Raw genomic sequence first — 69910 nt, forward strand, 5'->3', positions numbered from 1 at the left:
CCAGTTCAAGACGTCCAGCTCTTACACGGCCGGCGGACTGTATAAAGAGGCCTGGGGCGTGGGGGAGGAGGGGGTAGAGGGGGGTCGGCTCACACCCTCCCGCTCACAGATCGTACGGACTCCATCGTTAGGGAGGGAGGGGGGCGGAGGGGGCAGCAGAGCGGCCGTGTCGGAGGAGCTGAGGTGCTGGTACCAGCGCTCCTCAGGCAGCCTGAAGGAGAGGAGCCACTCACACTCAGGCTCCACCTGCTCCGAGCAGAGCACCCCGGGGGGCCACGGCCGAGGCAGCAGGGTGGGCTCGCTCGCCAAGGGCTCGCCAGGTCAGTCACAGCAACACATGCGGCGTGCTCTGTCACTGCGGTAAAGGGGACATATACTTAATGAGCTTTAGCCTTGTTACAACAGTGTTTCACTGTTTTCATCAAGGTTGTATTTTGAGTGAGTCCTGCATGAGAAACCCTGTATTATCCTGCAACTGAGGCTTGAGTGCGCAGAAAATTCCTGTTTTCACTTACCCGCTATCCCCGCCCACATCCCTGTACTTAAAAAATGTCACATAGCAACTTTTCAAAAAGGGTTAGGGTAGCATGTAAATGACAATCTGCTGCTTGAAGAATGATCTATTTAGAATGAACAAAAAGTAAAATGACGAATGACTTATGTTCAGTTCAATACTAAACACCTGAAAAAGAAAAAAAATCACCCGATTCTGATTTTGATACCACTGTGATAACAAACATTATAGTGTTTTCAATTTTCAACACAAAATAATAGTACTTTTTTATAGTCCTTGCTCTGATAAAGCTCAATAGCATTCTAAAACTGTTCAGGAAAGGTCAAATTTAGTTCTGTTGTGTTTTTATAAGAAACGATACTTTCTCAAATGAGTATCTTGTTTCGATACTAGTATCAGTGTCAACAAGACTGGATAAACGAACTGAAGACTGGTCCGTTACACACGGAGGTCTACACTAGTGCATATCACGGGCCGCAGGCACTCGTCTATGTGTGTGTGTGTGTATCGGATGGAGCCCAGCACGTCAACAAGCCTGATCTGGCCGTACACGTGACTGTGGCGCTGAACTATCGGTCTGTTACACACGGAAGTCCGTGCAAATGAACCGCTGACGGCGCTGGAGCGCAGAGCGGCCGCTCAGCACGAGCTGAACGTGAAGCCACGGAACACTCAAAGGAGGAGAGAGAGAGAGGAGGAGGAGAAGAGGAGAAAGAGAGGAGGAAGAGAGGAGGAAGAGAGGAGGAAGAGAGGAGGAAGAGAGGAGGAAGAGAGGAGGAAGAGAGGAGGAGACAGGTAGTGCCAGAACGTAACCTTACCTGTAAACGCTGTTTTATTCTTCACAAATCTGTTTGTTGTTGTGAGCCAAAGGAAAGTGACTTTCTCAAAGTCTCAAGCGTTACCATGGAGCTCATCTCACTAATAACTGATTTAATACTTGAAAGAGCTGCAATGAGGATTACAAGGATACATTGATATTATTTAATCTATTTGTGGCCATTTTATTTTACTTTTAAAATGATCTGCTGTATTAAATGATAGGCAAGTTAGTTGTTATAAAGACAATTTTTAAACATTAAAAAAAATACAAAAGTTTCCTTTTGTTTGGCTGATAACAGCGATTAACCGTAAAATTGTGATATTTCTCCTAATCGTGATAATCTTGACTCTAAAATCTGATATCGTGGCGTCCCTAATCACATCTCAGCCGATCGTCCCACATCACATGTTCCACAGTTTGTCCTGGTGTGTTTGGCCTTGTCCCTCTCATACCGTGTGCTCTCCTCGTAGTGGCGTCCCCTCACAGCCAGCGGAGTCTGACCCCGTCCAGTGAGCATGCAGCGACCCCCACACCCCCCTGTAGCCCCCAGCACATCCTCAACTGGCAGAGCGGGTAAGAGCTCACTGTGGAAGCCCCTGGACCTGCTGTCACCACAAACTCTTCTGTCACATCTTCACTAACCCCACTGTCCCGAGGACTTTGGTGCATTTCTGGTTTGAATCTTCTTCAATCACTTTTAATTCACTACTCACTTGACTTTTCTTCCAAAACACTTAAAGATGCAGTGTGTGTAGTTTAACTGTGCAGATTCAGCACTTGATACTTGTAATCAGCTGAGGTAGTTTCAAACTTGCTACATGCTTAGTGGGCGGAAGATCCACTAAATAAATAAGTCAATCCCTGCTAGAAGACAGTTGTGTTCATGGGCAAGACACATCCATCTCGTCTTAGTGAATCGGCTGTTCGATTTATACACACATTTATTTTTATTTCTATTTTTCTAAGACTCAATCGCTTGGCCGATGATCTACGTCTAGAGTATAAAGTATAAACATTTATTTAATGCACATCATCAGAAAGCTCAACTGAAATAAAATGGCCCAAGGTTTACACCAACAGACATTTTTTGGAAGCTCATGAATAAAAATGTATTGCCGAGTTATGCTCATTAAATAAAACATATCTGACAGGTTTTAATACATGCAATCAGTAAATTAGCACTTAGTCCTTTAGCAAACAATGTCAAAAAGGTGTGCCACTGCCCTTTAAGTCTTGTTGTGTGTGTGTGTGTGTGTGTGTGTGTGTGTTTGTTTGTTTGTGTGTGTGAGTGTTTGTGTGTGTGTGTGTGTGTTTGTGTGTGTGTGTGTGTGTGTGTGTATGTAGGTGTGTGTTTGTGTGTTTGTGTGTGTGAGTGTTTGTGTGAGTGTTTGTGTGTGTGTGTGTGTGTGTGTATGTAGGTGTGTGTTTGTGTGTGTGTGTGTGTGTTTGTGTGTGTGAGTGTTTGTGTGTGTATGTAGGTGTGTGTTTGTGTGTTTGTGTGTGTGTGTGTGTGTGTGTGTGTGTGTGTGTGTTTGTGTGTGTTTGTGTGTTTGTGTGTGTGAGTGTTTGTGTGTGTGTTTGTGTTTGTGTGTGTGTGTGTGTTTGTGTGTTTGTGTGTGTGAGTGTGTGTGTTTGTGTGTGTGTGTGTGTGTGTGTGTATGTAGGTGTGTGTTTGTGTGTGTGTGTGTGTGTGTGTGTTTGTGTGTGTTTGTGTGTTTGTGTGTGTGAGTGTTTGTGTGTGTGTTTGTGTGTGTATGTGTGTGTGTGTGTGTGTATGTAGGTGTGTGTTTGTGTGTGTGTGTGTGTGTGTTTGTGTGTTTGTGTGTGTGAGTGTTTGTGTGTGTGTTTGTGTGTGTGTGTGTGTGTGTGTGTGTGTGTATGTAGGTGTGTGTTTGTGTGTGTGTGTGTGTGTGTGTTTGTGTGTTTGTGTGTGTGAGTGTTTGTGTGTGTGTTTGTGTGTGTGTGTGTGTGTGTGTGTGTGTATGTAGGTGTGTGTGTGTGTGTGTGTGTGTGTGTATGTAGGTGTGTGTTTGTGTGTGTGTGTGTTTGTGTGTGTGAGTGTTTGTGTGTGCGCACTAACTCCTCCTGTGTGTCCTGTCCTCTCTCTGCTTCAGAGGAACAGCAGACTGCTCTTCTGACGCTCCACACCCCGGCTCTGACGCATAGAGGTACTGTCACCTGCCTCCGCTAGTGCTAGTATAGTGCTAGTGCTAGTATAGTGCTAGTGCTAGCATAGTGCTAGTGCCTCCGCTAGTGCTCGTGCTAGTGCTAGTATAGTGCTAGTGCTAGTATAGTGCTAGTGCTAGTGCTAGTATAGTGCTAGTGCCTCCGCTAGTGCTCGTGCTAGTGCTAGTATAGTGCTAGTGCTAGTATAGTGCTAGTGCCTCCGCTAGTGCTAGTGCTAGTATAGTGCTAGTGCTTGCTAGTGCCTCCGCTAGTGCTAGTGCTTGCTACTGCCTCCGCTAGTGCTAGCATAGTGCTTGCTAGTGCCTTCGCTAATGCTAGTGCTAGTGCTAATTTCTCGGCTAGTGCTAGTATAGTAATAGTGCTAGTGCTAGTGTTAGTGCTAGTGCCAGTATAGTGCTAGTGTAGTGCTAGTGCTAGTATAGTGATTGTGCGAGTATAGTGATAGTGCTAGAGCTAGTGCAGATGGTAGTATAGTGCTAGTATAGTGCTAATGCTAGTTTTAGTATAGCGCTAGTGTTACGAGTTAGTGCTAGAATACTACAATCAGCTCATCTACAATCACCAAAAAGATCTAGAGTCAAATTACCTCCAGAGTGATGATTTGAGTTGTTCTAGTCTTACATAATATTAGAGCTACTTCATTAGTTCTAAAGAATCTCCACCGCAAAGTATTAAAAAGTAATGTTAATTTTAGGGCTGCAACTATTGACTATTGTATTCGAATTTAACGCCAGTGTTAATTTCTACATCCCGAATGTATTTTATATACTTTATTTTAGATACAATTTTAACCAAAAACGGTTGAAATATGGTGACTTCTTCTAAACAGAGAATATGTATGAATAACATTTATTGAAGAAAATCAGAAATAGTGGCAATATTAAGAAAAATGTCAAAAAAGAAACTCAAATCATTTCAGCCCTTTTCATTTCAACTACCGACCTATCAGTGAATAAATTATGAAACAATATATTTTCTTTGTAATGGAGCTTTTTGTCATTTGTAAGGCAATAAGATTTGAGCTTTAGGGGATTAAATAAGTTAATTTACAATATTGTACATTTCAAAACAAGTAGTTTCAAGATATTTAATGTTGCAATATAATGTGCTACAAAATGTGTTACCGTGACAGGCCGAGGTGTGCATTCAAGTACTTTTAACCCATTTTAGACAGTCATTTTTTCCTTCCGTGTACAAATGTTGACAAAAACAACATGAGAAATGGGTTTAGTTGCCACACATGAAAGCCTCGCTCCCACTGTGCAGACGACACGGCGCAGGCAGATACAGGAGACGCTCTAAATCTTGCTGTACATTTTTATGGCCCTGTCTGTGTCGTCCAGCGGGGGGCAGCAGTGATGGAGGGGCACTTTCTTCTTCTTTGGGGCTGCTCTGTGCTCTTTGCATGTGCTCTGCTGTGTTCTGTTTCACTAGGCCTGCATTCATTTTACTAAAGAAGCACCCACGTGTCATTAAGCCTGTGTTTACACTCACATTTACAGGGAAATCTAAAGGTGTCACTTTAGTTTGAAACACTGCTGCAGGAGGTCAGGAATGAATAACTTCAACGCAAAAACAATACAGCCCTATATATGAAAAACATACACCATCTCTATTCAAATAAGGCCAAATCTACCATCAGTTAACAACGGTATCCTCAAGCCTTAGTCGTGTGAAGTCAAGCCAGTCTAATGCTAATGCTTAGTTTTGTTTGCTATTTGTAGCTTGGAAACCACCTTTGGAAGACACGTGCACAGTAAAACATGGACAAGAAAACCAATGGACATAAATTACAGACCTCAAAAGTAGCAAGAAACGTTTCGGTAACCAGGTCCTTAACTATCCAATACTAGGTTAGATATGAAACAAAGGCAGGGTTGTAACTCCTCCCTTAGGGCAGGACTAGTCGAGCTCAGGGCTTCTCAGTCCAGTACCATCAGATTGAAAATGACTTCCGATCGCAGTCAAAACGTTTCGATTTCTAAAACAGTTTCCAGACGACGGACTTTAAAACCCTTTCTACCGTTGACCACTTCTAGACAAATGAGAGATTACACCAACACTTGAGGATAAACTGTAGATTTAGTCACAGCCTCAGTCACGAGATGATTGGACGAGCGAGAACGCAGACAACAAAGACAAAAAAAGCAGCTCATTCTCACCAAACACTGACTTGTTATCAGCTGTTTCCTCTTTCTCATGCACAACACTCGTTTCAAGATCAAAATGATGATATTTTCAGAGCAGAATGCATCCAACATCGTCCAAACCCAATGCATTTCATATAGAGGTTAAAATGCGGTGTAGAGGCTTTGTTTACTCGAGCTTTAGCCTCATCTCACTGCGCCACAAACTTGGACCGACTAAAGGTCTTTGTGAATCGCTGAGCTTGTAATTCAGGTATAATTTAGATTGTAGTTATTGAGAAAACATTTGTTATGTTTGCTTGACCAGGCCCTGAGCCAGTCCAAATCACTCTAGAGGACCAGTGCCAGTCGAAACGTGGCTATAGTCGTAATATATAAAAATAAGACTGTTCACCTTCAGACCAGAGGAGAATGTAAAGTGTTTGAACAGTTGATCATGTGTGTGTTCTCCCGCAGGTCGTTTGGTGACTGCTGTTTCCTCGGCAGCCCCTTGTGCTCCGAGCTGGCAGACGTGCAGTGGTACGGACGTGACAAGGCCAAGCCCGGAACCCTGGTCTGAGTCCACCTTCTAAAGGCCCAACGCCGGCCCAACGCCGGCCCGACGCCGGCCCAACGCCGGCCCGACGCCGGCCCAACGCCGGCCTGTCCCACACAGCCATTCCTCCAACTGTCCCCTTATGTCCTCACAACCCCCACAACCAAGAACCTCACCCACAATCCTCTGGGAAGTGGACTGGGACTTAGCCAGCAGAGCTCCAGAGGCACAGCACACATGCGACTGGGCAAAACAAACAAACAAACAAACAAACAAACATGGGGAGGTTTCAGATGGAGAGCACAGAATATGTTGAGCAAAAGCAGCAAAAACTGTTTCAGGATCACACTGCAAAAACAAGAAGGAAAACGAGTTCACACAAACACACCTAGATTTGAGTAGTTTGGACTGTTTTCCGGTTTGTGCGACTTTCATTTTTGACTGGTTTTAAAGGTGCACTCTGTCACTTCACTTCACCCGCTCGTCTCCATGGAGATGTAGAAGCATAAAACGTGTCTCGCATTTGTGTTTTTATCGCTTTGAAATACATGCATTCTTACTGTGACGGTGATATGAAGGTTTAATGCCATACTGTGGAACATTCAAGCCAGAAAAATGACAGTGCACCTTTAAGACATTTCTAAATTAAAAAAGGGATAAAGGAATCTTTTATTTTTGTCCAATATATTTCATCCTCAATTTCTTTTTTTCTTTTTTAATAAATCTTTTATTTTTGTCCAATATATTTCATCCTTAATTTTCTTTTTTTTTTAATAATTTTTTTTTTTCAATACAGTTCATCCTTAATTTCTTTTTTAATAAATCTTTTCTTTTTTTCCAATATATTTCATCCTTAATTTTTTTTTTTAATAAATCTTTTTTTTTTCAATACAGTTCATCCTTAATTTCTTTTTTAATAAATCTTTTCTTTTTTTCCAATATATTTCATCCTTAATTTTTTTTTTAATAAATATTTTTTTTTTCAATACAGTTCATCCTTAATTTTTTTTAATATTTTTTTTCTTTTTTTCCAATATATTTCATCCTTATTTTTTTTTTTTTTATAAATCTTTTTTTTTTTTTTCAATACAGTTCATCCTTAATTTCTTTTTTAATAATTTTTTTTTTTTTCAATATATATCATCCTTGATTTCTTTTTTAATACATCTTTTTTCTTTTTTAGTTTTTTACAATTAAAATAAACACCTTTTTTATTGCATTGGAGTAAGACCTATTTATTGTCCCTTTTTTCAATTATAATTTTTTCTTTCAAAATAATGCTTTTTTTTTTGCTTTCAATTTTCAAAAGTCAGTCAAGTTAAACGAAATAAAAGTGTCTGAACTACTCAAATTGGTAGTTTGAAGTGGATGTCCCGCTCCGGCCCCGCTCCGGCCCCCGCTCCGGCCCCCGCTCCGGCCCCCGCTCCGGCCCCGCTCCGGCCCCCGCTCCGGCCCCCGCTCCGGCCCCCGCTCCGGCCCCTGCACTGCCCCGTCAGACTTTACATTACCTGCTGGATTTGAGCCGCCACAATCCTGTGTCCGTCCCGTATCTTTCCACGCACCCATTTTATATTTATGAAAAAAACAGAAACGGATATGAATTATGGATACGACGCCACAACCAAAGACAACTGGGGAAAGTGACACGATTCGGGGGACATTTCCAGACGAGGACTAAAGCAATAACAAGCGTACGGACTGGGACGTTTCAGGCCCTCATGTCACACACTAATTCAAGTATCAAAAAGTGTTCAAAAGTTGGGATTTATGTCAAGATATTGTGGCACGTGTGTCGCGCAAAGACTGTACAATAAGGAACTATAAATACTGTTGAAAACCTTTTATTTTCATCCCCAAAATTTAAGAAAATCTATTGACTTCATATGTTAAAATATTAATTTATCATCTTACTCATATGTGCTATTTATCGTCCCATCATTTGTATGTGTTCTGTTTTTTAAACATAGATATTCTTTATGGTTTAATTATCAGTGCCAAACTCGCTGGTGCTTGAAATGAAATGCAAATCTTTTCCCTGAAATTTAAAGTTCTAATCGCGATCTTGCATTTTATGTGGCAATTAATTTATTTACTTTATTAACCTAAAGCACAACAAAGACACAGACAACAAGGGCCAAAACGCCAAAACGGACTATATTTAGTAGCCTGGCCAGTCACATTTTTGTTCTAATATTTCTGTTTGATTTCGAAAGCAGGATAAGTATTATATTCAACAAAAAACATTTGCAAAAGAACAAAAACAGTGCAAAATATTATGGCCAAAGATTGTAGGTTTCAGTAGGTTTTCCAGCGTCGTAAAACTGCATTAAATGTACAGCTATTGTCCAATTCTTGCTGGATTTTATTTAATTTTTTGCCATTTTCTGCTCAAAGATCTCCCCAATCGTTATGAATGACCAAAATCTAAACGGCTGGCCAGGCTAAACACGCAACATCTGCAAAACCAACAAAGCCATATGAAAAACGAAACCTTCAAATCACGCCACTAACAATCAGAAATCACAACAAAAGGTTAGAAAAGCACATTTTATTTTGGAAGTTGCATGATTCTACAGACACTTCCCCCCAGACAGACACAAACGCAGCACTACGAGTTCAAAACTGTGTTGTACAATTAACTGTCTTATTGTATTTCCCATTTTGACTGTAAAGCGATCGAACATTTGAAATCTTGGTCCAACTTTTTGTCCCTTCTGTGCAATTAAGAAGACTCCCAAACGCATGTCAGACCTCCATCTCCAGTGTGCAGACGTTTCAACCCAGTTTTTTGACCCGTTCTTTGAGCTCCGAGCCCGACGTGATGAAGTGCCACGCCCTGTCGCCTGGTTCCACACTTACCGCTGTTTCCTGTGCGCTTTTGTATCCGAGTATGTTTAAAGGACTGTGAGGTGTAGGTGGCGTTTAACATCCACTGCACCCACGGTTTTAACAACGTTTTATCTACGAGCGACTTCTGTTTCCATTCGAGTTGTTTGTGCTACGACACGTTCAGGTGCTACCATAGTTACGGCTTCTTAGACTTCATACTTACAATAGATTCAACACCAGTTCAAACCTCCCACTTAGAGCATGGAACTTCATTTCATCACTTCTGTTCAACCGTAACCACACATTTTAAAATGTTGTAGAAAAATGTGGAATTGTGGGGGAAATAACAGTTCCACAGTTAATTTATTATTTTTTCTATTAAAAAAATTGTAAAGTAACTTTACATTTTTCAAAACTGTGTTGTTGGAAATTGATGAATTTTCAAGCGGAGAAGCCGTGGATCTTGAGATTATGGAAAATAAATTATTGATGAATGTTCTCAGATATGGACTGTGTCTTTTCATTTGTGCTGGCGAGACAAGGAAGTAGAAAATGTACTGCAAAGTTGTATTACTTCAAACTCAAGTGGAGGTTAAAAGTAACATGCATATATTTAGTAAAGTATTCACAGAAAAGGTTTCAGTCATGGGCCGCAATTGTACTGTAGCTAGTTTCTGGTACTACTTGTACTACTGCAGCAGCTATCACTACTGCTACTAAAGTAAATGTTACTTAACTATTACTGCTACTACTAAAGTACTTCACTTACTACTACTACTACTCTAAAGTTTTTGGTTATTTTTTAATGGGCAGCAAACTGTAGTAGTGTAATTAGTACAACTACTATTACTGCAGCCGATATTGTTCTTACTATAAACAATGTACTAGCTGTCACCACGTGACCACTGGTGCTTTCAGTGGTTCCTAAAGTGGGGTCTGGGGCCCCCTGTGGGCCTTCAGAGGCTCTGCAGGGGCCCCCAAAGGTTTCCACGTAAGCATAACATGAAATTGTGTTTCAATCATTTTTACATAATGTATTAGTTTTAAATGTCAATGTTTGATGTGTATTAGCCCTACAAGCTGCATTATTGTTTATAAATCTAAAAGGGAAAACCGTGTGTTTTCTGATGGCCACATTAGGCCACTTTTAATATTCAACCCTCAAAAACTCTCAGATGTTTTCCTCTGGTGGAGGAAGTGTCAATAAAATGTCTTCTTGGCCCATGTGGGTGTTCCAGGTGGTCTAGTGTGTGATCTTATCAGGCGTCCGGACCCTCGCTCATGTCCCGCCCGTGTCGTCACCTCCTCCTCTCACGTGTGCTTCAGACAAGAATGTCCAAACTGCAGACACATAAGTCACTGCAGCAAAGAGGAGCCGACAGGACGTGTGCTCGGCCCCGGGGCCACAGGTTCTTCATCAAGTCATTTGATATTGTAGCTTGTTTTTTTTAAAGAAAGTAAGTTAATAATATAATGATTCCTGGAGTTATAAATGCAAACAGTTACATCTGATGTGACCAGATTTATTTGTTATGGCCTTGTAAAATGAAGATTACAGAAGGGACAATGTTAACAAATACCTCTGTGTCTACTACTACTACTACTACTACTACTACTACTACTGCTACTGCTACTGCTACTGCTACTGCTACTGCTACTGCTACTGCTACTACTACTACTACTACTGCTACTGCTACTGCTACTGCTACTGCTACTGCTACTGCTACTGCTACTACTACTACTACTACTACTACTACTACTACTACTACTACCACTCCTTCTAAAAGCTCAGGTCCTTCAGAATGTTTGCAGCTCGGCCCTCGTCAGTTTGGGTGAGGAGCTTTTCTCTTCTGTCAGTTCAAACTCACTAATGAAGTCCACATTTGTCTTTGTTCCTCCGCAGCAGCTGGAAGTGCTTAGGGCCACATGGCGTGAGAACTGCACTCAAACGCCTGGCTTTCTTCACTCCTGCAAACATCTGTACATGAGAGCAAGTAGAAATGTGTGTCGTGAACCAGGGCTGGGTCCCATGTTTGCATGATCACGTTTAATGACTGTCCAAATAGTGTTTTTCAAATTCAACTAAACAGGGTTCGAAAATGTATTGGTAAAGTACACTTAGTATTAGGATAACGTTTGGTTTCTTTTTGTTTCTTTAAATCATAAAAAACAAAGTAACACTTTTCTTCAAATTTCCATTTTTGTGAAATGTGTAAAGTGTAAAGCTGTGTAAAGGGTATTCCTGATGGCACATGCAGACTTTAAAGACAGTTACACAAAAACCAGGAGCTCGTCTGTCACTCCAGGACAAGTTCATATTGTTTTTGTAAAATCCTTTTCTGAATAACTTTAAACACGCCTTAGTTTGATGTCCTGCAGTGTGAGTAAAGTACAGCTCTAATTGGTAAAACACAACAAACTTTAGGATGGGACGGTAAATAACACTATAGACATATTTTTAAAGTCACTCAAAGATAGTAGAAGATGGATGAATGTATAAAACCTGCTGTACAGTCTGATCAAGTCCTGCTCCAAACTAGGATTAAGACAAGACTAAAGATCTAAACTAGGTCTGCAACTGGATTTTATCTGGTTTTATGCAGGACTGAACCTGGACTACACTAGATCCAAAAATATTTAAACCAAGACAAACTAGGATTATACCAGGTCTAAACCAGAAGTGAAACAGAATTAGTTCTATTACCGGTTTGACTGAACCTGGATTACATCCAAGTCTAATGCAGGACTACATTAGGTCTGAACCAGGACAGACACATAATGCTGCTCACACTTGTCCTTGTTTGATCCTGGTTTGAGCTCAGTTTAGTCCAGAGCATGGTTTGGTCCGGTCTTGGTCCTGGTTTGAATCCTGGTTTAGTCCTAGTTTAGTCTAGTTTGTGTTTTTATAACGGATAATAGATAGAAACGGCTCAATGTTTCTTGTTGGTTGAATCAGTTCTTGCAGTGAAAGTGCTGAACACAGTGACATTTGCAGGAGGAACACGTGACATTTACCAGACGTTCAGAACAGATTGAACAAAAGATGATTGATGGGACTTGATATTTAAAAGGACATTTCTGGGCAAAGCTTTTCAAAGTCCAAACACTGAAGCACACGACAATGGCGCCCTCTAGTGTTTAAATGTTGCAAACCTACGGCTGAATGTGGGAATAAAGGCAAGCAAGAGGCTTTTCTGAACAATTTAGCTAATAAAATGTAAGGAAAAAACCACAACAACCATAGCATAATATAAAATAATAATTTATATTAGAAATACTGGAAAGTATTCATACTTCAAATGTTGTGTTCCATATTTTCAAGAAGCGGCCCGTTTGTGTCTTCTGCCTCCTGGAAACAAATAGACAAAGTGTCATAGTTACATGGGGGAAATTACATAATTGTTTGACAGATTAAGAGAATAGTACATTGATTACAGTATTTTAATATATTCTTGATACATATTTTGATACAATAAATAGCAGTGCATGTGAGACTAAACGGCCTCTGCACAAAAGACACAGAAGGCACTCAAATTGTGGACCACAGTCGGCCGTGCACCTTCACTTTAAAGCCACTGACACTGGTTTGAAGACAGTGAGGTGAAGATTCTAAGCAGATGGTTTGAAAGAGGAATGTAGGAGCCAAATTTGTGAAAAAAAGAACTTTTTGAACAGAAATGGTGGTTTAAGGCATAATCAGCCTTCTGTTTACAGCAGCGTCCTCATCCAATCAAGTGAGAAAACAAACCAATCAAATGCCAATTAGGAACTTTACAATTTTGAGTATCAGTTGTACAAGTATCAGTCAGATTATAATAGGACTGTACAACAGGTTTAACGGGTAAATAAAGGGAGTTTTTACTCAGATCAGCTCCTCAGATTGAAAATTACTTATAGCAACTTTGGGCTTTTATTTTTGGAAAGTCACTTGGAAATGTTGTGGGTTCTGCTTTTGGGGCTTGTTCCTGAGAGACAAGTTCATGCCATAAATTAAGACATTTTAAGCCTTTTTACTGTTCTCTTTCACCATAATAGACCCAGTGATGAGTGAAATACCTCTCCCCCTCTCCCCCTCTCCCCCTCTCACCCTCTCACCCTGTCACCCTGTCACCCTGTCACCCTGTCACCCTCTCCCCCGTACCACTCTGCTGTAGGGACTCTGTGCTCTGGACTCGGTGCAGGAGGTGGGGGACAGGAGGGTCCTGGCTAAACTCACATCTATGCTGGACCATGAGTGTCGCCCCCTGCAGGACACTCTGTCCGCTCTGGAGAGCAGCTTCAGTGAGAGACTGAGCCACCCTCGCTGTATGAAGGAAAGGTTTCACAGGTCTTTCCTTCCTGCTTCTGTCAGACTTTATAACAAACACTGCCAGCCCTGAACATGTGCAATACTGACTTAATCATGTGCAATTACTGTCATATTCATGTGCAATTAATGTCATTCATGTGCATATAACTGATGTAAATAAGAATGTTTACTTTACCATTATTATTATTATTAGCATTATTTGTCTTATGCCAGCTATTTTTATTATTATTAATTTATTTTATCTCTATTTTCATTTTCTTCCCTCCAATCCCTATTAAGATATGAGAGGTCCTGTTTACAGGAGTTTTTTTTAATAAGAGTTTTTGTTTATAAGAGTTCTTCTATTAAGAGTGTTTTTAAACTTCCTATAAGTTATCGGTCCTTTCCTTCTGTATCTACTGCGTTGTAACACAAACATTTCCCCATGTGTGGACAATAAAGGCATATCTTATCTTATCTATCTTATCTTAGGTCAGTGTGGCTGTAGGCTTCTCCCCTCTCACCTGTTCCACTCTGCTGTAGGCCAGTGTGGCTGTAGGCCTCTCCCCTCTCACCTGTTCCACTCTGCTGTAGGCCAGTGTGGCTGTAGGCTTCTCCCCTCTCACCTGTTCCACTCTGCTGTAGGCCAGTGTGGCTGTAGGCTTCTCCCCTCTCACCTGTTCCACTCTGCTGTAGGCCAGTGTGGCTGTAGGCTTCTCCCCTCTCACCTGTTCCACTCTGCTGTAGGCCAGTGTGGCTGTAGGCTTCTCCCCTCTCACCTGTTCCACTCTGCTGTAGGCCAGTGTGGCTGTAGGCATCTCCCCTCTCACCTGTTCCACTCTGCTGTAGGCCAGTGTGGCTGTAGGCTTCTCCCCTCTCACCTGTTCCACTCTGCTGTAGGCCAGTGTGGCTGTAGGCTTCTCCCCTCTCACCTGTTCCACTCTGCTGTAGGCCAGTGTGGCTGTAGGCCTCTCCCCTCTCACCTGTTCCACTCTGCTGTAGGCCAGTGTGGCTGTAGGCTTCTCCCCTCTCACCTGTTCCACTCTGCTGTAGGCCAGTGTGGCTGTAGGCCTCTCCCCTCTCACCTGTTCCACTCTGCTGTAGGCCAGTGTGGCTGTAGGCTTCTCCCCTCTCACCTGTTCCACTCTGCTGTAGGCCAGTGTGGCTGTAGGCCTCTCCCCTCTCACCTGTTCCACTCTGCTGTAGGCCAGTGTGGCTGTAGGCTTCTCCCCTCTCACCTGTTCCACTCTGCTGTAGGCCAGTGTGGCTGTAGGCCTCTCCCCTCTCACCTGTTCCACTCTGCTGTAGGCCAGTGTGGCTGTAGGCCTCTCCCCTCTCACCTGTTCCACTCTGCTGTAGGCCAGTGTGGCTGTGTGGCTGTAGGCCTCTCCCCTCTCACCTGTTCCACTCTGCTGTAGGCCAGTGTGGCTGTGTGGCTGTAGCGCTGTAGGCCTCTCCAGCACAGGAACAGGATGTAGAGCGTGGCCAGCAGGCACAGCACTGTAAAGGTGATGGAGCTGCCCTGGGCCACATATGAAGCCACGCGCTGGAACAAACAGGTGCAGTTCAAGGTGTTGCCTGTAGTTACACTGTAGTACAGACAATGACTCTTGGATGAGAGTCGAAACGTCTATTTTTTCAAACTGAGTCCAGATGACTACAACTGAAGCTTTTTCTACTATGGAACACGCCTGGACGAATGAGGGATTACACCGACACTGTAGTACAGTGTGTGAGGGTTTACCTGCTTTACACTGAGAGCACTGGCATCTGCAGACCTGAGGCTGGTGCTTATCATGGCAGAGAATCCAAACACAAAGCTGAAGATGTTAACGCCAACCAGAGCAATAACCTACACGAGAGTGGAGTTATTACAGACAAGTAGAGTCAATGGAAGATGAGCAAACCTGAACTATAGTTATTAACATGAGGCCCGAGCACCACAAGCTGGTGAGAGGCCTATTAGCTTTGCACAGCTGCTAAAGTGCACATGCAATCCAGACTCCACAACTCCTGCACGTCCCGTGCATACTAATGAGAGGGAAACTCAAACATTAAACAAGCGCTTTACACGGGGGTGACGACTGCTCTGCACGTTGTCGCTCACTAAGTTCCCCGACTCATGAGCGGTCCGTGTCATGGTTATAATAATAATGTTAGATTTATGTTATTAGATACAACATTATTATTGTATAGAGGGCCAATAACACAGTGTGGCACGTGACTTGCCACACTGTGAGCCCAAGACACATTTTCTTTCAGGGACAATAAAGTCGTCACCAAACCTAAAAGGAGGAAGATTGGGGCACAGCATTATTGAATTAAAAAGTCCAAAATAAAAAAACACTACCGGATTTTCTTCAATAATACAATTATTTTAATTAAAGTGCGCGACAACGTAGACTACATGTTTCACATTAGCAAACAAGATTATATTTTAGATTTTACTCAACATTTTGCCTATTTCCCCCTGTTTGATCACGTTGGTGAAGTTTATATATGTGACATAGGTAGAGCTAATATACTACTGTTACCCGGACACCATACTGTAAACAAGGGCCAAAATCCATATAAATTATTATTTTAGTTTAGTTATGATTTGACAAATACACAATAACACATTTAACACATACTTAATTAAATTAATGCTTAAACTGTCATAAAAATTGTCTGACTGTTTAAATTGTCACTATTACTCAGTATTTCTTCCTGTTACTTTTATTTTTCTATTTTTATTCACAAACTGCCTCTTGACTGAGTACAGGTTATATCTTACCAAACTAAATGTTTAGAAAAAGAAAATCTGTCATATCTTTTTTACAGTAGAACTTTAATTTGACTTTGCCCTTAGGAGCCCTGAGCACATTTGTAAACGGCTCATGCTTCATATACTCATATATCATATACTGTAGCATCACGCTGAACGTGGATCATACCTTGACTTTGTTGGCCTTCCTCTGAACCTCCACTGCATAAACGCCAGAGGCCAGGTACTGCAGGAGGGACAGGAGTAAACATCAAGTGCCCACACAATATGCAAACAAAGCCTCACCATTAGACTGGACCAGACGGGCGTCGCCATAGAAACGGCACATCTGAAGCTCACACAGGTGTAGATGACAGTGGTGAGAATGCAGGCGAGCGCGCTGAGAGCCTGCACCACCTGAAGAGACACAGAGCAAGCTACAGAAGACATGTGATGATGGAGTGTGCAAAGGCTCATGGTGCTGCAGCCCATGAGCAACACACTTTACTCAGCTCCAATCCAGGGTTAAACCTCTGAGGCATAATTGTATGGTAAATATAGAAATATATTAGATACAGTTGTGGTCAAAAGTTGACATACACTTGTAAAGAACATAATGTCATGGCTCTCTTGAGTTTCCACTTATTTCTAAAACTCAAATTTTTCTCTGATAGACTGATTGGAACATGTACTTCTTTGTCACAAAAAACATTCATGAAGTTTAGTTCTTTTATGACTTTATTCTGGGTTAACAGAAAAAGTGACCAAATCTGCTGGGTCAAAACTATACATACAGCAACATGAATGAGTCATTTTGGTGACTTAGAAAGTTTTGTCAATGAAATGAGCTTCATACACGGCCTCTTGACTTCTTGTGAGTGATTATGAGTGACTATAGATGGTGACTTCTCTGAGCTCATTTAAATAGGGCTCATTGGATACAAACGCCCACAAATGCTACAATGGGAAAGTCAAAGGAGTTCAGCAAGCCAATCATTGACTTGAACAAGTCAGGAAAGTCACTTGGAGCCACTTCAAAGCAGCTGCAGGTCCCAAGAGCAACAGTGCAAACAACTGCCTGTAGGTATAAAGTCACTGCCACGATCAGGAAGAAAATGCAAGCGATCACCTGCTGCTGAGAGAACATTGGTCAGGAGGGTGAAGCGAGAACCACCAATAAGTAGATCTTCCAAGAATTAGAAGCTGTTGGAACACAAGTGTCAGTGTCCAGTCAAGCGTGTTGTGCATCACCATGGACTGAGAGGCTGCCGTGCAAGAAGGAAGCCCTTGCTCCAAAAGCAGCACGACTAAAGTTTGCTACTGATCACATGGACAAAGATAAGACCTTCTGGAGGAAAGTTCTGTGGTCAGACAAAACTAAAATTGAGCTGTTTGGCCACAATGCCCAGCAATATGTTTGGAGGAGAAAAGGTGAGGCCTTTAACCCCAAGAACAGAATGCCGACCGTCAAACACTGAGGTGGTGGTAGTATTATGCTGTGGGGCTGTTTAGCTGGCAATGGAACTGGTGCTTTACAGAGAGTAAATGGGATCATGAAGAAGGAGGATTGCCTTCAAATTCTTCAAAAAACCCTCAAATCAACAGCCCGAAGGTTGGGTCTTGGGCTCAGTTGGGTGTTCCAACAGGACAATGACCCCAAACACACATCAAAAGTGGTAATGAAATGGCTAAATTAGGTTAGAATTAAGAGTTTAGAATGGCCTTCCCAAAGTCCTGACATTGAGAACATGTGGACAATGCTGAACAAACAAGTCCATGTCAGAAAGCCAACAAATGTAACTGAACTGCACCAATTCTGTCAAGAGAAGTGGTCAAAGATTCAACCAGAAGCTTGTGGATGGATACCAAAAGTGCCTAATTGAAGTGAATATTCAATAATAAATATTAGCATTGCTGTATGTATATTTTTGACCCAGGAGATTTGGTCACTTTTTCTGTTAACCCACAAAAAAGTCATAAAAGAACCAAACTTCATGAATGTTTCTGTGACAAAGAAGTATATGTTCCAATTAGTCTATCAGAGAAAAACCAGAGTTTAAGAAATAAGTGGAAACTCAAGAGAGCCATGACATTATGTTCTTTACAAGTGTTGTCAACTTTTGACCACAACTGTATATTAGGAAACTAGGAAACGGATGAATAAATGTTTTAAAACTAAATTCTAGAAGCACCGTTTTGTTACTTGCACAAATCAACATTTTAGTTAAATATAATTTCATATTTTGGGCTCAATGGTCAAAATCCATATAAATGACACAGTGGTTTTCAGATTCTAGAATGTGATGTCATGACCACAGATGGGGCAAGAGCCAGATTTCCCTATTGATAAGATATTCCTTTATTGTCCACACATGGGGAAATTTCATGACACTGTATTTTGCCGTAAAATATTGAAAAGTTAAATTCACAAATGTTTAATCTTTAATCCAAATTTATTTGAGTGACTAGAGTCACAAACTTAAACTTAAAATACAGATTTGAGTAGTAATACAATATTAATTTTAGCTGCCCCAATCTGCATTATAGATTATTGGACTATAGAATGTTGTGATGTCATCTGAAAACCAGCAATAGTTCTGAATTGATCAATAATTATACCTGATAATGAATGATAAAACTATGACAAATATTTACCACAGGTTCTGTCCCACCAAACAAACATGAGAACATAATAACATATGCACTTTTAGGATGTTGAGAAGGAGAACTCACCCCTGAAACCAGGAGCCTTGTGTTGACCACTGCTCCAAACCAGCGGTGGATCCTGGCGTTTTCCAGATCTCCATGTGTGCCTTGTGAGCCCTGTGTGAGAGGAGCGGGCGCTGGAGGGGGCGTCTGCATGTAGACCTGGTGCAGCCCCTCCTGGAACATGTTCTGGGACATCTGTCAGATACACACAAATAAACCCAGAACGGGCCCAAACAGCACAAGGAGGAACAGCGCCTCCAACAAAGAAACACAATCTTAGATGGTCTGACTTACCTTTACACACAAGTATCCACAGACTAGGACATCACAGGTGGAAACATGTCAGCTTACAAAACCATTCAGACCATTAGAGCCCCTTTCTGCTCTTCCTGGAGTGACTTGTCCGGGCAGTTCAGTCAGGGGCCAAAGTTTAGCTCAGGTGGATCATGGGAGCTGCCGGCTCAAAGTGCAAGACTGAGGAAGTAAACAGAGAAGACTGGCTCCAGGTTTAATCAACTTAAGGGCTTATTCACGCACATTATCATCATTATCATCATTATCACTATATTATTATTAGGGCCAGAGCAAGAGTGCGAGAGCCCTATTGTAACTGTAAACCTTTGAGGGAAATTGCAAAAAGCAAGTAAAAATGATAACAAATAAGTAACTGGAATCAAAAATGAGAATTTTGTGGGCTCTAATTTTGACAACTCAGAAGCGTCACCTCAAAAATAGGAAGCTCTGGACCAGACAATTTTCAATTTAATGTACCGTAACCAGAAACATAAAGTTATGTCATATTGTGGCCCCGCCCTTAACCCTACAGGAAGTCGGCCATATTGGAACATTTACGCCACAAGAACCTGTGGAAGGTTTAGATTAGCAAAGTCAAGTATTCATCATTTTACATTGTAGAATAAAAAACTGTTGTAGTCATGTTTTTTCTTTTCTTTCTCTCTTCACTGTCTTCAAAAGAGTGTTTTGTATCTTTAAGATGAAGACGCACAGCGCTCTGTAATCCTGAATTAGCATGCCTTCTGTGCTGATAAAGCCTCATGTGCAGTGGCTGTTTAGTCTCACCTAACGCTCTTTACAACTTTCCTCACTGCATTGGGTAGAATACACTACATTGCTCTGTATTTGAGAAGGCATCTTGTCCTTAGTGTGAAGCAGTTTTATTCTTAAACTGTTGCCTGGTTTAAAATAAACAGAATTCTGTGCCATCTAAAAACCCTTTGTAGTTTTTCAGACAGTCCAGACACATAAGGGACAAAGACTCATTTTTTTCTTGGGTCCACCACATTGATATGCTCTGAGAATGCTTCCAGCTCTTGCTTCTTGATTGTCACAAATGTGCCGTCCATGTAGCAGTACCAAAGGAAGGTCAGTGTCTTCTTCTCAAACTGCTCCATGTACAAGTTGACCATGTTGGGGGACACGGGAGAGCCCATGGCACAGTACAGTATGTGGTGTTCAGACAGATGTCTAGTAGTTTGCAGATGTGTTCAGGGGTCAGCTTAGTCCTGTCCTGTTGGGTGGTGTCATCGTGCAATCTCGTCCTCACCGCTACCACTGCCTCAGAGGTCAGGACACAGGTGAACAGGGACACCACATCGTACGTTTCATATCTGGGTCCATTTGGAGATGTATTACTTTGACTACAACATTCTGTGTTTTCCACATTGTGTCCTGAGTTCCCCACCAGTGATGACAAGATTGTTGTTAAATGCTTAAAGTAATTTGTCCTTTTTCTTGTATAAATATATTCATTGTAGGAATTTAATGGTCAATAAACATGAAAGCAGATTTTTCTGACTTGGCCATTGTATTCAGGAAATGATCCCACGACACCCAGTTCTCCTCCACACTCCTTTTCCTCTGCTCCCTCCAGACATTTCACTGTAACAAGCAGCAGATTGTTATTTGTCATCTTTTTATTTGGGAAAAGTGGCAACGTGAAATTTTAGAATCCTACATGTGTCACTCTGAGTCTGAATTTCCAAATCATTCTAAATAAATAAAAGTACAGGGATGTGGGCGGGGATAGAGGGTAGGGTAAAACAGGAATTCTCTGAGCACTTGAGCCTCAGTTGCAGGACAGGATCAAGCATGCAGAAATCAAAATATAACTGATTAAAATAATTATGTAATAATAATTATCATAATATGTCCCCTTTAAAATAATATAATATATTACAAACATCTGAAAAATGCATATAAATACAATAAGTATATATATATATATATATATATATATATATATATATATATATATATACTCAAAATACAGTGCACAGAATAGTCATTCAACACTTGGATGCAATAAAAAAATCAAATAAACTTCCTTGGATACCAAAAACATCCTTTAATGAGCGAGTGATGAAAAAGAAGCTCAAACCCATTCGGTTTTCCCTGGCAGAATATCAGCGTCATCCTCGACTCCTGTTGTGTACATGTCAGCCAGCCTGCTAAAGCGCGGCCCCCAGTCCTGCAGACCCCCAAAGTCCTGGTCCAGTTCTGAGTCCGAGGAGTCCAGAGAGCTGAGAGAGTAGGCCTCTGAGCCGGCGCCCTCGAAGTCAAACACCAGCAGAGAGTCGTACAGAGGAGCGCTGGAGTCAGCGTCTGCAGCCAGCAAGTTCTACAACACATGACCACAACTGAGCCAAGAACATGCAACGTGGAAAACATGTCATTTATAGCAAAAGAAAATGTCATTCTTTCAGCCAGACAAACGTTTGAAGACTGAAGACATTTGGACACAGTAGTTTCTGAGTTTTGGATGTACTGGGATGTCACGAGCTTTATTACTCCAATTCTGTACTGCTCGTTTTATTGGCCTTCTCATACCTACTGAAGGCACATTTCACACAGCCACATGCTTTGGTCCTCACTCGGGGGTTGTACTGCAGAAGATGGATTCAATCAGAGAGCAAAGGAACTGAAGACGCTTCTTGGACGAGCGACGAAACATCTTTGTGCTTAAAACGTTTGTCCAGCTGAATTACACTACAGGGCCTACACAGCTGTGTAAATATGATAAAAAACGATGCAAATTGAGCATTTATCCAAACTTGTAAAATGTTAATTGTTAAATCAGACAAATTTGAATTTGGGTGAATTTTGTCTCGATATCATGCTATTTCTGTCTGACTGGTTATAAAACAATTTAACAAAGACAATTGACGATGATGAATCTAGATTTCTGATCATTTCATTGCTTGAATTACCCTAAAACTTAAAAAAATATTAATATTTGTATATTTTCAAGCCCACTGTCCCACTTATAGGTAAATATGTCCATTTCCAAATGAACTGAATTGCCTACTGTTTCAAAGCTGTTTACACATTATCCATGTTTTCTCTGTCAAAGCTTTGTGCTGAAACTGAAGATTTGGAAACACGCTTTTGGAAAAGGTGAAATATCAGTGCTCTCGTTAGTATTTAGAAATACCAGGATAAAACACATGACATCTTTACCTCTGAGATAAATTGCCCTATGTCTTCATTGGGCTGAGGCTGGTCGTTTGGGCGAGCGTGATCAGCAGAGACCACCTCAGTGAAGACCACCTCCTGCTGCTCATTCAGCCCCCGCTGCAGCAGACTCCGATCAAAGTCCTATGAAAGGAAATTAAGGGGGGACACATCAAACAGAAAGTGCACATAAATGCCCATGTGTGGATGCAAAGTATAATTGGCTTTTTTGTAATATATATATTATGAATTGAAAGAAAAGTGATGGCAATATTAGAACTAGCACACAAAAGGATTGTATTGTTATTCGCCTATAGCCTTTAGCCTTCAGCCTTGTACAGTCCTGTGATGATTTCTGGACTCAAAAATAGCAAAAACCTCTCAGAACTCTACCTATGACATCATATAACTGGAATAAAATGGAATAAAGTGTTTTCTGTAGCTCGGAGGGAGAGGGTTTCCAAACACGATTCATAAAGCGAGCGTGAATGAAGATAAATACAACTTCCAAAAAGTCCAATTTGAATCAAGTGTCCTTAATGCACTTACCCGGTCTTCCTCTCCACCGCCCTCCTCGTCGTAGCAGAAAATGTTGTCTCTCGATTCATCTTTAAGAAGCGCAACATTGTCTATGTGTTTTCTCCTCCTTATCAGGATCACCAGCAACAGCAGCACTGTGTGAATTGCGATGTAGAAACCTCAGAATATTACAAACAAATCAAGGTGGTTCTGGCAGAAGAAAACCATTCAGATACAAACTGTATTTTGGGAAGGAAAAATCCACATATTTAGGCATTACTGGACGAATACAGACAGAAATTAATAGAATTTTGAGGCTCGAAACTAGTATTTTTGTCGATCATTTGCAATAGAAGAGTAAACTAAGATTTCAACCATGGAAATTCAAACACGTTGCTTATTTTTGTTTTGTTTTAAAGACTTAAAAAACACCTGTTGTCAGTTCATTTTTAAAAATACATTATGGTTTATGCCAATTTGTTCTCCAGTCACCTTCATCCCGGACGTTTGTACATTCTGACCTCAGAGCATTCTAAAGGGTCACATGACTTACAAAGGAGTGTGAAAATGGCTCCCAGGACTAAGGAGACGTAGGAGAGGCGGCGGTGCAGAGGCTCAGAGCGAGGCAGGCTGCAGGTTGTCATGGCTCCCTCGCACTCACACACCTCCACCTGCAGGGAGCTGTCCTGAAAGACCGAGCCTGTGTCGTAGACCCGCAGCAGGACCGAGGACCGGCCCGGGAGCATCCGGCGCGTGGGGCTCAGAAATACTGCGTGGCCTGGAACTGAATTCATTTCTTCAGTTCAGACACATTTTACAAAACGGTTTATTTTACAATGATATGAATGATGCGGTTTTAACCTCTGCAAACTTAAGTTCTTTTTAAAGACAATATTAAAACTAGGGATGTATCAAATTTTAGTGTTGCGATTATTTTTTGTGAGAAAAACCATCACGATTGAACAATTATTGAAGATTATCGAGACTGTGACCAAACAAAAGTGAAATCTTTCATTTTCTTTCATTCCTGTGTCTGACATGTTTAAGTTAGTGACCAAATTAAACTCCCTGAGAGACAAAATAAGTTTAAATGTGACAAAAACACCCAGATAAAACAGTTCTTTACATTGAGGTCTATTTCCTGGACGATACATTGAACAAAAAATACTTAATTTTGCTTATTAAATTGTCAGGATTATTATTTTTTGGTTCTTACGATTATAATGTGACCTGAATACTCATTATTATAGCTTAATAATAACCTTGACATCCCTGGTTATGAGATCATGATGAGCTCGTGTGGTCTGTCGCCTGGTGGTCTCTGGAGCAGTGTGAGAGGAGAAAGGCTCAGTCGTCATGGTTTTAAGAACACATGGTTGACTTTAGACTCATAATCAGCTCGTTCTCTTTTGTCTTGGTGAGTCTCCTCCTCACGTTCTTTTCTTTTTCACATGTACTGACAGTTGGCTTTACGGTTTTGGCATGATTTGACTACTGCACTGATGTTATATTTGTTCAAAGCCCGCTGAATGGGCCCTTATATAATGTACTAGGTTTTTGGGGTCATTCTGCCTTCTGTTGGGTTCTTGAGTTTATTTCTTTTTCGAGTTAAGAGGTTTGCTTACATCTTCTAAATGATAGTCTTTAAAATAAACTTAACTTTACGGATGTATAAAATTGAGACAAAATTAACATTGTTTAATTGTCATTGAGTTTTGGCACTGATTCTAGGATAATCACCAAATATTGATATTTTAGTCCGGTCGCCATTAGGCAATTATAATTAATAATCTTCTTAGTCTTATTGTTTGAAACGACAAAATAATGATTACGCTTAAGATTTATCGTGGAAAATAAGTAGCATTTCCATTTGGCTATAGTTCCAAAAGCTCATTCAAATTGTAGTCTTTTACTTGACGAGTTGGTCTTGATGTTCCAGCTCTTGAAGTGCTCTCTTTGTAGTTCCACAGTAAAAGGTCCAGCGTTGCCAGGGCTGTCCGGGTCCACGATGTCCAGCTGAACAGGGTCAGGATCCACGCTGCACACACTGACTTTCCTCTGCTGGATCACCGGAGCGTTGTCGTTTACATCCAGCAGAGTCACCAGAAGAGTGCCTGTTCCTGTGGCTGGGACTGTATCTGAAACAGGACATTTATCAGGTTACACTGCACACAAACAAAAGAGTGAAACTAACAAATACACAATATTCCATAATACATATACATCTATTCAGTTTTTGTATGGCAAGGAAAGGCATGTACATGATTCTTTAAAATGTGCAGATTCTTTAAAGGGACATATCAACTTCACTTTACTAATTGAACCATGTTATAAGAGCAGTTTACTCAGTTTACTGTGTTTTGATTGAATGATTGATTGATTGATTGATTGATTGATTGATTGATTCATGCATGCATGTTTCAGTCATTTTGTATTTGTGGCTTTATTGCTCTGACATATGCCATTTTCACTTAACCCCTATCTCCGCCCACAGCTCTGTGTTTACTTGTGATTATTAAAATAAAATAATAATACCTTGGGTCATACATTTAAGGTTCAGGGAACAGGAAGTCATTATCAAGTGGTTTTAGAGCCGTATTATGGTTTTCAATGTACAAAATGTAAACTAATGATCTAGAAATGATAATGCCTTGCTTAAAGCCACAGGATGTAACTTTCAAGAGTAGGCACATCGCAGAGATTTCGTGGATTTTTAATCATAATTCTGAGCATGCATGTAGAGAGATGCTTTTTATGCCATATTGTGGAATATTACAGCCAAAGGAACAACATTTCCATGGAAACCAGCAGGTGAAGCCTCCTCCAGGTCAAGTACAAGTCAGGTTTGTGGAAATGCAAGCCCACTCACAGACAAAGGTCTCAATACATTCAGCCATTCAAAATGACAAAAAACATGGTACAGTTTTAGACAAATGTTTTGGCTAAAAGTAATGCATTGTGCCTTTAATTCGAGCGTTTAACTTCAATTAAACATTAGTAACACTAAAACAGCCATTGAATGCACTATATTGTTAGCTTTCCGTAGATCTCGTAGATTTAGTGTGAGATGATGTCATACTCTCATTTGAGAGTATGACATCATCTCACACTAAATAATAATAATATACTGAAGAGATTGTGCAGAGCAGTTACCTCACACCACATACCGTTGTCATAGGCCAAAACAAGGACAGAGTATTTGTTGTCTCGAACAAAATGTGATTCTCTGTCCATGTCACTTCGAACACTCACTCTCCCTGTGTCTGGGTCAAGGTGGAACCACCCAGCAGCATCTGTGTTCAACTTAAATCTAACACAACAAACAACAAACACGTCACTAAACTCTGTCTCTTTTGCGCAATGGAAAAGTAAAAAACCTACCGTATTTTGGTTCTTCGCGCCGTGTCGGGATCTACGGCTCTGAGGTAAGTCACAGAACTGCCAACCTGCGCATCTTCAGAGAGGGACACTTGTATTTTGGACGGAGCGAACATGGGCGGCTCGTTCTTGTCTTCCACTTTCACAGCGATCGTTGCAGTGGAGGTAGAAACCGGTCGAGTGAAGGCGGCTTCATTGGTGACCGCGACCAGCAGGGTGAAGGTGGAAGTGCTCTCGAAATCCAACTTCTGTCAACAAGAGCAGCGATTTAAGCTAAGAAAAAAGGGAATCGAAAGCTCAGATGTGTGACAAGAGTTGATCAAACCTTGAGTGTAGAAAGGATCCCCTGCATTCTGTCCGGGCCTGTGCTGATTTTGAAGTGCACTCCCTCGTTTCCTTTGACTATAGCGTATTTTGTATTGGCGTTGGCGGATCCCAGCTCATCTTCATCAGTGACTTGAAACCTGAAAACTTCAACTCCAGCCTCGTTCTCAGGGATGGTTGCAAAGGCCTGGAAAAATTCACAAATGACTTTGAATAATAGACTCTTTACAAAATTGAAGGTTCTGGAATGGAGGGAACTGAGACAAAAGTGAAGTGGAAAATAGTGGGATTTGAATGGAGGAACTTGCATTAAAATCAGAATATGACAAAATATGACAAATCAAGCTGGTTTTGTCAAATGAAAACCACTCAGAAGCATGTGAGTGACATCAGAGCCTAGTTTTAAGACATTTACTGTTGTATTTGACATTTTCTGTTTATTTAAAAGGATTTTTTTTTTTTTTTTATGAAGGCAAAATTCAGATGTTTTTGTTTTTTCTGGATAAATACTCACAGCCCACAATAGATTTTCATTTTATCAACAGATATATTAGACACTTTACCACAAATTATACTTTTTGTGAAGCTTTTATCTTCCTCCTTTGTCATAAAGAAGCAAACAAACTGACATTTCTACCCTGGGAATTCCAAATTGTTGCTTATTTTTGCATTATTAAAAGCATCTGATGTCATTTCATCATCATGTAATCATTCATTCTTCATTTTACCTCCAGTCGCCTCCACTCTGGAGTATTTTAATGGATTTACAGGGCTGAGCAATTTCTGAAAATATGTTTAAAATACATTACGTAAAATAATAATCAAACTACATTTCATGACCAATATTGTAATTGGTTGATATGAGTTAAGTTCCATTTTCATACAAATAACAATTTGTAGCAGTAAAATCTACGTGGAGACAAGAATGTATCAGATCCCCCACCCCACCCACCAGAAAAGTTACATAGTAGCTCTTTAAAAACATAGAGGAGCACTGCTGTTGTGTTGATACATAATAAGACCTAAATGGAGATACGCTCAAATAAAATAATAATAAACCAATAACTGTGGCTTTTTAACCGTTGCAATCACTGAAATTGTGATTTCTCTTCAGTTTGTATCCATCCACCACCATTCAGTCACTTCTACTGGTCTGAGATCAGTTTGGCTCTTTGTTTATAAACTTTATAAACTTTATTGGGTCTATAGGAAAGTAATATTGATAACCATTTTGATTTTAGTTTTTTTTAACAAGACAAACAATCAATCTGAAATTAAAAAAAATGTTTAAAATATTTGTATCTATACAATTTGTACTGCATTTTAACAAACAAAACGTACCGATTTGATGGTGAACTGTGGGGCGTTATCGTTGCTGTCGGTGATGGTGACAGTTGCTGTGCATGTAGTGGAAAGGCCCGCGCCGTTCATGTCGGCAGCTTGAATGATCAGCTTGTACTCTGAATGGGTCTGATGAAGAGAAGCACGGTTAAAAGGACATTTACAAGAAGAATAAAACAAACAAGACTATATATTGTGGTCAAGTAAAGCCACAACTGACAGTTTATCACTAAAATGTAGGTGTATGACTGACACAGCTGCAAATATTACGATGCAGTTGACTGATTCAACATGCAGATGGCTTGGTTTATGGTTTATATCAAATGCTCAATGTTTTATGAATAACAAATTGTGGAATACAGTATATTTCACTACAGCCTTATTTTCTTTAGCTCAAATAATGAACCCTCGCTATAACGCGGTTCACTTTTCGCGGTCTCGCTGCTTCGTGCATGCATTGTGTTCTGCATTCTGATTGGCTAAACAGTCTCTCCGCGTCTTCTCTACCTGTGTGTCAATAACGTTATGGATTAATATGTACACGTACGTAAAACCGCTTGCCAAATTGAAGTTTGCGAGGCCGGTGAGAGCGCGCGTGTGAGCTGCGGGACACGCCGGTGAGAGCGGCGCCGCGCGTGAGCTTCAATGTTTTATGGAGTATTTCATTGTATAATAACTGTAAAAAAATAAAGGTTTCTACTTTGCGGATTTCGCCTATTGCAGGTTCGTTTTGGAACGTAACCCCCGTGATAAACGAGGGTTCACTGTATAATAAAAATACCAGATTAACTCAAACATGTAGGAATCAATGAAAATACAACTTTGGGGAAAATAATGATGAGGAAACACTGTTGTAACAAGGCTAAACGTTCATTAAATTTGACTTTACATAACATTTCCCCTTTAATAATCCTGAAACTCTGGAACGTGCTTTTCCAGACACATGTACCTCTCTGTCCAGTCCTCCTCCGGTCAGACTGACCACTCCACTCAATGGGTTTATGGCAAAGGTGTAGTCGGATGGTACTTCTGGAGTTTGGGACAATATTCGATACTTGATCATGGCATGGTCCGTCTGGGGGTCATCTCTGTCTGTGGCCGTCACCCGCATGACAAAGTCCCCTGTAGAGAACAGGAAGTCCAGGTTATGTGCACTTCAAACACATCAACTCTGCTCAGGACTTCGCTCACCAGTCTTGGCACTTTCGCTGACGTTGCCGTAGGAGGAGCTCAGAGTGAATTCTGGGTGGTTGTCGTTCAGGTCGATAACGTGGATGATCAGCTCCATGGGCTCCTCAGCTTTGCTGCCGTCATGTGCATGGACGGCATGGACCCAGAGCTGCAGTACATGGACAAGACACATCCAGAGACAAAATATTACAGCTGATAACAGGTAATCAATAACAATTAAGTAACAATCTTTTTTTTCTTTCAGTCGACTAGTCCGATGATTATTTTTATTTCAATTGATATTTTTTTAAATACATTATCCATCATATAAAGGTTGAAATATGGTGAGGCTTCTAGACAGAACATATTAACAAATACAGGGTTTTATTGATGAAATATTATGTAATAAATATTTTGATTAGATTATTTTTTTATTTATTTAATAACGGCAATGTCTTTCGTATGAAACATTTTTGTAAGTACTTTAGAGTCTGTATAGTCCAGATCACAATTATGATTTTCAATTTCAAGTTTACAATTTTCATGTGAGCGCCATGTGAGCACCATGTGAGCGCCATGTGATCCATGTGAGCGCCATGTGATCCATGTGAGCGCCATGTGAGCGTCATGTGAGCGCCATGTGAGCGCCATGTGAGCGCCATGTGATCCATGTGAGCGCCATGTGAGCGTCATGTGAGCGCCATGTGAGCGCCATGTGAGCGCCATGTGAGCACCATGTGAGCACCATGTGAGCGTCATGTGAGCGCCATGTGAGCGCCATGTGAGCGCCATGTGAGCACCATGTGAGCACCATGTGAGCGTCATGTGAGCGCCATGTGAGCGCCATGTGATCCATGTGAGCGCCATGTGAGCGTCATGTGAGCGCCATGTGAGCGCCATGTGAGCACCATGTGAGCACCATGTGAGCGTCATGTGAGCGCCATGTGAGCGCCATGTGATCCATGTGAGCGCCATGTGAGCACCATGTGAGCGTCATGTGAGCGCCATGTGAGCGCCATGTGATCCATGTGAGCGTCATGTGAGCACCATGTGAGCGCCATGTGATCCATGTGAGCGCCATGTGATCCATGTGAGCGCCATGTGAGCGTCATGTGAGCGCCATGTGAGCGCCATGTGAGCGCCATGTGATCCATGTGAGCGCCATGTGAGCGTCATGTGAGCGCCATGTGAGCGCCATGTGAGCGCCATGTGAGCACCATGTGAGCACCATGTGAGCGTCATGTGAGCGCCATGTGAGCGCCATGTGATCCATGTGAGCGCCATGTGAGCGTCATGTGAGCGCCATGTGAGCACCATGTGAGCACCATGTGAGCGTCATGTGAGCGCCATGTGAGCGCCATGTGAGCGCCATGTGAGCGCCATGTGATCCATGTGAGCGCCATGTGAGCGTCATGTGAGCGCCATGTGAGCGCCATGTGAGCGCCATGTGAGCACCATGTGAGCGCCATGTGAGCACCATGTGAGCACCATGTGAGCGTCATGTGAGCGCCATGTGAGCGCCATGTGAGCGCCATGTGAGCGCCATGTGAGCACCATGTGAGCACCATGTGAGCGTCATGTGAGCGCCATGTGAGCGCCATGTGAGCGCCATGTGAGCACCATGTGAGCACCATGTGAGCGTCATGTGAGCAACCTGCAGCGTTTGAATCAGGCTCTCGACAGTTTGCTGCAATATCCTTCCGCAGTCTCATCCCCATTATACACTATAAGATAAGATAAGATAAGATATTCCTTTATTGTCCCACATGGGGAAATTTCATTGGTGCAACGCAGGTAGATACAGAGGTAGATACAGAAGAACAGATCACTATAGGAAGTCTGAAAAACACTTTCAGTAGAAGACTATGCTGTCTAACGAAAGCCTGAAGGCCAAAAGGTTCTTTAAAAAACTAGTAACGACATTTTTTTTCTTTTTTTTTTTACATTTATAATTTAAATTCTGGATACTTACTGTTTTGTGAATTTGCTTTTCTGGAATTACCAAGATGTCGATTATTGTGAAAACATTTTATTCCATTTCCCATCCAACACATTTCAAATTTGTATCTTCATTTTATTCAAGGTATATTTTAAACAGTTATAACTATGATATATTTTTGTGGTTATTTATCATGCATATTTTTGATACTTTGGTGGGACAAATAAACATTATGTTTTATCTTATAAGGTAAATGCAACCCAAATACTCGACTCCACCTGCAGGTGGATCACTAACATCCTGACGGATCGGACGCAGTGCGTGCGGCTGGGGAAGAATGTCTCGGACACACGGACCATCAGCACAAGAGCACCACGGGGCTGTGTACTTTCTCACCTGCTCTTCTCCCTATACACGAACTGCTGCACCTCCAGCCATGACTCCGTTAAACTAATCAAGTTTGCGGACGACACCACCCTCATCGGGCTCATCTCGGACGGGGATAAGTCTGCCTACAGGAGGGAGGTGGAGCGGCTGGTGTCCTGGTGCAGCGGTAACAACCTGGAGCTCAACACCCAGAGAACAGTGGAGATGGTCGTGGACTTCAGGAAAGGTAAAGCCCCCCAGCTCCCCCTCACCATCTCGGGCTCCCCCATCTCCACTGTGGAATCCCTCTGCTTTCTCGGTATCACCATCACCCAGGACCTCAAGCAGGAGCCCACCATCAGCTCTCTCACCGGGAAGGCCCAGCAGAGGATGTACTTCCTGTGGCAGCTGAAGAAAGCAAAGCTGCCAGCAGAGATGATGGTGCAGTTCTACACGACCATCATCGAGTCCATCCTCACCTCCTCCATCACTGTGTGGTATGCTGGAGCCACAGCCAGGGACAAACAGAGACTACAGCACATTGTGCCTCTGCTGAGAAGGTGATCGGCTGCAGACTTCCAGCTCTGCAGGACCTGTACGTCTCCAGGACTCTAGGACGTGCAGGTCGAATCACAGCCGACCCTTCTCCCCCAGCACACGAACTATTTGAGCCACTCCCCTCAGACAGGAGGCCACTCCCCTCAGGCAGGAGGCCACTCCCCTCAGACAGGAGGCCACTCCCCTCAGACAGGAGGCCACTCCCCTCAGGCAGGAAGCTACGGTCCATCCGGACAAGAACCTCCCGTCATAAGAACAGTTTCTTTCCTTCTGCCGTTGTACTCATGAACACTTCCTAAGCACTTTGCACTCACTGCACTGTCCACTTTTATTTCACCACATATTTAATTTTGTGTACATATCATGTCTATTTTTAACTCTACTTACCCATTTTAATACCCGGTAGTTATTTATTGTCCATTGTCTTTGTATTTATTGTTCAGTGTTATGTTTGTGTTGCACCGAACCGCCAGGACAAGTTCCTATATCCGTGAATCCTGTTCATTGATAAATGGCAATAAACTTATTCTGAAAAGTGTTAATGAATGCATTGGACATGTACATCTCAGTGCCAATAAAAACAAACTAGACAAAGTCTCTAAAAGCCTGTTGGAGCTCACATTATAGGTGTCTCTCTTCTCTCTGTCCAGCGGCTGGGTGACCTGCAGTACTCCTGACCTGCGCTCCACCGTGAACAGCCCCTCTGGAGGTTCATCCGCCCCCGGCCCTTTGATCCTGTAGTTTATCTCCACCGCTGCATCTTTGCTCGTTTTGATCTGAAAACAGTACACGACACACAGGGCACTTCAGACCGACTATGCACCAGTGGAGTGGACTTGAGCCGCACTATTTTGAGGACTTGAGACGTGACTTGGACTTGGAGGCTAGTGACGCTGGAGTCCTTCCCTCTTCTCAATCATGAGCAGGACTTTTTTAATGAAAGATCATTCACAAAAATCAAGTACATTGTGAATATACATGTTGTGTTTGCTCATTTCAATTTGAAAAGACCCTAGAACTTAGACTCGACTTGTACTTGTGAGCCACAAACTTGGGACTAAAGAAGGACTTGGACCCAGCTCTGGCTTAAAAATAGCTATGGTACTATAACAATGGAGCTATTGTAGTTGGAATATTATATATGGTAAACTACAATATGTTGATGATAAAGAAAATGTCATGTGTTTTTTTTTAACAAACCATATTTAAAAGCTAACAGAATTTTGATTCCAGTCACCAAAACATAGCCACTTTTTATTTTTTTTCTCCCAATCCTAACATAACATTCATTTAAGTACTGTATGTACCAACTTACTTTGACCATGTACTTAGGAAATGGCCCTCTGTCGTTTTCAGGGAAGTACAAAGGAGGAATCACCCACTCCCTTTTGACTCGCTTCAAGCGGCCGGACAGACGTGGAAAATGTCCTGGAGCAATGTTCTCTAGACTCGTGTCGGACACGACCTGCTTCTAAAGAAATGACAGAGTTAGACCCTTTTAAAGGCCAAGCCATCAGAATGATCCAAATTCAGGAATAGAGGCAACATCTTATCACTACAGATATTAAATAAAGAAAAGAAAATGTCCATAGTAGAAATGTCACAATTGCATTTGAGCTTCACAAAAAATATTATTTGTGGTTAAGTATGTCACAGATCTATAGATTAAATTAATTATTGTTTTAATAATAAAGATAAATAAAAACTACAGTAACTGGCTTTAAATGTATATCTGATATAACTTTTCCTTTTACCTCAAATTCGGAATTTAGAATGTTTTTGTTTTCAAACTTTTAAAGGATCAATAGAATTATACATTGGCCAAATGGCTTACGTTGTAATTGTTGCTGAGTAACTGTAGATGTGAGGACTCTGGTGGTTGAATCTGAGTCTCTGGTACAGCAACAAGCCACTGTAAAAACAAAATTACACATCCCATATTTTATTTTGTTGACAATTTGATAAACAATTTTGCCAAATTATACTTACCAAGATTTGGTGAAGGAAAACAAAGATTCCAAATGCCATATTTCAGATTGATAGTAGTAGCATTTATAAGTCCTCTGCCTTCCAAGTCGTGAGAGTGACAGCAGAGACAGCCAGGCGCTTTTAACAATAGGAAATGAGAAGCTGTTCGATGATATCAGTTTAAGGTGAACTGTTGATGTCACTCACAACACACTGGTTTGTTGATGAGGGTGAATCCTACACACCCACTTTTCTGCTTTTTTTTCTTCTTCTTCAAATAGATGTTAAAGACTTTTTTTTTACAGTAGCAATGGACTTTATGTTTATAGATTGGGTTTCATTTAAACGTTCCATTTGACTTCACATGGATATTTCAGTTTGAGTGGCGCTTAGAATGAGTTTACAAAATATCTTAAGGTTTGGCTGAGCTCCACGGATTCACTTGTTTATTTTGTCAACGGTTTCTCACACGGCTTGTGCAGTTCTCTTCAAACGGGTGAAAACGCTTTGACTAAAGGCGATTGGGGCTCATTTTACTCAGGCTTTTATTGATTTATTACTTTATTATTACTATTTTTACTATAATATGACTATTGTTATAATTTTTTACAAAAGCAATATTCCTTCTTTTAAAACTAGCAAGGTCATACTCTAAGCCTGTTTTCCACCTTCCAGTGACCGCTTACGAACAGCTAAGACCCACAGCATTTTGCCACAAACCAAAAAAATTCAGATTTAAAATTTAATACAAATTTTCAATAAAACATGGCAAAGACGTGAAATTTTCACATATTAAAAACATCAATCACATTTGGTTTTACATTAATACAAGACAAACTTTTTCACAACAGGGAAAATTGTGCAAAGACAAAAGGCAAGTTTCTTTCTTCATGATTATCAACACATCGTGTAATACTACGTAGGTGTAACTTTTCAGGCACTTTTATGGAAACGTAACATGCACTAAACAGGGATTTGGAGCTATGGAATATGTGACCGTATCATTACAGGCAACAACCGAAAGCTTCCAGCCCCTTTGTGTCCCTACCTTCGGCTCTACCTTAGCCATGGTGAGGTCTACCCAGGTCAGAGTTCAAGTATACTACAGTAACTGTGATGTCATCTCTGTACATTCGGGCGAGGTCTTCAGGCAGGGAGAGCACAGAGGCTAGTTTCTGCTGGCTCAGCTCTCCATAGTCTCCTTTACCCAGGGCCTGTCTGATGAGGTGTGTGGCCACGTTTGTGTCCAGGGCTGGGGACGCTCGGGCTTGTCGCTTCAGTAAGAGCTCATGGAGTTTACCCAACTTCAGCCGTCTCTCTGTCTGAGTGACTGGGGCCTGAGGACAAATACCAGCACAAGTCAATCATTTTAATTTTGTTTCTCCTTCACCAATAGCTTGCTTGGATTTGTATTTTGAATATTTCATGCATGTCTGCAGTAATCCTGTAATGTCTAGAGTTTATACCATTTGTATCATTATAATATATTCTTGCAACGTTTGTGGGGTCCCAAACTCTTGAGAATCCCTCTGGACAGGCTCCTGCTGTTGGACAGTCAGTGGTTTGGACAAAAGTCAATAGTGAAGCGCCCAAACCATCAAAAACAAACATAGCAAATTTAAGCATAAATATGGGCCATTTTGTTTAAAATAAGCACAGAGGAGCTTTGTGCATTGGTGGACGGGAAAGATACAGTGGGCCGCATAAGCACTAACTTGGGCACTGCGGAGCTCATTTGGTCCCATATTGTTACTCTCCCCATATGGACGAGATAATCATAATAATACAACCCTCATGGACATGGGCATTGTTGTAAAAGTTAGTTATTCGTTATAAGTTATAAAATAATGATTACCATCAAATATTATGTGGTTAATTTTTTTCCCACGCACGTAACCAGCGCAGCACCGTTACACACTCAGCTCTAAAAGCTCTTTGCTGGACACCTCCACCTCCCGCGTTGGACACTGCGCAGCCTGGACCAGACTGGACTGTGCAGACTTATGTGCTCAGCTCAGAGAGAAACATCTATTTGGGAAACCGGAAAAATCCCCACCGTGACATCACATTTACCCAAAATCCTTGTCCCAGTTTACACAAAATATGCACAGACCGACAGCACTCCGGCCACCCGGATCTGGGCACCCTGGGATGTGTAAAACAAAAGGTGATTTTTTTTTTTTTTTTACGCTCCGAGGATGCATTTCAATTTTGATTTTTTATTCATTTTATTTTTAACATTTTGGGAACTCATTGAAAAAGGGGAAATCAAACTGTTTTATTGCTCACTTCTTTCTTTGCCTGTACATGAGGCCATGACAAACATCTCCCACTGCAGGTGCTTTTGAATGTCATTGGTTCAAAAACACTATCACCATATATGGACTGGCACAATGCCACTCCAGCCTCCAGTGGCCAAGTCCAGCCTCTTCACGCTCAATTTATGGTCGTGAAGGTAGCAAAATAGCGCCGTGGCCCCGCCCCCTGGAAAAGGCCCGCCAAGTCTAGTAACTGTGCTTTTCTCCCAACTGGATTTAATAAGAGTGTGATTTCTCTGCATGTTTGATAAACTCAATTCAAAGTGCTATACATATCAATCTGGCCTGAGCCAGGTTAATTTAAATCACCATTCAAGTGGAGAGAATCGCTTGAATGCATTTTTAGAATCTTCCTCAAGCACACAATTGCAGTATATAAAGTTTGTAGCAAGTCTAACTTACTGACCTACTGCAGTCCAATGTCTGAATAGTGAAATAGTGTTTCTCTTTCAAACTAACCTGCAAATGAATCCCACTGAGATGCTCTCCAACGAGCTGCACAGCCTCTTTACTGGACAGTTCATCCCACAGACCGTCTGTGGCCAGAATGAGGAAGCGGTCCTGAGGCCGCAGCTTGTGATGGGTTATCTCAGGAATCACATCGAGGTAGGGCGGGCTGTGGTAGTCCGGAGGGATGTAATTGTACATGTTCAGAGAGTCCAGGTCCACAGTGGATTCCAGGCCGGAAATTATATTCTGCTGTAGCTCAAGACTCCATTTAAATCTCACATCACCAAACCCTCGCAATGGCATCAAAATCTAGAACACGATTAAACATACCAAAGATTAGTTCATAAATGATGTTATATTACATAGTTACAACTTGGTCACTCACCCCAAGTAGTCGCTCATCAGTGATCACTGTATCTGTCTCCGACTGTGGGTGCTGGGCCTTTATTCGCGCCACCTCTGAAGGATTCTCTGCGTTGTGGTCCCAGGATAGAGGCAGAGCACTCCATGAACCATCTTCTTCTTGAACGCCCAACACTGCCCTGCAGTCCCCCGAATTGGCCACGTGAATAGCGTCTGGGCCAACATGTGCCACACATGCTGTGCAACCAGCAAATGCCACCTGGACAGAACGGAAGAAAACGGAATTGTGTTCATATCTGTGCAAAACCAACAGTTTATTTATTGAAAGCAGAGCAATTTATTATGTTTAGGGGTGCACCAATATATTGACCCAGTATCAGTATCGACTGATATTCACATCATTGAGTAATATTGGTTTCAGTCCAAAACCACCAATATCAGTCCTATGTTAAGCCTCGGTAATGAAAGAGTTAACTCTGCAGTCCCTTCAGAAACAGGAAGAAAACAGGACAGACTGTAAACTTTAATCCAGTCCATATTCTGAGTCAGATGAACCAGAAATAATAAGGTTAGACTTTTAAAAGCTCTAGAAAAGTTTAAGATTAAACTTATCATTAAATCTACCTCTGGATCTACCTGCGTTGCACCAATGAAATTTCCCCATGTGGGACAATAAAGGAATATCTTATCTTATCTTAAATATAAGCGTGACATTATTTTACTAGTTTTCCTCCTAAACAATCAGTTTAGACATGTTTACTGCAAATAACTTAAGTGTGAGAGGTTTTAAGAAAGAAAACAGACTGAGTGATACAAAGAGACAAAAGAAGAGACTGTGGCTGCTGCTGTTACAGGACAAAGCACATTATAGCCTAACTATATCCAACATAGTGCAACATATGCCTTATCAAAGTGTATTATGCGTTCTAACTGGTTCTACTAATAGTTTTTTATCCTTATTTTAGAATTAAAATGTGTTTAGGGAGCAAAAAAAAAGTTTTAAATAACCTCTACATAGTAAGTCTCATTTTATCTTAAAGTAAATTTAAATTGTCTTTCTTTGATGCATGCCTTTTTTGATATATCTTGCTTTTATTATTGTTCATTGTTGTATGTTGCACTAAATCACCAAGTACCAGCCTGGCAATTTTGTTCACTGACAATGGAAATAAAACATTTTTGATTCTGACCACGTTTAGAAAATATTGGCCCAGTATCGGTTATTGACCAAAGCTTTTCCCATAACATTGGGTTCGGCCCAAATGTCCATATCGGTGCACCTCCAATTATGTTCTACCTGAATGGCTGTGCTTTTCATCAAACTGTTTGAAAGTGGAACCTGGGCCTCCAAAGAAATGTCAGCATCAAGTCTTTTGAAGGCAAGATCCAGGACATCAGAGGGGCTAAAGAAATATTGCAAAATGAGTAATAAAGTATATTCCAAACATTGCTGACAAATGATAGAATGCATTCTGTAGGTTAGTGATAGATGCCCGTCAGCGCCCATAAAAGGAATGAAATTTAGGATTGTTGTGTCAGTATTTTGTAGTAATGGTCAACCAAAAGAAGGCCGACAAGCTGAAGCTTCTATTTTCAGTACACCGAAATAAAACAGCAAATAATTCATCTGACTTGCCTCAAGCCTTTACCATGTTCTTCACAGTCTAGAAGCTCCTGCCAGAAAACACGCAGGTGTTCAATGTAGAGCGATGCTGATTCTCTGTAGTTATAGTCCGAGTGGTGTTTATACCACTGCAGAATGGGAGGAACAGCTTTTCCCTGTTCCATGCATCGCTCCAGCTCCTCCAGGTTCTGCTGTGGCATCATCCCGACAGCTATGTAGTACAACAGTCTCTCACTGACCGCCTGTGCACAAGCCCAGCCCCCGTGTCCATCGAACACTCCAAATATCATTCCCTTTGACTAAAACAATAAAAACAAAGTGTTATATGTCCTGTAAGCATGAGGAATACACCAATAGGTTAAGTTTGGAGTGCACCTGTAGACATGTGGCTGCACTGCGGCGATCCTCATTCGGAGTATTGGCAGCTACCTGGTTGCTCTCAAACTTCCTCACAGAGCTGAGACCCCGGCCATCAAACTCTGGCACACTTACACTCTGCAACACACCAGAGAAAAAGAACCGTTGGATTTATTATTAATTGTTCTATGATGATTTCTTACTTATCTTTGAGGTATTGTTTTCTTGTTTCTTACTTGCTCGTTCAATCTGAGGAGGCTGTTGATTTGCAACTGGCTGAGTTGAAAGTCAAAATCCTGATGAGTTGAAAAGCTGCGGGTTCTCGGAGAGGTGTTAATCCAGGATGACACGTGACAGTACTGGCCGCGTTGAGTCGTGTGGTTTGATAAAAATGCAGCAAGTGGAAGACACTTGAAATCAACAATGTTTTAAAAACAGATTAGTACATTGATGTAAGGGCTAAGTTGAGAGTAAGCGGACAGACCTGTGATGAGGCAGGTGCAGAGCTGATCCGTGAGCAATAAGCTCTTTGAAGGATGCTGGCGCCCACACGCCCAGACATGTCCGATAAAATGCTCCTGGTAAAGTGACACGGGTGGATTATACCTCGATTATTACTGAAACAAGAACACAATACAAACATAAAACAGTGTAATTCTTAAGTTCTAAATATGCGAAACAATGACAAACAATACAACTGATCAGCTGTAAGTGTGTATATGTACAGTAGCGCAACGCTAGTTATATGATGCTAATGAATGCTAGCCTGCTAGCTATGCAAAGTTTACCATTCACAGTACAGTTTTATATACACTATACGTATTTACACCGTGATCCAAACATGCGTGTGTAAGACAGCGTAACAAGTTAAATACCTAAAAATACGTTACAATTTTGTGCACTGCACAAAATTGAGAGGATGTTCATCAAAACAAACCAGCTGCTGCTGCATCCCTCACCACGCTCGTGTGACGTCATCACACGCACTGCCCGCGCGCTTCAGCCGAAAAGAACATCATTCATTTATCATTTTCAAAATTATATTTATTTTTGGTTGGAATAGTCTTAAAGCAAATATTTTGCAAATATTACAATATTTTTTAAATTTAAAATTATAGGTGTAATTTTTGAACGGGCCAGCTGTGGCGCCATAACCACCTACTAGCTTTAGCCAATGTGACGTTTGAAATGAAGCGGTCACGATGTAGGACACCTTATTTAGTAAGAATATTGTAAAACGCTTTATTGAGTAATGAATAACTTGAGTGAGATGGACAAGAGCCGAGCAGTGGATGGCAGAAGTCGAAATAGTGAGTTACAATCAATAAATGTATTACACCAGGGGTTCGTGAACAAAGCAAACAAAAATGAAATACATGATTCGTTTTCAGCCATTAGAACAGATCTCAGTTTGCTTCTTGAGTGTCTGAAGTTCCAAATGAAATGTCCAGACCTACAAAAACAAGCCCTGCTAACCATTCACTCAATCTGTGAAAAGAGAGGTAAGATATGTATGTGACTGTTACTACCAAGGCAACAAAGTATGAATGCAGAACAAACTTAATAACAACGTATTCTTGTTTGTTCAGAGGACAATGTGGAGCTTTTAAGAGAAATGGGAGGTGTAGCATTTCTGTTGAACCTCTCCAAGTCCAGCATTGTCCAGTCAGATGTGAAGGAGACGGCTCTCTTCACACTGGGGACTGTGGCAGAGGCCAACGGTAAGAGCCTGGTCATACTCACACAAAACATGCAAAATAGTTCACCTTTATTTTGAGTTTTTTGTAAATATTGGGTTAAGATACTGTTGCTTATTTGTTATTTATTTTGCAGTCTATTGCAAGAACTCACTGTGCAAGAAGGAGATGTTCACAGACCTGGCTCACTGGCTGGTGACAGAAGAGGCTCCACTGACAAAGAAGAGAGTTACCGTCTATTTTCTGTCCGTTCTGGTGTCCAACAACAGTGAGCGCAAACTCTTGTGAAGAAATACATATAGTTCGTGATTAACATGTTTTAGGACATGATTTTTAGTATTTAAAGATCTGGTTTGTAAGTAAGTTGTGTTGCCAGAGCATTAACCTGCAGACTGAGGACACATATCAGTGTTTGTCCTTCTCAGTTTGTGGTCAGGTCATGGGTCATGGGTCATGGGTCATGTCCTCTCACTGAGCTGCAGAGGCCCAACTAGAGCTGGAACATGATTGGTGCAGGAGCTGGGCTTTAGGCAGTGACTGTTCAGATCATGTTTGAACACACTGGACTTTGAAACTGACGTGAGGCTCATTCTGCTTTCTGATTGGAGAATCATCTAAAGAACCAAAACACCAAAAGTTATTACATCAACAACATATCCATCGTGTCCAATGTTTTTGTAATTAAGAGTAAGGCATTGCATTGGCATTAGTAACATCTATATTTGATTGGAACACGTTTACCTCGTATCTGAGGACACTTGAGTACATAGTCATTCTACCTCCCTTTAAAGGTCCACTATGTTACGTTTCTGGTGAGGGGTCTGATACCTGCTTGTCTGCATACAAATAGTATTGCTTAATCTGGATTGTACCACAGTCTGGCTTTACACTTGTATATTATTTATTATAAAAATGAAGTAAGTTTTTAAATTGAAAAATATGACAACATGCATTCTTGTTGTGAGTAAGATCATGTCACCAGGGTTACTTTTTAATGACAAAAATGTATTACTTAATTTTGGGATTTCAATATTCAGATTGCATAAAATGACATTATGTTTCTTTTTTCTTTTAAGATTACATGACAAGTTAAAGCAATTTTCATTCTTATTTTGCATCCTTTTTAATAGTAATAGTTGTTGCTCAATTTTCATACAACAATTGTGATATCTGCTTATAAGTCCTCTGCTCTTTTGGTAAGCACTGACATAGTTGCTGTTGCAGAATTAGGACAGACACTGGCCCAAAACACAGCCTGCCTGGATATACTTCTCAACCTGTTCAGGTACTATCTTCAGTTCCAGTGACACTTTGAGCGTCGCCGTGTGAGCCTCATTGTGCTCTTTACTGTCAGAGCCACATTCCCACTGGCTGCAGAAGGCACTTTCAAACAGGGCAACTCCACCCAGCTACATCAGCTTTGGTCATCTGTGTCCAGTGCCCTGTGCGGATGTGTGAATAATCCTCAGAATGGTATTATGACAGAGCAGTACAAATAAATTACTGTCAGACATTTATGTATTTTACATAATTCATTAAGATGTATTTCCTTTTCCATTAGAGGAAGGACAGCGCGCCTGTGTGTTTGTGTTTCCAACTGTGAAAAACTGGATTCAGCAGATTTCTCTTCCTCAAACGGAGATATGTCAGCCCATATGCTCCTTCATTGCGATGACTGTAGCACATAACCGTAAGTACAGAAGGAATTAGCCAACTTAACGTGGATCAGATGTTGATTTAACTGGAATACAATCAGTTTAAACTATGATGTTTGATGGTCTCTACACAAATGTCTAAAGTACCCTGTAAATGTAAAGGCAAATTGCATTCAGAGATGTAAAGGAAAACAAAAAAGGCAAAATCACACACTCTTCAATACAACTCAGCTTTATTACAGATATTCTAATATATGTTGCTTAAATGTATCTCACTTTTTCTCACTATAAATGCTGCTAAATGTGCTCGTCGTTGCAACCTAATATTGCCTGTAAAACTGTTAGCTAGTAATTGTACTGTGACTTAAACACCTATAATTTGTTGATGATGATTATTTGATACATTCTCATGGCCATTAATAGAACTGCATTTATTATTTTTGTTAAATTGTGTGCATTATACTTTCTTCTTGTATTTATTGACTTGCTTGAATTAACTGAGTGAACGAAATACTTTAAAGCTGCATTATGCCACTTTTATGTTATTGCATTACCACAGTAAGGCATTAAACGTGTCCAGCTCCACTGAGACAAGCACGTGATGCCACAAGGCTAAGTTACATGTGAGATCTGTGGAGAGGCGAGCTTAAGAATGTTGGTGAATCATTCCAGGTAAAGCAAGTCCCATAGTGCTCCAAAAACACTAAGCTGGACTAGCTGGACAATGGGAAAATTACCCAATGTTGTAAGTAAAAGTATAGATACAGGAGCAACAAATACTCTAAAAGTAACAGTTTAATTTTAGCACTATTTGAGAACTATTAAAGCATAAAATTGTAATCTTGATCAGAAGCTATTTTCCTGGTCATTTTTACAGACAATTTTACAGCCGGGACTTGAAACTCAAAAAATGTCACCATAAATGTTCTAAAATCTAAACACCTTAGCCATTTCAGCTGGTCTAAAACACTTTTCAGTCCAGTTAATAAATGTAGCGCCGTATAAATCAGATTCCTGCTCTCACTTATGTTACTTTCCACCACTGATGTAAACAGAATCTGCCATGTGGAAAACTCAAATACTTGTGTGTACATTTCAGAGCTGATCATTAATAGTGCCTATAATAGTGACGTGAATGTATTGACAGTATGTGTTATCTTCACATAACATCTGAGGGCTCATGCTGTGTCTGTTTTTACAGCTTGTGTCCAGGAGAGCTTTGCCGCTTCAGGGGGACTGGAAAATCTCACGCTGGCCCTGATTCGGTTTTGTCTCGGGTCAGAGACGAGCTTGCTGTCCTGCCAACTGGCTGTGTCCACTTCCAAAACCCTGTCGGCTTGTATCAGTGATAACCGTGGGTAGAGGTTTCCCAAAGGCTGGTTGACACATGCTGCAAAAACACCATTCATCATGTTGTGCTTCTCTCTCTCTTCAATAGCTGCTCTTGCTGCAGAGCTGGCAAAGTATGAGGTCATCTGTCACCTTTTTTCATTGCTCATTAACACAAAACTGGAGTCCGAGGAAAGGCTGTCTGTGTTACTAACCATGGGCCACTGCACAGAAGCCTCAGGTAAATCATTCTTCTACATCTCCACATCAGTTTACAGCTTATTTTTTATGTTTCTATGAACCACTAGTCAAACTGTGACATCATCAACATTCAACAAAAATTCAACCATGGTCAAAATGCGGTGAAATATGTGTTCATGCCTGAAACTGAGGACTTCTAGGGCTGAACCCAATGATCTAGTTGTGATTTATGGACACAGACAGGTTTTATTGTCGTACAGATACAAGTGTACATAAAAGCATATTTTGTTGTACGAGACATCTCACAATCTTTACGATTGTGATTAGATTAGCAATAGGGCTACAACAATTGGCTAATAGTAGACTTATTTTGAAAATGGTGGTAATTATTAACTGGACAATACTAAAACACATACAAAAATAAATATTTTTTTATAACAAACAGTGGAATCAGAATGTTTAAAAAAAGCAAACTGGCAGATTTTCATCAATATTTATAACCATTCATTCACAATATTTAAACCTTTTATTTGCTCAAAATGTGTTTTAAAAGTGCCATTGTACAATAGAAGTAATATTTTTACTAAATGAATCAATAATCAATGATAGTAACTGTTACTTTTGAACCTTTGTTCAAAGTGCACATGTTAAACACACCCAGAAACATTAACATTTGAGAGTGAACAATTTAGTAGAGTTTTTTTTCTACAGAAAAGGCTGCATATTTGGTTATTTATAGAGGACATTTTACTCAAATCATGACAGTGTTTGTGACCATTCAAATTGTGATTTTGTTTCGATTGCAATTAATCTCGCAGCCTTAGTTTTAGCAAAAGTAACAATAATTTTGCATCTTGAAAACTTTCGCCATACATCAAATACTTTCTGAACTTACTGAATGTATTTCTGAATGTCTTTCCGTGTTTCGAAGAGGAACACCAGAAGCAGTTGGTGCAAATCGGCAGCCTTCCTGTGATCATAACTCTACTCACAGAAGACGGCAGTGAAGAGGTCCGAAAGGCCGCCACCTTCATTTTACAGACTTGCAAACAGGCCAGTAAGTCAAAGCATTTTACAGTATAGTACGTGTCAAAAGTACTCCAAATAATATGAATGCTTTTGTTTCTTTTCCTATGAAGCAAACACCTTGGGAGGTCCTGACGTAAAGGAGAGAGAAAATGAAAATACCATTTCGGACACAAACATTGAAATGTACCAAAAATCTGCAGAAGATATACTGCATAGAATTGACCAGCTTGAGAAGAAACAGGTATTTGTTTGCTCATTTATAAGTCAGATAGCGGCATGACATTAGTTTTGACTTGTTTTTTGTTTTGTTTCAGGCTGAAGCTGAACGGGAACTTGCACGCACACAAGAATCGACATATTACTTATCTCCTCAAACCGAAATGGCACCAGAGGGCGAGGCGTGTGAGAGCGATGACGAACCTTTAATCATAAGAGTGAATAGAAAAATAAACAGCAGTAAAATGAAGAAAAGTAGCGTGGAAGATGAGGCTAATAATGCAGGGGGTGAGACTCCCTGGTGGGCCGTGTACAACAGCACCAGAGCACTAAGTACTTCCAATGGGCAGAAGCTGGAGGGAGCCAGAGAGCCACTGGAAAAGGGGTGAGCAGATCACGCTGAACTGAAATACGTTACACTACTACATTACACAAAACTGAAAACTATCTTTGCATTTTCTTCTTTAGTCAGCCGTTTAGAATACCTGTTCCACCGAATGCACCAAGGGATTCTGCTGAGGGCGGTAAGAACCTTCACTAAAGGGCTCGTGACAAGTTGGAACTATTCATTTTACTAAATCACAGTTAGAATAATTGTAATCTGCCAATTGTTCTCCGTAGTGTGCTGTCATCAATAAAGTCAAAACAAGAAAAGCATTAAAACATGTCATACGCAAGGAATATATTTGCTTATCGGAAAAGTGAAGGGGCTACCCTTAACAAACATAATCTATTTGTTTGTTTTTTAGATTTGAGGACTGAAATAAATGATGCTGGTAAAGAGGAGTCAATTTCGGATGTCAGGTGTACAGGTAAGGACTAGATATGTGTGCACCAAAACAGTCTTATTTGTTTCTCTATCTTTTAACTTCCACTTATCACTCTAAAATCTTAGTTTTTATCCCTTTTAACTTTACCATTTTCTACACTTTTCACTATCTAAAACAAATTACAACCAGTCAAAACGACTCATTTGAAGAGTACTGAAAAGTGTACAAAAGTAAAAATTTAAAAATCGATTCATAAAAGTATAATAACACAACAGCAACGACAGTAACGCTTTAAAATAAGGTTTCTTATAAGGCGTTAATAAGCACTTGTTATTAGTTTATAAGCACTTAGATGAGCATTTATAGATGGCTTAATACATGAAGCCCTAAATGTTTGTAAGAGTATTAATAAGCTGCTCATTAAACTGTGTTCAATGATAAAGTGAGACAAAGTTTTCTGAGCAACCTTATGAGTTTCTTTCTATCCCTGGTTATGTAATGCAAAGGTGAGTAGTAAAGAGGAATAAGACATGGTACACCTTATACGCTCAACTTTATTTTGTGTTTTAATTCCATTGCCCTGCATAAACCTCTTTTCCTTTGTCTCTCATGTGCCAGGTTGTGTGTTGCGTTTGGACGAGGTGGACAGTCGCACGTTCTGGTCTCTGCAGAGCTCCTGCGCCCACAGCTGTGATATGCATCGAGCCCTGAAGGAGGCCACGGAGCGCTACACTGCTCAGCGCTGCAGCGTATTCACCCAACAAGAGCACCCGCCCGGCAGCACCCAGGAGCTGACAAACCCCAGCTCTGACACGGATCCCACAGCACAGTCACATAAAAACCAGAGAGGTTAGGCCAGACTGTACTCAAAATGTACACTCTCCACAGTTTTACATAACCATTATGTAACATCCTTACCATGCTTTTTTTGTAAGTACGCCCACCAAGTATCTAATGACACTCTCTTTGTTAAAGAGGTCAGCCTGACTCCAAGAAAGAAGCTAAGTCAAGTTAAACGCTTCCAGGCGGCAGAGCAAAGGGTAAAGGCCAAAGGTATGAGATGGAAGATTACAGTAACTCGTCGCTCGTGTTATTAGAATATTGTCTTCTCATCATAAACAAAATTAGAGTTGGAAAAGGCTCTGTCAGTGCCCTTTTGTGCCAGAAACTATGTTCTTACTCTTAGGTAAACGTTTGCACAGGAAGAAATGACTAATTATGAAACCATTATTTGTAAGTGTACGGTTTAATTAAAAATATATGTACATATAAATATATCTCCGAACCCTATAGTTTTATACTGCTATTTATGGCTGTGAAATTGTGAAAATCTTTGTTTAGCTTCCATTGCTTGGTTAAAATATGTAAAGGGACTTTGAGTGATTATGTAGTTTGTTCTGTGTTTAATCCTATTCTCAAAATGTTATTAACCCACTATAAGAGAGGTAAAGATAAAGGTATGAAATGGGTTTCCTGTACGAAAGGGGCACTTAGTTGTCAGGGTCGGATTATTCTATGCATTACATTATTTTAAGAAGGCTAGAGCTGTTCAGAAGGCATTTCTAATTGATTATACACGGGTCTTTTTCTTGTGATAGTCAGATTAACTCCTCTCCACAAAGGAATGAAAACTGCACAACCTGCTTTTTGTCAAAGAACTGGTGAGAGGTTTTGTTGCTCTGCTTTTTAACCATTTGATAAGTTGGGCTGTCTTAACCCCAGTTCTGTTCTGTTTCTTCTTAGCTCCAGTTTTCCATCGGTCTCATCCTTCTGAAAGTAGGTATAAATACAGGGAGTATTTGGCTCTATACAGTTTGCTTTTCGTGTGTCATAACTTTGGGGCTGTGATGGGAGCTGTCGTGACCTGCGCAGTGTTTTCTGGCAGACAGCTCACCAAAGAGCAGATGGAATGTTGAGTTTGAGCCAGGGTTTTCACAGTGTAGGCCAGACCAGAGCGCCACAGCTGTATTCATCTCCTTCACATGCAAAAAGTGTCTGTGTCCGACAGACACAATTATGCAAAAAGTGTTTCCTGCTTGTAAAAGTTGCAGAGGTGTCAACAGTGTGGCTGCAAAAACACTTGAGAGTACAGTAACACTTGAGAGTACAGTAACACTTGTGAGTACAGTAACACTTGAGAGTACAGTAACACTTGAGAGTACAGTAACACTTGTGAGTACAGTAACACTTGTGAGTACAGTAACACTTGAGAGTACAGTAACACTTGTGAGTACAGTAACACTTGTGAGTACAGTAACACTTGTGAGTACAGTAACACTTGAGAGTACAGTAACACTTGTGAGTACAGTAACACTTGTGAGTACAGTAACACTTTTCCCATTATTATCCATTGTACATTTGCTTGTCATTTAATGCTGTGTAGAGCTCAAAGAGAGTAGGTTGAAGCAATAGTTAATTGGCTCCTCCCCCATCACAGACACACAACACCCCTTAATTGTCCATGTGCTAGAATTTTTGCTTTGTCTGTGACTAGACATGCATTTACCTGTTTACGGTTCACATTTTGTTGAAAATGTTAAGCCAAAGTGAACTAAGGGATTATATTCCACCTTATTTTACAAATTGATTAAATTAATGAACCATATACCAATGTCAATGTGTGACATCTGATATCAAAGGGGACATTTTTTATGCAAAAAGTAATGCTATCAAGGCTTCCTGTTTTCACCTGCCCCCCATCCTCGCCCACTTCCTTATACTTGGGTTAAACATGATGAGTAGGGTAGGATTCTAAAATGTCATATTGCCACTTTTGCATGTACATAAAATCTGCATTGTCACAGGGAAACGTCACTATGTAAAGGGCGGGGCTTATCAGTTCGGCAGTTTTGAACAGGAAGTGAATAAATCTGTTTCTATTACTAAGCTATTTTTTATCTGTATTGCAGTTTACAATGAACAAAATGTAAAATGATTGTGTCATAGTTCAATACTAAGAACCTGGGGGGAAGTATAATATGTCTCCTTTAAGAAAGACTTTTCTTGTTACATAACATCAGCAAAGTGCAAAAGAAAACCTTTTCCAGATGACCCGTCAGATGGAAATACGGAAACCAAGGCTGGTTCAAATGTAACATCTTTACATTTTTAACATCACGGACACATAGATTGCTGTTGTTACTTGATTGTTGTTTCTACAGTTTAACTCCCAGAGGAGGAAAAGGCAGGACTTCAGCCGTGAGGAGGAGCTGTACTTACTGTGCGGAGTCAAGACGTACGGCTCCTCCTGGAATGCCATCTTGTGGTCCTACCCCTTTCAACCCGGTCGCACCAATGTGGACCTGGCACACAAGTACAGACGTCTCATGGTAATCTGAGAACATGTGTTTGGCCCAAAGGAGAAACACTTATACTTCACTTATCCATTTACTCTCTTTTTATTCTAGAATAACAAAGCACAAGGTGAAAGTGTGTGAGAATTCTCTCTAAAAAGATGAACTCCAAAAAGTCAAGTATATATATATATATTCAGTATTTATTTTCAATATATTTACATCATTGTAAACAACCCCAAATGTGTTCCATATTTATTTATTGTGTTTTGTATTTTGCATGAATTGTTTTCTCAGAACTGTTCCATTAAAGCAAACATTTTCTCTGCAGTCACTTCTTGCCTCCGTTATGCAAATGAACGCCTGGAAACCGTAGCACCAAAACCTTTGAAACGTTGTAATTTTAAAGTGCATAAAGGTTTAAATGTACAGGAAATAGAGTTCTAAAAAGTAATCCTTCTATCTATGTCATCAATAAGCGACATTCTATCGAAAATGCAGGGAACTTTATCGAAACCAACTCAAAACTATAGAAACAGCCTGTAATAGACACATCTAATGCTTACAGAAAAGTGTATAGTTTTCCAGTTAAACGTAAGCCTCTGCTCTGTGTTAGCATCTCAGTTGCCAGCTCAGGGCTTGACTCAGTGCTACGCTGACATCACATGGCCGATCCCACTCCATGGAGACTTGAGATCATGTTGCCTAAGCATGGGGCTTATTCTTCTGCACATACTCTGTCAGACAGGGTGTGGCAGAGGCGGAGGACTGAAAATGATCACGTTATTAGGTCAAACACTGGACGGGAATGAGTACATCTCCCATCTTTGTGTTTTTGGGCTGTTGTCAGATTGTGGAATTGATGAGGTCAGGAGCCAAATTTGTGTAGTGAAAGTATAAAGTATTCATGAAAAACACAACTTCAAAGCTATTTTAGTCGCATTTTAGATCAGTGTTTACATATTCTGAGCTCAAGCCAATTAGAGCAGGTTATTAGGTGTGTTTGTGTGAGTGTTTGTTCATATAAAATGTGTAAATACAGCGGTCATGGATTGGGGCAATTGGGATAAATCTATGGATTTAAATGTAGCTAATTACAATTACAAGCCAGAATTCAATTACCAGTACAAATACATCATCATACATCGTTTAAAAATCAACTCAAAAAAGTGAACCACCCAAAAAATGCACTTATAAGTTACTTTCCACCTCAGATTAAATGTAATGTTTTTTGGGTTTTTTTTTATTAAAGAAATTAAAGAAAAAATCCTGACTTTACCCTGAAAAGTGTTAAACCTGTTCTGTTTACTACTGTCCATTACCCTTGAAGGGGACATATGCTAAACAACTATAATGAGCGTTTAACCTCGTTTCCTCATTATTAGTTTCCTCAAAATGATATACTGAATACTGTAATGCTGTATTGTTCTGTAACTGAGGCTCGAGTGATCAGAAAATTCATGTTTTCACCTACCCCCAATCCCCGCCCACATCTGTACTTTGGATTTGGACACCAAGTAAATGACAATCTGCTGCTTGTTACAGTGGAATGTCACTATGAGGAGGCGGGGCATATCACTTCTGCTATTTAGAACAGGAAGTCAATGGACCCATTTCTATAACTAAGCCGTTTTCAATATTGTGGTTTACAGGTGACAAAATGGAATGGATGATCTAAAGTTAAATCCCAAGTACATTGGGGGGGAAAGCACAATATGTCTCCTTTAACAAACTTTGGGATACTAGTCCTTACGAATGAGCATTTTAGGGTTATTTTAAATTCCAGACAAGTTTGTTAAGTGAAAATAGCCCCTCATACCAGGAGACTGACTCGTGTTGAATGCCATGTTGTCGCCAGGATTGCAAAGCAGTGAGTGAATGGAGAATGTGGCGAGAGGCGTGCACTGAGCAGATTCTCATGGAGCCACAGCGTCCCAGGGAAGACTTTTGACCCTCTGAAATCCCCCCTCCTCTGGAAAGAATGTACCCCCTCCTCTTCCTCCTCCTCCATCCATCCATCTATCTCCCACAAGAGCATGAGGTGGTTTTACACTGGCTGCCATTTTATTTCCATATGTACATTGTTCCCCGTCACATACAGTCCATGTGTGTAGAGCTGTACTGGACATGCAAACTGGACACAGACCGAGCTCTGTTATCTTGGGACAATTACATAATACATTGCACATCACCATTTATTATGTTTAGTTATTGCATGTTACAAATATTTAGTATTGTATACATTGTAAACACAAAATTGTCTCCAATTATTTGTATCATAACATTTTATTTTTACAAGCAAGTCCCCCACACAATTAAATCTTCCCTTATGAAAATATAAAAAGTTATCCCTCAAACAAAGACCAAACATGAACATTGAACTGCAGGCCAAATGTTGATTTAGCAACTCCCTTTTTCTGGCTCTCAATTCCACATTTAGTATGTTATTATGGTCATCCACCAAAAGGAATGTATTCACTTTGTACATGTTCCTTACTTTTCTCTTAATGTTTGTATGAGCCTTGCATACAGACATTAGCTTCACTTGAATCACTCATCTGCTTCCAGGTTTGCTGAACTTCATTGCTGAGACTGACGTCTCTATTGTCCAACACTGTTACATAGGACTTTTCTCCGTGTATTCATATCCCTTGTCCACATCCTTGCACATAGCGTTAACCCAACAACAATCATAGAAAATTATAACAATTGTTATTATATCATTAGTAGGCCACGTTAGGTGACAAAAATATAAGTCTGTAATTTTCAGGATTGATTTGAGGTTTAGAGACTTCATCCAAAATGTCAATGGCATCCTTGAGGATTCACATGAGCAGGTCAGAGGAGGCGTTGATGTCCATGAGAGGAGAGGCGTCCGGAACCTTCACGTCATTCATTATGAGATCAGACACAAGGCCGTTCCCTGTCAGCTCCAGCTGTTTTAACAATGTGCTCACGTTTTCTTCACTGGCGTCGTTTACTACTACTGTCTCGGGGGTGACATTGCACAGGAGGGGCTCAGGCTCAGGCTCAGGAGCGCTGAGGTCCAACAGAGGGGTGGGCTCTGGGGCTGCCTCGGAGGTCAGCAGGTTGGTGTCTGGTTCTGGGAAACACTCTGGGACTGGCACTAACTCCAACTCGGGCACATACATCTCCATGGGCTCAGATTTATAACATGCGACAAGTTCTGGGATCTCAAAGGGCATGGCATCTGGAACAGGTTCTGGGATCTCCTCTGGGGTAGTGCAGGGGAGCGCTTCAGGCTCTGGGATGGGCTCTGTCTCCAGGACCACAGGCACTGCACATGGGACAGGCTCTTGCTCCAGGACCTCCTCAGGGATTGGGCATGGGACAGGCTCTGGTACTGGTTCAGGGAGGGCTTCTGGGGCTGGGAGAAGTTCAGGGATCTCTGGCATGGGACACAGGACCGGCTCTGTTACAGGGAAATAACACACTACAGGCTCTGGTTCTAGTTCAGGCTGAGCTTCTGGGACCACCTCAGTTAACGGAGTGGGGGCCGGCTCTGGGACCAGCTCAGGTGCAGGAGTGGGGGCCGGCTCTGGGACCAGCTCAGGTGCAGGAGTGGGGGCCGGCTCTGGGACCAGCTCAGGTGCAGGAGTGGGGGCCGGCTCTGGGACCACCTCAGGTGCAGGAGTGGGGATGGGCTCTGGGGCAGCGGGTGCTGGGTCAGGTGTGGACTGAACCGCAGGAGCAGGTTCTCCATCAGACTCTGGAGGGGTGGGCTCGGTGGGGGGCAGCTGTGCCTCTGGTGGAGCAGTGACAGGTTGGGTCACCTGGCTCTCTGGGACACTTTCGCCTTCTTTTTGCTCTTCTTTGGGGCTTTCAGCTTGGGCTGGTGACGCCCCCTTCTTCTTGCTAAACAGATTTCCCATGATGGACCTGTGCATTAAAGCAGATCAAATCAGTTCAGACATTCGTGCCACTTGAACAATAATGTACACAAACACACTCTAATCAGTGTTTACAATGAAGAGCTCTCAGTATTTACACTGCGTTAAGAAGCCCGCTTTAGTACATGATGTACTGTGCGCCCTGGACATCGTGTACTCCGTGTGGAGGACCCACAGAGGGAGCGCCCCATCCTCTTTAACACCACTACTGCTACATTCTGTCCTGAAGCGTGTTCAAACATCCTAGAATTATAACAACTCACTAGTCTAGAGTTTAAATCTGGGCAGGTTCCAGACGCAAACTTTGCAAAGGCAAAATCTCTGTTTTATAAATTTAATGAGCCTTCCTCTGTTATATGGATGTCGTAAGGCGACTTTCATCAAAAATATGTTTTTGTTCGTCCCGTGAGCCCTTTTATCTCCATCATTACAATATCACAAGCTTGTTATGGTTTCATGACTACACACAGGCAGAATAGTTACAATGCCAGTCGATTTCAATGCGATTTTCCTCAGTTTTTCTGAACCGAAACGCACAAAGAAAGAAAGTGTTGGAGGACCACGCCTCCCTCTCGTGCAAAACTGTTCAAACTGAGTTAAAAGCAAAGACACGTTTCCAAAACCAGCCGCACACAGTTAAAGAGAAGAAGAGCCAAACCTGGTGTTTGTCTGCGACGCACAAAGACGAGAACAGTTCCAAAGCGGGACTCGGGACTTGGAGAGATCCGTACGTGAAGATGACTAAACGCTCACGAGCGGGACAGACTCATGGACAGACTCTGCAGAGGCGCGCGCGTTCACGCTATAAAAGGACGGACGCGTGCGCGCGCGCGACACGTGATCAACGGGGACTGAACACGCCCACTTTTCAACACGTGCCACATGTTGTCATGTTCCAGACTTATTTCTATGGACTCTAGATACTTTGTCCTATTATTTATGATTTGTAAATGAACATTATTTGTCATTTCATTCATCTTGTCTCCACCAAATGATGGACACACACAACCATTGTAAATGTTCAGTTTTACATAACTATATGTAAGAACATGACACAGAGAGGAAACGTTCAAACATACAAATGGCAAACGTAGTCCTAAAAATTAAGAACAGCATATATGTTAAATACATTTATCAGTGGATTGTGGATGTTTTCCCACATACACTACATCTGAGAGCTGTACTTTATAGTCATCTACAGTTTCCAATTGAAATGAAAAGTATAAATTACTTTTTTTATATATATATATGTATATATAGCACTTTCTTAACGTTTTGAGCAGACAAAATATATTAATAATGAATGAAAGTGACTACAGTAGATAAATGAGCAATTCTGTAATTTTTGTTGACCAAAAACCACCACCAGTTCTTTATGAAGATTATCACATTTGCCACTTTCATTGTTTCACTTTTATACACTAAGAGTCCTATTTGACACTTTTACTTTAGTAGGTTTTGCATGTTGAGTATGTCTTTAGGTCCAGTGTCACAATGACATGAGGTTTAACAGACAATCTTTCCTTCTCATATATCATATTATCAATAAAACACACATCTGCAAAGGCCATTGATTCATCATCACGTACAAAAACATTGCAGAGAAACACGCTGAAACAAGATCAGGTGGTTGAAGATTAAACCCATGACCTATGACCATGACACACTGTTTTCGTCTCCTGTGACTCAGAAGCCGTCTCAGTCAAACCACACAACAAGACAACACAAGAGTTGATTTTGCAACAAGATTTCAACATGTTTTTTGCAGAGAAGTCTTACATGGCATCGTGGCTAGATTTGCAATTCTCCACTTATCTTTTGATTTCTGGGATTTTGGGATTCTGCTGGACAAACACAAACCATGATGAATGTTGGAATATGCCACACTTTTCTCACGGCTGTGGTGATGCAGAGTTTGTACACGCCGGTAGTTTTGGTTGCGTTTGCATTGCTAGCTGTAGTGTTAGAAGTGATGTGGTTAAGTATGTTAGGCCAAGGACTTTCCAGGTTGCTCCTCTTGGTTGGTCTCCTCGGATTCCTTCAGCTCCATCAGACGTACGTGAGTTGGAACAGGCTCATGTGCTGGTTCTACGCCACATTTGGAGCTGGCCCTCGCCACAGCAGTGACAAACAGGGCAATAAAAAACGAGTGGCAAAATTGTGCTTATAAACAATGACATGACTGCAAGACACATGGAAACCAACATTCAAATATAAGTTAATATACACGCTTTAAATGTTTGGGAGCAAAAATATTCCACTTTCCAGAGTGGAGCAAGTCAAGTGGGACGATGTGATTTCAAGGGAGGAACTGGGATTAACTTCACCAAATATGAAAAATCAAGGTGGTTTTGGCCAATGGAAACCAGTCAGATGCATGTGAGTGATATCAGAGTCCAGTTTAAATACATTCACAGTTGTATTTTATATTATTGGATTATTTAATAGATTATGAGAGACATTTTGCATTTAAGATGATGGCAAAATCCAGATGTTTAGGTTTTACTTGACAAAAACTTACAGAAATATTGAACAGAATTTGATTTTATATATAGACATATTACACATTTTACCACAAATAATGCATTTCATGAGGCTCAAATACTAATTTAAGGCTTTGACAGTTTGTTTTTTTCCTTTACTTTGTAATAGAAAAGCAAACAAACATTGAAAAATCAAAACTGTTGATTATTTTTGTTATAAAGAATCCTTAGCACTTAGATCTGATGTCAGTAAATCATCGAAAATGTTCTACAATCTTTACTACAGTTGGCTCTGTTTGGAACATTCTGATGACACGGCATCTTAAAGGCTCTATGAATTTAGGTTACGGTATAATAAAAAAAATCATGAAACAGCAATTTTTGACAATGTCAACACTTTAATCTAATGTCATTTGGCAGGTCTTTATGCCAGATGCCCTTCCCATAGCCGTGAGCCATGCATAGTGACAGGCGGAGGCAATGTGGGTCAAGTTTCTAGCCTTGAGGCATAACGGCAGTTTGAACCGGTTGTTCTGTAATGTTTCAGAAGTTCAGCTAAATTAGTTTAGTCAGTATTTGAATCTGGATATTATGTGTACATACCTTTTGTAAAGGAATAGAACGGAAGATATTTTTATGGTGACAAACTAAGAACAAAAACTACATGGTAATTAGTATCTTTATCAACCATATCAAACAAAATTAAAAATGCACAGAAAAATCCATAAATCAATGCCTGAATCACTTACTACAACTGTGCGCCTACATTAGCATGTTGGGGCAAGCTAGCTTTTGTACGCTTCCCCATGGTATAGTCATTACTTTTAATTCTAAATGAGATGAAATACAAAGGTACCGTGATTAAAGGGAAATAACAATAAAAATATGTCTGTTAAAGTCAGCTCTGCATTACCACACAACACAAATACAGCTTTTGAAAAAAACATGACTTTAGTGCAAAAGTTTTGAAATACGGTTGTCTTTCTGAGTGGTCCGAAACTCAGGTGAAAAAGATTTCTCGCACCAACTGGAACGCGTCATCCTCTTTCACGTCATCTTTGGAGACTCCATTTTTCTTTACATTCTGTTCCTCCTCCTTATAGTTGTGCACTTCCCTTTCTTTGTTGCTATCCGTGCACTCCGGGTAGGAAACAGTCTCCGCCTCTGTAATGTCCATGTCTGATTCTGACACATAAGCCCTGTCCTGGTCATCTCCGCCTTCTAAAGCCTCCTCAGCAGCCTCCTCTGAAGCCTCCTCTGAAGCCGGGTTTAAAGCTCTCCGTTTAGAGCCAGGACTCCCTCTCTCCTCCTCGGCCTGTACTGTGGTTTTGGGCTCAGTCTGTGAAGAGTCATGCACACCACATACATTTGGAATAAGTCGACATGTGTGATTGGTCTGTGGTTCTACAAAATATGTACTTCCTAAATCATAATTGTTACTGTTACATTTTGTTTCATATCATTTACACACATCATTTTTGGAGATTGAGATTGTTTAAAATAACAAAAGACGTGTCATCTTGGGATGCAACTCACTAGTCAGTAATCATGTTTTTAGTCAAGTCAAGTACACCGAGACTTTTAACTACATTTCTAACCAAATAAAGGTTGAAATATGGTGGCTCAAAATATGACTATTTTTTATAGTCTACTACGATAAGTTGATGAATCATCGCAGCCCTAATGTCATGTACCAAAAATACATTTTCAGAATAATAATTTTGAGTAACTATATTTTAGATTCTTTCATTTAGTAGTATTCAGAATATATCAGAATTACTTTCCAAAACGTAATACATAGTGGGAAAAAACATAAAAAATGTTTTGAATTTACCTTTACTGTATCAAAATCTAGTTTGAAATGTTAGTATTAGAATGACAATACTTATCTTAGCTTACATCTCCACAAACTTATCTCACGCTTGTTTCCATGGTAATGTTGTATTCTACAGTATGGCATAAAACTTGTCTCTATCCATGATCAATGTTCACAAGTATGTCTTATTAACTTTGTATTTCCATATATTATGCCAAAGAAGGAATTACTCTTGTGGTTTGAACAGTTTATCTTATCAATGCTAAATGAATATATAGTGCAGTGCAGTAAAATATGTTTTACATATTATTTTACACTCTGACGTAATGCAGCGCAATGTGAATGTATTTCCCAAACTAAGTATTCTTAAGTAGTCTTCCCAACACGCTTCATAATATCAAACATTAAAAAATCGCATGAACCTGATTTACTGACCAAAGCCGGAAGTCATGAAACCCTGTGTGAGGTGTGGTTTGGACCAAATGAAAAGAGTGCGCCACCTTGTGTTCGCCGTGCGCATCGTCCATAAGGTACAAAACTGCAGCGTCCACCAGCTCCTTCTCGTTCATACAGTAGAAAACAGACCTGAAACATCCACACGCGTTAGTCACGGACTGAAACAACGAACCAAGTCGGTGCCAAGGACAAATGTGACAGAAAAACAGTGTAAACAGTGTGTTTAATGTCATCTTACAGCGATGCTAACCTCGCTGCTTTTGCTTTCCTCTTTGACTTGAGCGGTCCTTTCACTTTTTCTTCCTTCTTGTCCTTTGACATCCACGGCGGCAGCGCCCTGTGTTTTTCCGACATGCTGGCTTTATTTTAGCAGAGTGAACTTCACTTTAACACGCATTTAATCCAAGAAAAAGTAAAAGCGAGCTAGCATCATCATGAGCAAAGCAGGCTACATATGTTAGTTGTGTCTTCAGCGCCGCTCAGTGGACAAATGTGTCAATGCAGCATATTCCATATTCTTTTGTGTTTATTCAGATGAAACGCCACATGAAAGAACAGAAAGCTTGCTGTGTAGTACTGTATATTGCTATAGTCACAGATTAAAGTGGACATATGCTAAATCAACTTTGAATCATTTTACAACAGTGCATCTTCATCTTTAGTCTACTCAAAGTTGTATTTTGATTGATTCCTACATGTTTGAGTAATCCTGTTTAGTCCTGCACTTGCCTACTTTGCTGTGATTATTTGAAAAATGAAGACTCAAAGTGACATTCAGAGTTCTAAAATGTCAAATAGTGCACCTATATTCTATTACTAAGCAGTTTAAAGTTTACTATTGCTGTTTACAATGAACAAAATGTAAATGTATGACCGTCTTATGTCTTCACTGTAACTGCTGTTGTGATTTTGGGCATTACAAAAATAAGTTGAAATAAATTGTTAACAGTAATTGATTTTCACTTTAGTTGTTTTTATTGTTGAAGGAAAAAGAAAAGGAAAAAAACGTATAACTGTATATTCAAAAAAGGTGGGTAATCAATTTATTTTATTCTTTAAACATGTGCTTTACATAGAACATGAGCCCACAATTGGGGAACGACTGACTGCAAGACATTTCAAAACCCCACATGTGTTTTTCTTTTCCCCCTGAATAATCAAATATAAATACAGAGCAGTGGGCAGCAGGGATAGGGGGTGGGTGAAAACAGATATTTTCTAAACACTGCATCCCCAAATACAGGACGATACAGGATTACTCAAACATGCATGAATCATCCAAAATACAACTTTGAGTAAAATAATGACGAGGAAACCGTTTCAAGAATTTCTGAAAGTTCATAAAAATCAATGTTCCATAATAATATCCCCTTTAAGGCCGTGAAATTTGCTGTTTACGCGTTTCTTTTGTTCCCATGCATTCAGAAGCAGCTCTTTGGCCTCCACAGGCTGTGACTTGACATGATGCTGCAGTCGGGGTGGCGGAGTACACATCTGTGAAGGACTTGTGTACATTACTAATCCCATATGGTGTGGTATGTATGACCCTCTCTGTGTCCTCTGACCAACACATCACGGGCCGCGCTGATGCTAAAATCAAGCACACTCTCACTTTCTGTCACTTTGCGCTCCGGCGGCCTGCTGTGCCCTTTAATTATGTGTCTCTAAAGCCCCTGCCATGCGCTTAGCCGTTGATTGCAAGACCAGCTTTGTATATTTGACTAAATTAAAAAAGGAGGAAAGGGAGGGAATGATAAGAGCAGATGCAGCACTGAAACTAAAAACATGATGTGCAACGGAATGGAAACGTGATTCTGAGGATATTTCCACATGTCAATTATTGGTAAAACACTATTATGTCACGATTACAGTAAAGGCCAAGTGGAAAGTATTGTTTTGCATTTATAAACTGTAATATGCAATACATTTTGAGTACATTGTCTATGTTATTTTTGTTGTTAAATGGCACTGATTGAAAGTGAATGTTGACTGCAGTTTTTATTTGTTGACAAAATACAATCTAAAATAGAGGTTTATTGATAGGAGTAAAAAAAATCTTTGATCAATTTCTTTTGACATACTGTATCACCCAGCCCTACTTTCAAAATGTGATAAAATGTGAATATATGATTATATTTCTGTGATGTATTTTATCTGCATAATAGTGATATTTTATCTGCATCATTAGTCTAAGAGAAGAACGGGTGTGTGACAAACTGCATTTGTGAAGGGGTCGTAAAGATGGGCCAAAGGATGTTTACCCTAGGGGGGGTGATAACCCAGAGGAGTCTGGGTAATGTTTACCCAAGGCTTGATCTCTACGGAAAAATACCAAGTGCCTTGATGTGAGGCTGACCAATGAGAAATGTGACCCGCCTATTCCAGAATATCTAATAAAACCAACCAGCATGGGAAAAAACGGGGTGAGACGCAGGAGGATCACGCAGGCTGCTTACCACAGCTTGCGTGATCAGTCCCCGCGTTTTCTCCCATGCATGCCATACAAATGTCTGATGTTTCTGTGTCGTTTCATATTCTAAGTTGAATTGTGTTCTCTATGTGTTAGGGAATAGCATCGGTGCATGTCACCATGACACAAATACAAAGAAACTGAGCGCTAAAATAAACAAATAAATACACAAATACATAAATATGTTAAGCTTCAAGATCCAAATAAGGACCAAGAGTAATAGCAGTACTGATGGTAGCAGGAATACAGCAGCTCAATAGTAAAAAATCATAGTATTCATAGTATTATTCTACTTTCACTCCCACAATCTAGGAGTCACATTTGATTGTCGCTCTCTTTCCTCAGGACTTCGTGACAGTTTGTGTGGTAACTTAAGGTACTTTATAAGCCTAATTGTTGGGTGCAAGAATGCTTTTACGTTATTAAAACATAAATAAATTATTTGCTACATTTTGAACTACAGCAAATCTATGTCAAAGTTAAAGGTGGTATGGATGATTTTTTTTCAGCAAATTTTTTATCATATTTCCTCGTGGCGTGGATAAATCATTTGTCCTGCCACGTATCAATCATAAAACGCACCTACCGCTCACCTGCAGGCTCAGGCTCGTCCCCACGTTTCCGCGTGCCTAAGCGCATGGATCTATCATAATATAGTTCCCTCAGTGTACGGGGCAAAATGAAGACGGAGAAAGACAGTTCGAGCTGACGCAGAAGTGGACATAAATCTACGGGAGACGAGAGATGCGATCCGTTGCGCTAATAAACAAACGCACGTGTGTGTTGTATCGGTTCGCACGGGGGAGTGCGCATGCGCCCTTCCACCTGCGTTCTCAAATCGCCGAAAAATCGTCCATACCGCCTTTAATTTTGAATGTGTTGGCAGTTTGTTCCATTCCGTTTTGATTTAGATAAAGAATGCTGATTGGCCTTTTTTGCTGTTTTTCTTTCTTTTAGGTTTGCAACATTAGCCATCAAATTGTTGTTTTGTGTTATCATATGTGTCAATGTTTTTTATCTTTAAAATTTTATCTGCTGCAATTTAACTTTAAATGAAATATGAAGTCAACTGCCACATCTCAAAGGGTTTTGCTCACCCAATCTCACACACATTCACACAACACATGTGCATCGTGTGTCTTGCTCAAGGAGTACTAAGAACTAAAAACTATAGTATTCATCGAAGGGAGCTGGAATCAAACCACCAACCTTCCGATCATAAGGCAAACACTAGTCTCGATGTTTAGAATGATCAACAGTATAGCATTAAACCTGTACGTTTACTGTATTCAATTACAGGTGTTTCATGGCTCAAAAATACCTTTAGGGAGAGAGAGATGTTTAAAGGACACATCATTTGCAGAATTGACATTTTTGAGTTTTTTACCCTGTTCTAACATTATTCCTTCATCAACATACCTGGAGTAGCATTTAGCTTCATTCAGGCTAGTTTGATGAATCCTGGTTAGAATGTCCTCTCCCCTCTGAGCGTCAACAACACTCTTTTCTGAAAATCCCTGTGAATGTTCCTCTGATCTCACATTCTACATATGATATGGCTCTGAGATCTTCTGCGCTGTTTTTAAGTCCATAAACACATTTCTGCCGTCAAAACACCATCTTTAGGAATTTAACACAATTCAGATTTTTCTGATTCTCCTGCTATTGTGACGCTGTGATCAATCAGCGTGAAGTTATTTTAAACGTTGGCCAGAGTGATTAATGTGAAGGATTCAGAGTGAGACACAGATCAATCTGGAGTGAGGCAGGTTAGGCTGCATTAGCATGTCAAGGGAAAGCTAGCATTGTTTATCTAACTGGTGTAATTCCCTCTGCTGCCAGTAGATGGAGTCAAAAGTAAGTTCTTAGCATGGGGAATTGCCAGGGTGACGAGAAGTTGTTGTTTTTTTGTTCTAAAATATGAGATGACAAAGTAAAAATCCTCAAGAGCAGGTTTAAAGGCTAGAAACAATACAAATAATGCATCATATTTTCCTTTGATCCCTGTTTATCTTTCTAGCCAAAGCAATAACGTCTTCATGGAGAGCAGCAGGTAGCGGACCCCAGACTAGAAAAGTGCTCCTTTAATAATGTTACCTTATCTTTATTACCTCATCGCAGTGGATAATTCCATATTTGCTTAATCTTTCAGAAAGCTAAAGTGGTGCTGGGCTCCTCCTCCTCCTCCTCCTCCTCCTCCTCCTCCTCCTCCTCCTCCTCCTCCTCACGGCTGGCTGCCATAACCACAGATCAGGCAGGCTAAGAAGATTTCTCTCTCCTAATGGACTGAAGCTTGGCGCAGCTTTTCTTGTGAATTTATGGGTCAAACCTGCCCAAAACGTCTGTTCTTCTTTGGTCACTACACTTTGCCTCTCTGCATGAACTCGCGACAAAGCTCTGGCTCCATTTCATAATCAGACTAAGACATGCTTATCATATTTAGTATCGATTTGACCGGGGGGCAATGTCCAAGAAAATCCACTGAGGCTTGTAAAATCAAGCTGAGAGATGGATATTACACGTTTAATCTTAATCTAAGGAGCACTTTCACTTCTTCCGTCTTTATTTCACTTTGTTCCGGCCCTTTCACCCTAATTGATGAGAAGCTGACTAATCTTGTAGTTGTTTTTTCTGGCTTAACCCTGATTTAAGTAAGGCCATAACCATTGGCCATCTGTCCGAGGAACACTCGCTGTGATTGGCCATATGGCACGGGGCAATGGGGTGGAGGAAGAAGAGCATCTCTCCAAACTGAACAAAGATTTCAATCCACACAAACTTGTATGCGAGTACGTACCAGTGTAGTTGGAATGGTTTCAGTCTTTAAAAAGAGCTGAAATTGAACATTATTTGAATCAAATCTTCTTTGTCAATTGTAAATTGAGATTGAAATATTTATTAAAGCATACATCAAAACTCTCCAGGGAATCACAAAACGATATGCTGTAAATGTATTACTCCTCGATGTATTCAAATTAAATGGGTAGAAGAAGAACGCTGTGTTATAACCAGGGCCGGCCCAGCCTATAAGCGAACTAAGCAGCCTCGTAGGGCCCCGAGGCGTTAAAAGAGCCCCCAATCTGGCAACCCGTCTTATGCGAAGTGCAAGCGCAGCGTGCGCCACTAGTGTAGTAGCGCTGCTGGCGCGGCAGCGCACACAGCGGTAACATATAACACACAAACCGCATTTATTTGTAATGACAATCTTGCAACCAAGACACCAAACCTGCGCTGATTGGGCAACTTCATTGTGCGCGAGCAGAACGAGAGCAAAACATAAACACAACAGAACGTGGTCCTCATGTCCAGAGGAATATATCTCCTGATGCCGAAAAACGAAAGAAGAAACTTCTTGACGATGTAAAGAAACTGCAAACTCAACAACACTTTCCAGGTATTGAACTTCTCTTACAAAGAGACGGTTAATGCTGCTGTTTGAAATAACACGATTCTGTCACGTTAGTTCGCTCAGGCTGGAGGCGACGAGAGCTCTGCACCGCGCATAATAATATGTCTGAATGAAAGATAATAAGCTTAACATTTACACCAGCCCTGTAGTGTCAGCTGCAGGTGAGGCCGGTGAGGGGCGTCTATGCCCCGGGTCACTAATAGGACGGAGATCCGGTTCAGACGAGCGCCGTCTCGTCCAGAACCTCTGATGTGAAACTTTGGAGTGAACAGTGTGCGGCCCCTGTCCCGGGCCCCTGTCCCGGGCCCCTGTGCAGCCTCAGTTAGAGATGAGCGGGTTTGAGTTTGCGTCCCTCTCTCTCACATAACCATGTGTGAGATCAATCGTGACTCGTGATGTCTGTTTTACTTTGACTTCTTAACGTGCAATGAGAGGAACATAAAGGTGCAGGAGTCCAGTGTGTGGTGTTCTGATCAGAACAAACATTTATATTGTAATTAACTTTTAATAAAGCAATAAAACGTTTCAATTTATTTAAAAAGCATCATTAGACTATTTGTTATAAATTATAATAAATTGATAGTGAAAAATAACCAGACATTATGATTACGTCTGTTATAGAATAATACTATATATTTTTATATAAAAGTGGCAAAGTTGCAGAAACGCAGTCGCTTCACTATAGCTAGGTTTGGACCTTCACTTCTCGTTCTGTTCATTCTCTGGGAATAACATGTTTGCACTGTTTTATCAGTGTTAATTGTTAATCAAGCAATACTTATGCCATTTGTTTAATTTAATATAACTTGTTTTGTCACTTTGGCAAGAAGGAACAGTTGGGAGCAGTAAGATAAATTAGTAAGGGTAACTATTACTTTTACATTTTCAGTTAAAATGAATCAATTTGACCATAATTATTTTTCATAGCCAATATTGTATTGAGTAATTAAGTACACTATTGTATTAATAACTGGCTTTAGTCATTTTCTCCTGGCACAGTTTCATCACATCATCATTTTATAGCATTACAACCTCAACATTTTACTCTTACTTTAGCCGGCTGGACCACATTAAAATGCAGCAGAAGACCCAAAAAAGGTCTGAAAATCTCTGGGGGAGGGCCCCCAGACCCCCCCTGTTCATTAGTTTAAACTGCTAATGTGGCTGTAGACCCTTAATGCCCACAAATACGCCCAAAAACATATCTGGGACGTGTGTTATTTGTACAGGGAGTAGAGGTGATGTCAGCGGAATACCAAGTTACATTGTGGGATTTAAGTTAGCAATATTTGAGTTTGTGAGGTGCTAAGAATAAACTAACTGGCAAACAGATGCCCTGGAGTTTTGGTGCTCTTTGTTTGCGTTGAAGAAAGTTCCCATATGTGAATTGTTTACTGACAATGGCAATAAAACTGATTCTGATGACGTGGTGAGGGGCCCCCAAAAATGTTTTCGCTTAGGGCCCCCTGAAGGCTTGGGCCGGCCCTGGTTATAACGGATGAAGAATGGGAACATATAACACCATGTCAAGTACAATGTGTCTCAGATGTAAAACGCCAACATTTGACACTTATTTTCTGCAGCTGCAAAAAAGCAGTAATAATGAAATGGAGAATGGGACTGGGGCCGACAGGACTGAAATAACATTTACAAAAGGAACATTTGAATATGGACAAATTTACCACACTTTTGGATTACTCAAATTCTTTTCATATTGTCTTTCTGATCTTTGGTCTTGTTCTGTTTGTTTTTTGTAATATATATTTTTAAAAAAAAGATAAGTAAGTGTAGTAAGAATGTTTTGGAGAGTTATGGATTGGGCCTTGCAGACATGAAGAAATCCATATTCCCTACTTTTTATTTCAGTAACAGTTGGTGTTACTGAAATAAAAAGAAACGTGGTATCTCCAAAGTTCTACTGATCAGATTTCTTTGTCTCAGAACAGTATTGTCCATCTCTAGCATGGCATTGGTGATGTTTCACTCTTCACACGAGGGAGACGCCACTGTCAGAACAGAACAAGACAACAAAGTCTTTGTCCATGTCTGTAGCCTCCTGAGCGGTAAGACGTACTCGGTTACCTTTACTCGAGTCCTTTTTTAATCATTTTGTACATGTACCCATGAACACTTTACATTTATCGCAAATAAAATGTTTAAGAAATGTTGCATTGAGTGCTGCTTGGAGGTGGAGGCACAGCACATATGCCAGGCTCTAAGTGCAGCCGTCCGCAGTGTTGTGCGTTCATAAAGCAAAATGTTGGATTGCATGTTACCAAACTGGATAACATTAAAATTATTCAGAAAACAGGAACGTTTATTTGCATTTTTACAAGTTTTGTCCTTCCAATTACAATGACTTAAAAAAAAGGTAAATGGTCACATTTATATAGCACTTTTCTACCGTTAAGGCATTCAAAGCGCTTTACATCAAGGAAACAGTCATCCATTCACACACATTCACACACATTCACACACACTCACACTCACTCACACACAGTCACACACATTCACACACACTCACACACACACACACACACACACACACACACACACACACACACACATTCACACACATTCACACACATTCACACACAGTCACACACATTCACACACAGTCACACACATTCACACACAGTCACACACATTCACACACAGTCACACACAGTCACACACATTCACACACAGTCACACACATTCACACACATTCACACACACTCACACTCACTCACACACAGTCACACACATTCACACACACTCACACACACACACACACACACACACACACACACACATTCACACACATTCACACACATTCACACACATTCACACACAGTCACACACATTCACACACAGTCACACACATTCACACACAGTCACACACAGTCACACACATTCACACACAGTCACACACATTCACACACATTCACACACACTCACACTCACTCACACACAGTCACACACATTCACACACACTCACACACACACACACACACACACACACACACACACATTCACACACATTCACACACACTCACACACATTCACACACAGTCACACACATTCACACACAGTCACACACATTCACACACAGTCACACACAGTCACACACATTCACACACAGTCACACACAGTCACACACATTCACACACATTCACACACAGTCACACACATTCACACACAGTCACACACATTCACACACAGTCACACACAGTCACACACATTCACACACAGTCACACACAGTCACACACATTCACACACATTCACACACAGTCACACACAGTCACACACAGTCACACACAGTCACACACAGTCACACACATTCACACACATTCACACACAGTCACACACAGTCACACACATTCACACACATTCACACAAATTCACACACACTCACACACACACACACTCACACACATTCACACACATTCACACACTTTTACACACTTTCACACACAGTCACACACTCACACACACTCACACACATTCACACACATTCACACACTTTCACACACATTCACACACATTCACACACTTTCACACACACTCACACACACTCACACACTTTCACACACACTCACACACACTCACACACACTCACACACTTTCACACACACTCACACACACTCACACACACTCACACACTTTCACACACTTTCACACACTTTCACACACACTCACACACACTCACACACACTCACACACACTCACACACACACACACACACACACACACATACACACATTCACACACTTTCACACACATTCACACACACTCACACACTTTCACACACACTCACACACACTCACACACACTCACACACTTTCACACACTTTCACACACATTCACACACATTCACACACTTTCACACACATTCACACACATTCACACACATTCACACACTTTCACACACATTCACACACATTCACACACTTTCACACACTTTCACACACACTCACACACTTTCACACACACTCACACACTTTCACACACACTCACACACACTCACACACACTCACACACTTTCACACACTTTCACACACTTTCACACACACTCACACACACTCACACACACTCACACACTTTCACACACTTTCACACACATTCACACACTTTCACACACACTCACACACACTCACACACTTTCACACACTTTCACACACTTTCACACACACTCACACACACTCACACACACTCACACACTTTCACACACTTTCACACACATTCACACACTTTCACACACATTCACACACACTCACACACTTTCACACACATTCACACACTTTCACACACATTCACACACACTCACACACACTCACACACACTCACACACTTTCACACACTTTCACACACATTCACACACTTTCACACACATTCACACACACTCACACACTTTCACACACATTCACACACACTCACACACTTTCACACACACTCACACACACTCACACACACTCACACACTTTCACACACTTTCACACACATTCACACAGCAGATGTTCGCAAACACTGGGGCCCGTCACCTGAGGCAGCTGCGATGGCACCGCCAACCTGTGGGTCAGTGGATCTGACCGCTTGACCAGAGCAGGATTCCAACCGCCGCTCTTTGGATCAGAATACAAGCACTCTACCACCGAGCTACTGCTGCCCAACTGAGCTACTGCCGCCCCGATGAATAAACTATACAGCGGCTGTCTCATTGGATGTTGCTCTTTCTAAATGAAAACCTAATCCAGTCCGATTGTGATTCATTTGCTGGCATAGACACCAATACAAAGAATGCAGTTTTGCCCTGGAGGAATTACCAAATATTTAGGGAGTCCTGATGTGATCCTGGCTGGATCCTTGAAGTAAAGTGCAGGTAGACAAGCACTAATTATGATCATTTATTATTAAGCTTGCTCATAAATAGCATAAGTAAGCACTAATTATAGATTTTTTTTAAATATATGAAGTTACAAAATATGACTTCATGTTTTTGACGCAGTTAAAGCACATTATGATTTATTATTATGTTAGACAACTTGGGGGCCAAAGAGGCTCTCTTTCAAACTTAACATTTGACCGGTGTTTTGTCTTTTTAAAATGAACCAACACTTTTTTTTAAATGATAAATCTGATGTTTTTTCCTGATAGTTACTCTTACTTGAGTAGTGGTATCCTTAAATACCTTTTCACTCTATTCATTTCTTGGACCAATACTTTGTAGTTCTACTTGTACAATATTATTTTTTAGTAATTACTTTAATGCAATATTTGGAAACAGCTCAAGAGTTGTGATGTTATACTGCACACTATAATGTTGATATACTTTTTGCCTCACAATTTCAGTTAGATCAATACAACAGTGACATTTCTTTCTGTCCTCTGGTTAAATGTGCAGAACTTCAAAATGAAAGCAGTTCATTTCATCCTTAAATGCGCACTAATAAGAACAATCCCATGCCTGCTTAAGACTGCAATCAAAATGCTAATTACAAAGTCGCTGTGAGGACTGATCAACTTAGGTCCCATTAGTCTCTGTGTGAGCGCTCGCGGAACAAGGAGACAGGCCAAAGTCAAAAGTGCTCTTTCCTTCTCTTTCATCCACAGTTTAAGGTAAAATTTGCATAAAATGTTAGCATTAACATTTGCCTGTCTTAATTAAACCTGTTGTGGAATGTTATCGAGTACTCTTTCATTGAATTAGAAAATAGTATTTATGAAAAAAGGTCAACAGTCTAATAATAGTGTGCCTTTTGTTTCAGAATGAGCTTCACCTCTGTTTGACCCACCTGCTTTCCCAGATGAGGCTTCAGAAGCAGCCAAGATGTGGTTACTATGATGACGGACGGGGATGAAAATCTTTGAATTGAAGTCAATTGAGGGTGATCATTCTTTCTGAAAAGTACCAGCAGCATTCTGTTACAGCCAGCGTGACATATGGTCCAACTTCTGCTATTACTCTGCTATTTCTCTGGAAGTTTGCCGATTTATTACAAAAGATTTAGGTGTGTCTGGGTCTTGTTCACGGAAAGATATAGCGTGAGATTGACAGCGGCTGCAGTGATGCTGCACTGTTATGATGGAGAAGGAGCTGAGTCGAAAGGCAATGCTCTCGATTTACCAGTCAATCTACATTCCTACCCTCACCTATGGTCATGAGCTTTGGGTAATGACAGAAAGGACAAGATCGTGGATAAAAGCGGTCGAAATTAGTTTCCTCCGCCGGGTGACTGGGCGCTCCCTTAGAAATAGGGTGAGGAGCTCAGTC

The 69910-nt window shown here is 40.8% G+C and overlaps 7 protein-coding genes across 18 annotated transcripts in view; 2 read left to right on the plus strand and 5 right to left on the minus strand.

Moving 5' to 3' along the window:
• Positions 1-6583, plus strand: part of frmd4a (FERM domain containing 4A) — a 166745-nt gene extending 160162 nt beyond the window's left edge. For 7 of the 10 annotated variants that reach the window (XM_072434670.1, XM_072434673.1, XM_072434669.1 and 4 more), the window contains 3 exons: positions 1-320; positions 1805-1907; positions 6125-6271. The exon at positions 1-320 is cut by the window's left edge and continues 249 nt beyond it. In XM_072434670.1, the coding sequence (XP_072290771.1) occupies positions 1-320; positions 1805-1907; positions 6125-6227 (526 nt within the window). In that variant the 3' untranslated portion in view covers positions 6228-6271. Of the gene's footprint in view, positions 321-1804; positions 1908-3448; positions 3503-6124; positions 6272-6291 lie in introns of those variants that run through there. The other 3 variants (XR_011924504.1, XM_072434666.1, XM_072434668.1) reach the window with 3 other exon arrangements.
• A 5738-nt stretch (positions 6584-12321) lies between these two features.
• tmem253 (transmembrane protein 253) lies at positions 12322-19206 on the minus strand. Its single transcript, XM_072435433.1, has 7 exons — positions 19070-19206; positions 18800-18970; positions 16373-16483; positions 16257-16313; positions 15065-15172; positions 14720-14866; positions 12322-12381 (listed from the first exon to the last, which is right to left on the minus strand). Exons 2-7 carry the CDS (start codon positions 18968-18970, stop codon positions 12328-12330), a joined length of 648 nt encoding a protein of 215 aa, XP_072291534.1. The 5' UTR covers positions 19070-19206; the 3' UTR covers positions 12322-12327.
• Positions 19207-21098: 1892 nt separating this feature from the next.
• LOC140349478 (B-cadherin) lies at positions 21099-33262 on the minus strand. Of its 2 annotated transcripts, none has more exons than XM_072435826.1 (13): positions 33157-33262; positions 32462-32617; positions 29000-29147; positions 28758-28930; positions 27809-27937; positions 26469-26654; positions 26147-26391; positions 25933-26075; positions 24679-24903; positions 23319-23543; positions 22796-22920; positions 22253-22390; positions 21099-21413 (listed from the first exon to the last, which is right to left on the minus strand). In XM_072435826.1, the coding sequence occupies exons 1-13, from the start codon at positions 33163-33165 to the stop codon at positions 21168-21170; spliced, it is 2148 nt and encodes a 715-aa protein (XP_072291927.1). In that variant the 5' UTR covers positions 33166-33262; the 3' UTR covers positions 21099-21167. The 2 variants fall into 2 exon arrangements, with proteins under 2 accessions (XP_072291927.1, XP_072291926.1); XM_072435825.1 differs by having other exon boundaries at positions 23319-23549.
• Positions 33263-34864: 1602 nt separating this feature from the next.
• Positions 34865-39568, minus strand: pdp2 (putative pyruvate dehydrogenase phosphatase isoenzyme 2). Its single transcript, XM_072435315.1, has 8 exons — positions 39406-39568; positions 39158-39331; positions 38940-39059; positions 38577-38863; positions 38238-38343; positions 36963-37199; positions 36587-36886; positions 34865-35146 (listed from the first exon to the last, which is right to left on the minus strand). Exons 1-8 carry the CDS (start codon positions 39562-39564, stop codon positions 34871-34873), a joined length of 1659 nt encoding a protein of 552 aa, XP_072291416.1. The 5' UTR covers positions 39565-39568; the 3' UTR covers positions 34865-34870.
• Positions 39569-40088: 520 nt separating this feature from the next.
• Positions 40089-49282, plus strand: terb1 (telomere repeat binding bouquet formation protein 1). Its single transcript, XM_072435913.1, has 20 exons — positions 40089-40231; positions 40313-40423; positions 40511-40642; positions 40755-40886; positions 41843-41903; positions 41973-42091; positions 42180-42308; positions 43475-43627; positions 43712-43843; positions 44735-44860; positions 44943-45073; positions 45147-45433; positions 45517-45569; positions 45798-45860; positions 46437-46667; positions 46794-46871; positions 47562-47594; positions 48839-48909; positions 48980-49147; positions 49226-49282. The coding sequence occupies exons 1-20, from the start codon at positions 40174-40176 to the stop codon at positions 49253-49255; spliced, it is 2298 nt and encodes a 765-aa protein (XP_072292014.1). The 5' UTR covers positions 40089-40173; the 3' UTR covers positions 49256-49282.
• Positions 49283-51288: 2006 nt separating this feature from the next.
• Positions 51289-53817, minus strand: LOC140349074 (uncharacterized). 2 transcript variants are annotated; one of them, XM_072435290.1, is made up of 3 exons: positions 53681-53817; positions 52467-53011; positions 51289-52424 (listed from the first exon to the last, which is right to left on the minus strand). In XM_072435290.1, exons 2-3 carry the CDS (start codon positions 53002-53004, stop codon positions 51937-51939), a joined length of 1026 nt encoding a protein of 341 aa, XP_072291391.1. In that variant the 5' UTR covers positions 53005-53011; positions 53681-53817; the 3' UTR covers positions 51289-51936. The 2 variants fall into 2 exon arrangements, with proteins under 2 accessions (XP_072291391.1, XP_072291390.1); XM_072435289.1 differs by having other exon boundaries at positions 51289-53011.
• A 2380-nt stretch (positions 53818-56197) lies between these two features.
• LOC140349103 (uncharacterized) lies at positions 56198-58225 on the minus strand. The gene is made up of 3 exons (XM_072435327.1): positions 58028-58225; positions 57822-57906; positions 56198-56844 (listed from the first exon to the last, which is right to left on the minus strand). Exons 1-3 carry the CDS (start codon positions 58129-58131, stop codon positions 56506-56508), a joined length of 528 nt encoding a protein of 175 aa, XP_072291428.1. The 5' UTR covers positions 58132-58225; the 3' UTR covers positions 56198-56505.
• Positions 58226-69910: the final 11685 nt, after the last annotated feature.

The sequence above is a fragment of the Eucyclogobius newberryi genome, unplaced genomic scaffold (assembly GCF_026437365.1).
Source record: "Eucyclogobius newberryi isolate DKJ021-1_F unplaced genomic scaffold, fEucNew1.0.hap1 SCAF_7, whole genome shotgun sequence".
NCBI classification, from domain to species: domain Eukaryota; kingdom Metazoa; phylum Chordata; class Actinopteri; order Gobiiformes; family Gobiidae; genus Eucyclogobius; species Eucyclogobius newberryi.

What these genes read in the sequence shown, in the direction of transcription:
- tmem253 (XM_072435433.1), bottom strand. Translation starts at nt 18,970, where the DNA reads ATGTCCCAGAACATGTTCCAGGAGGGGCTGCACCAGGTCTACATGCAG. An exon ending in CCGTCTGGTCCAGTCTAATG is followed by an intron (nt 16,314 to 16,372) that starts GTGAGGCTTTGT and finishes TCCCTCCTGCAG; the next exon opens with TACCTGGCCTCTGGCGTTTA. An exon ending in CCTACAGCAGAGTGGAACAG is followed by an intron (nt 12,382 to 14,719) that starts GTGAGAGGGGAG and finishes ATTTGTTTCCAG; the next exon opens with GAGGCAGAAGACACAAACGG.
- LOC140349074 (XM_072435289.1), bottom strand. Translation starts at nt 53,004, where the DNA reads ATGGGAAATCTGTTTAGCAAGAAGAAGGGGGCGTCACCAGCCCAAGCT.
- LOC140349103 (XM_072435327.1), bottom strand. Translation starts at nt 58,131, where the DNA reads ATGTCGGAAAAACACAGGGCGCTGCCGCCGTGGATGTCAAAGGACAAG. An exon ending in AGGAAAGCAAAAGCAGCGAG is followed by an intron (nt 57,907 to 58,027) that starts GTTAGCATCGCT and finishes TGGATGTTTCAG; the next exon opens with GTCTGTTTTCTACTGTATGA. An exon ending in ATGCGCACGGCGAACACAAG is followed by an intron (nt 56,845 to 57,821) that starts GTGGCGCACTCT and finishes GACTCTTCACAG; the next exon opens with ACTGAGCCCAAAACCACAGT.
- terb1 (XM_072435913.1), top strand. Translation starts at nt 40,174, where the DNA reads ATGAATAACTTGAGTGAGATGGACAAGAGCCGAGCAGTGGATGGCAGA. An exon ending in TTCGGATGTCAGGTGTACAG is followed by an intron (nt 45,861 to 46,436) that starts GTAAGGACTAGA and finishes CTCATGTGCCAG; the next exon opens with GTTGTGTGTTGCGTTTGGAC. An exon ending in AAACCAAGGCTGGTTCAAAT is followed by an intron (nt 48,910 to 48,979) that starts GTAACATCTTTA and finishes TTGTTTCTACAG; the next exon opens with TTTAACTCCCAGAGGAGGAA.
- LOC140349478 (XM_072435825.1), bottom strand. An exon ending in CAGCGAAAGTGCCAAGACTG is followed by an intron (nt 28,931 to 28,999) that starts GTGAGCGAAGTC and finishes TGTTCTCTACAG; the next exon opens with GGGACTTTGTCATGCGGGTG. An exon ending in GCGCGAAGAACCAAAATACG is followed by an intron (nt 26,076 to 26,146) that starts GTAGGTTTTTTA and finishes TTGTTGTGTTAG; the next exon opens with ATTTAAGTTGAACACAGATG.
- pdp2 (XM_072435315.1), bottom strand. Translation starts at nt 39,564, where the DNA reads ATGTTTGTATTGTGTTCTTGTTTCAGTAATAATCGAGGTATAATCCAC. An exon ending in CTGCACCTGCCTCATCACAG is followed by an intron (nt 39,332 to 39,405) that starts GTCTGTCCGCTT and finishes GTTGATTTCAAG; the next exon opens with TGTCTTCCACTTGCTGCATT. An exon ending in TCAGTGGGATTCATTTGCAG is followed by an intron (nt 35,147 to 36,586) that starts GTTAGTTTGAAA and finishes ATTTGTCCTCAG; the next exon opens with GCCCCAGTCACTCAGACAGA.